Here is a 69,683-nt window from a genome sequence, read left to right on the forward strand (position 1 = left end):
TTTTTGCCCTCAAGGAGGTGGAGCATAATGCCTCAACTCCTGTAGTCTGGGCTGTGCATAGTGACTTCCTTCCTAAGAGTAGGATAGGGAAAGGAGTAATTTTACAGTGGAATCTCACAAGCACTACCTCAGCCAGGTGATTAAAGTTAACATCAACAGTGATAAATCATCTTGGGCCTTCCCTGGTGATCCAGTCATTAGGACTCCATGCTTCCACTGCAGGGGGCACGGGTTCAATTCCTGGTCAGGGAACTAAGATCCCGCATGCTGTGTGGTGCCAATAAATAAATAAATACAAACCGAAAAAAATTGCAAATTAAAAAAAGTGATAAATCATCTTGAAGGCATGTACCCTTGATATGATGAGATGAAAATGGCATTTTACCTCTGCCTACTCCCCAAACGTATAACCTCTAGTCTACTTCTAGGGAAAACAACATACAAATCTCAATTAAGGGACATTTTATAAAATATCTGACCAGTAATCCTCAAAGTTGTCAAGATCATCAAAAACAAGGAAACCTGGGATTTCCCTGGTGGCGCAATGGCTAAGAATCCGCCTGCCAATGCAGGGGACACAGGTTCGAGCCCTGGTCCGGGAAGATCCCACATGCCGCGGAGCAACTAAGCCCGTGCATCACAACTACTGAGCCTGCGCTCTAGAGCCCGTGACCCACAACTACTGAGCCCGCAAGCCACAACTACTGAAGCCCGCGTGCCTAGAGCCGGTGTTCTGCAACAAGAGAAGCCACCGCAATGAGAAAACCGCGCATCGCTGCGGAGTAGCCTCCACTCATCGCAACTAGAGAAAGCCTGCGCGCAGCAACGAAGACCCAACGCAGCCAAAAATAAATTAATTAATTTAAAAAACACACACACAAAAAAAGAAAACAAGGGGCTTTCCTGGTGGCGCAGTGGTTAAGAATCTGCTTGCCAATGCAGGGGACACGGGTTCAAGCCCTGGTCTGGGAAGATCCCACATGCCGCGGAGCAACTAAGTCCGTGTGCCACAGCTACTGAGCCTGCACTCTAGAGCCCGTGTTCCACAACAAGAGAAGCCACTGCAATGAGAAGCCCACACACCACAACAAAGAGTAGCTCCCTCTCGCCACAACTAGAGAAAGCCCGTACACAGCAACGAAGACCCAGCACAGCCAAAAATAAGTAAATAAATAAATAAATAAATAAATAAAATAAAATAAAATAAAATCACTACATTATGCCAAAAAAAAAAAGAAAAAAGAAAAGAAAACAAGGAAACCTGGAAAACTCACAGTCAAGAGAAGCCTAAGGCGACATGATGACACTGGGACAGACAAAGGGCATTAGGTAAAAACTAAGGAAATCTGAAAAAAGGATAGACTTAATAATAATAATGTATCAGTACTGATTCATTAATTGTAACAAACGTGAGATGTTAATAGAGGACTGAGTGGGCGGACATACAGGAACCCTCAGTACAATCTTTTCAATTTTTCTGTAAATCTAAAACTTCTGAATAATAAAGTTTATTTTTTTAACATCTCCACATAAGAATGTCTCCTTTCTTCTCCTGAATCCGTAAGTCATATAACTTCTCTGAACTTCAATTTCCCTATCTTGAAATAGGGAAATTATTTTGAATCCTTCCAACTACAATCAATAACAACACTCTCATTTAGTGAATGAATGTTCACTGTGTACCAAATTCTATGCTAGGCACCCTTTACATGCATTATTCCCGTGTAACCATCACAGTGAAACTGTGGGCTAAGATTGTCATTTTTCTTCTTTGTCCACTATGGAAAGAGGCTGCAACTACACCAAGACACAAAGCTTTGGTTGGTGGAAACCAAATTCAAACTCCGTTATATCTGATGTAAAAGGCTCTAAACCTGTGTTCTCCACTGGCTCAGATCCCTCCTTCCCTCTTCTATGCCCGTTGGTAGATGCTTCCCACCCCAAAGCCCGTTTTGAAAGATGTGCTTCCCCAGCAAACTGCTTGTAACTAAGCATTCTCTTTCATCAATCTCTAAAAATCTCTTTCTTAAGGTTTCTTTCTTTTTTTCTTTAAATTTTTTTGGAGTATAGTTGATTTACAATATTGTGTTAGTTTCAGGTGTACAGCAAAGTGAATCAGTTATACATATACATATACGCACTCTTTTTTAGATTCTTTTCCCATATAGGCCATTACAAAGTATTGAGTAGAGTTCCCTGTGCTATACAGTAGGTCCTTATTAGTTATCTATTTTAGATATAGTAGTGTGTATATGTCCACCCCAATCTCCCAACTTATCCCTCCACACACACCCCACCCCCTTATCCCCTGGTAACCATAAGTTTGTTTTCTACATCTGCAACTCTATTTCTGTTTTGTAGATACATTCATCTGGACCCTTTTTTTAGATTCCACGTATAAGTGATATCATATGATATTTGTCTTCCTCTGTCTGACTTACTTCACTCAGTATGACAGTCTCTAGGTCCATCCATGTTGCTGCAAAATAGCATTATTTCATTCTTTTTTATGGCTGAGTAATATTCCATTGTATATGTGTACCACATCTTCTTTATCTATTCTTCTGTTGATGGACATTTAGGTTGTTTCCATGTCCTAGCTATTGTAAATAGTGCTGTGATGAACACTGAGGTGCATGCATCTTTTCAAATTATGGTTTTCTCTGGATATATGCCCAGGAGTGGGATTGCTGAATCATATGGTAGCCCTAGTTTTAGTTTTTTAAGGAACCTCCATACTGTTCTCCATAGTGGCTGTACCAATTTACATTCCCACCAACAGTGTAGGAGGTTTCCCTTTTCTCCACACCCTCTCCAGCATTTATTGTTTGTAATTTTTTTGGTGATGGCAATTCTGACTGGTGTGAGGTGATACCTCATTGTAGTTTTTATTTGCATTTCTCTTATAATTAGTGATGTTGAGCATCTTTTTAGCCATCTGTATGTCGTCTTTGGAGAAATGTCTATTCAGGTCTTCTGCCCATTTTTTTGAATTGGGTTATTTGTTTTTTTGATATTGAGCTGCATGAGCTGCTTGCATATTTTGGAGATTAATCCTTTGTCAGTTGCTTCATTTTCAAATATTTTCTCCCATTCTGAGGGTTGTCTTTTCATTTTATTTATGGTTTCCTTTGCCATGCAAAAGCTTTTAAGTTCTTTTTTACGGTTTCTGATCAGAAAGGCATCACCAGCAATGACAGCAGTCGTTCTTGGAGTATGTACCCTGTGCCAGACACAGTTCTAAGAACTTTATGCTTACTAACGTAGCAAATTCATGCAGTAATGGTAGAAGAAACCATTAAAACTCCAGGTTCATATATTGTTGGTGGGAATGTAAAATAGTTCAGCCACTTTGGAAACTAGTTTGGCCGTTCCCCAAAATACTAAATGTAGAGCCACCATATGACCCAGCAATTCCACTCCGAAGTATATACCTAAGAAAATTGAAAACATGCATTCATACAAAAACTTGCACACAGATATTCACAGCCGCATTATTCGTAATAGTCAAAAGAAACAACCCAAATGTTCATCAACTGAAGAACGGATAAACACAATGTGGCATATCCATACAATGGAGAACGTTACTTGGCAATAAAACGGAAAGAAGTACTGATGCAAGCTACGACAGGGATGAACCTTGAGACCATAATGCTAAGTGAAAGAAGCCAGTCATAAAAGACAGGTTGAATTGTACAGTATGTGAATTATATATCAGTAAATTTGTTTTTAAAACCCTCCATTTTGCAAATAAGGAAACCATGGCACAGAAATGAGCACACTGCTTAAGATTACACAGCTACTCTGCTGAGCTCATTCAGAACAAAGAAACACATTTCCAAATAGCAGCCTGATGGTGAATGATTTGGGTTTCGTTTTGTATTTCCCCAATGTTGACAGTCGTTTCTGGACTGTCATTTTACCTCTGCCTAAGGAGCTGCATAAGTTAGGGTCAGAACCAGAAATGGGTCAATGGAAGACAATGGTTATTGAGGATAGGCCCTAACAAGGTATAGCCCTTGGGATTCTTTCCCTTCACTCTTTCTTCTCGTATGAGTTTATTGCTCCTCTCTCACAGTAGCATGTAAGCTCCAGGAAAGCTGGACTTTTGTTTTGTTTACCTCTGTATCCCCAGTCACTAGTTCAGCGCCTGGCATGATAGATGAAGCGAACAGCAGTTGAAAAAATAAGAGGCAGTGCAGACAGGGAATCAGACAGAGGGAGGTTTCTGACTTTGGTGCTGGTGAAACTCTCAGAGGTGGAAATGGAGTAGGGGTGGGGTGGTGTGCAGCATCAGAGATCTGAGGTACTTGCGGGAGAGATCTAGGAGAGGTTGGATATATGTATCTAGAAAATATTTCACTGAGAATTCCATACCCAAATGCTTACAGGGACCAGGGAAGTGCCCTGAATCATGCCAATGCCCCATTCCTAGACAATAGAGTGGAAAGGACAGTGACAATCTGGAGAGAATACGCCCCATCTCAAGTGACAGTCATAGGGAGAGCAGGTACAATGTTAACAGATCTTTGGATTTTTCAAGAGAAGCTGAAAACAAGGACTGCCAGGTGAAATATTGTCTGCAAGCCAAGTTTCTCCTGGTCAACCCGTTTCTGACTTGTTGGAGCAAGGTAGACCTGAGTCCTCCCTAGAAGTCTTGGGTGTGTGTGGTGGTAGCAGAGAGTGTTGGATGCATCTTTCCTAAGGTGATGGGTATACTGGGAACAAGTCAATTCTGGGCGGCTTGGGTGGGAGCCAGCTTCTCTAGCTCAGTTTAGTCGTCACTTGGTTTTTAATGATTACATCAAAGAATGATGTTAAGTGTAAAAAGATAGTCGTAAAATAGTACATTTCACAGGATCCCATTTTTTTCATTATATTTTGAGCATACAGTTAGTAAAATAACTGGAAGAATATGCCCAACAGTTAACAGTGGCCATCTCTGAGGAATGGGATTATGAGGCACTTTCTCTTTGTACTATGTATTTCTGTGTATTTGAACTGTTTTATAATGACCATGTATAAAAGAAAAACCAATACTGATTTTTTTAAAATTATAGATCTTTTATCTTTTCTAACATTAACTACTATCCATGTTCATATATATGTGCAGGTAAACACAAATACCAAATGACTGACAGTGGTTACCTTGGGAAGGGTGCAGGGCTGGGGTATGTTGACACGTGAACGGGAGATCTAGTTTTGCTGTCTTTATTGCTTGAATCTTTCTTTTTTATAAATTATTTTTTTAATTAATTATTTATTTTTGGCTGTGTTGGGTCTTCGTTTCTGTGCGAGAGCTTTCTCTAGTTGCGGCAAGCGAGAGCCACTCTTCATCACGGTGCGCGGGCCTCTCACTATTGCGGCCTCTCTTGTTGCGGAGCACAGGCTCCAGATGCACAGGCTCAGTAGCTGTGGCTCACGGGCCTAGTTGCTCCGCGGCATGTGGGATCTTCCCAGACCAGGGTTCGAACCCGTGTCCCCTGCATTGACAGGCAGATTCTCAACCACTGCGCCACCAGGGAAGCCCTATTGCTTGAATCTTACACACAGTTGACCCTGGGGTATTGATTCCAGGACCTGCCATGGATACCAAAATCCTCAGATGCTCAAGTCCCATAGTTGGCTCTACATATCTGTGGTCCCACATCCACAGATTCAACCATTGATCATGTGGTACTGTATGAGGTATTTATTGGGAATAAAACCACGTATAAGTGGACCTGTGCAGTTCAAACCCGTGTTCAAGGGTCAACTGGAATATGTACTCCTGGACTGTAGAAAAATGTGAAAAACTTCAGTGCCCAACACTCCAATCCATCCATCCAGAAGTAGAACAAATTGTTCAGGTGGGAAGGAGGGGAAAACCTTCATCAGGACATGGACAATATTGTCCTCATCCCTCCCCAACCCCAGGACCCAGCCCAATCCCCCCCAGGTGACCCACACACAAAGAGGAGCCAAGGGGCCTCATTGTAACACTCATTTTTATATAAATATCCGCAAGTCATGTTACAGAATAAGTCCCACTGGGGAAAAAAGTCAATGTTATGTTTTTGTTAAACCGACCCCTGCCTTCTAGGTTGGGCCCCAGCCTGGGGGCACCTGCTGCTTTGGGAAGGCTGGGGCTGCTGCCAAGAGGCTGCTGAAGAAGCTGCCTGTGTTGCCCACCCCCGGGCCAACCCCCTTCTTTGGTGTGTGGTACATGGTGACCTTCTCTGGCCCCCCTTAAGGAGCCTGCGGCAGGGTTCTGGGGAACAGGGTTCTGGAGAGCAAGGCCCAGGAATCCTGGGGGCACTTGGAAATAGAGTGGGGGGGACCAAGCCACTAAGGTGGAGTCTGAAGCTTAGAGGTTGCGCCTTTGGGGATGGGGGCACACAGAGGTAACAGGAACAGGTGGGGGGAACCTGGGCTGACAGCCAAGCAGGAAGCACTTGCCCTTCTTTCTAGCCTAGGTACCCAGGTCCCTTTTCCTGTTGGTCCACCTCCTGCTGGGCCCCAGATTTCCAGGGATAAGCCCTGGGTTCCTGCCTGTTCCCTCCCAGCTCTCCCCACTGCAATCCCCCCTCCCCCCACAGAGAGGCCAGAGGCTAGGAACACAGCACCAGTCTTAGGATTTAATTAACCAGGAAGGGGGATTATTGGGAGGGGCACCCCTGTAAAAATGTACAAAAGGTCTGGGGGGCTATGTGGAAGAGGAGATAAATATGTACATGGAACCCCCCTTCCTTTAGCCCCTCCTCCCCCAGCCCTGAGAGGGCATGAGGACTTGGGTGGTAGGTGAAGAGGAGGGGGGGCACTTTGGCCTCTGGCTTAGTGAGCCCTTGGGGAGGCAGGCCAAGGGCCTAGGGGCCCTCAGAAGGGGCGATGGTGCACCTCAGGAGATCACAAGCTATGACCTCTGAAATGACCCCCACTCTCATGTACACACACCTCTCTAAAGGCTTGTGACCTCTGCCCTCCCAGTGACCCCAAGATCCAACTGATGCTTGATCCAGTGGGGGTTGGGGCTTACTGCTCCCAGATTCCACGACCTCAGAGGTGGCTGGTGAGGTCATGACCTCTGCCCTCCAGCCCTGGCTTGAAACCTCAGCTCTAGGACCTTGTCAAAAGAAAAGGGGGATGGAGCTATGCCCCTGCCCCTCCCCTTCCCTCACCTGTCAGCCCGGGCTGGGCCAGGGGCCCGAGGTGGGGAACTAGGCCGAGGGGCGGGCACAAGCGGAGGTGGTGCCCCCAAAAGGGCTCCTGGCGGGGTCTTGCTGAGAAGGTGAGGGGTTCCTGGGGCCGCAGCTGGTGGCGGCGGTGGAGCCAAGCGGCTGTATAGCAGGGGATGGGCAGGCTCTAGACCGTAGAGGCGGGCAGCAGCCACAGCCCCTGGTCCAGTCAGCTCCTCACCTGCCTCATAGAAGCGGGGTGGCCTAGAGAGGCGAGGGGGCCCTGCCAACCAGGCTGGCTCCAGGAAGCCAGCACAGCGCTCTGGAGGACTAGGGCCCAGAAAGGGGGGTGGCCGGGGCCTCTCAAACAGCAGGTGAAGGCCTTGAGGCCCGGTGGTGGTGGCAGCGGCGGCGGCGGCGGCGGCAGCGGCGGCGGCAGCAGCGGCGGCAGCGGCAGCAGCAGCTTCCTCCTTCCGCTCTTCCTTTACCCGCACCAATTCCTTGGCTGGCCTGGCCCCTTCCTCGCCAGCCCGTGCCTTGGGAGTAGCAGGAGAAACTCGGAGCTGGGGCCGTGAGAAGGGGAGGTCCCTGGGGGCAGGGAGGAGAGGATGAAGGTACTCCGGAGGTTTGACTGAGGTAAGGGAGGGAGGAGGGCAGGGCAGGTGGGGGCTGGCGGGGAAGCACACCTGTCTTTCTCCTCCTTAGTGAGAGAGGGCTCCCTCCGCTCCACAGGCCGCTCCTTGTCTGAGCCTGGTGTCCGGGCGGCCTCAGGGGGCCGGACCCAGGCAGGAAAGGCCAGAGGACTGCGGTGCAGGCGGCCCCATGGGTCTGGCGGGGAGGCGAAGGCTGGTGGGGCCCCTGGGCTTTCTTTCTGGGCAAAGACGGCGCCGGAGTCTAGACAGAAGACAAAGTAGAAAGTGATGGGAGCAGGAGTGGGAGGTCCCACTCAGGCGTCCTCCCAGTCCCCTGCCTGAGCACAGGAGCCCACTGCCCCCACCCCACCCCGCCCAGCACTCACTGAATGTGGGGCTGCCCAGGCCTCCAAAGGCCCCGTTGGAGAGGGCAGCCAAGGAGGCGAAGCTTGTGGGACGCCCAAAGGGATCTGTAGGAGAAAAGGGGGATGGTCAGAGCATTGGGCGGCCGGCTCTGAGCAGGCATCAAGGACTGGCAGGGAAGAGACTGATCACCAAGCAGGCCCCAGAAAAGCACTGAGCTTTAAGGTGCAACGTGTTGTTTAACCTCACAAGCTCCATGAGGCAGACGGGAGCATTCCCACTTAAAGATGATTAAACAGGCTCAGAGAGGTGAAGTAACTTGCCAATCAATGGTCATCTAACCAGTGAGTGGAACCCCCAATCCAGGGCCTCTGACTCCAGAGGTCAGGCTCTTACCCCACAGCCCCCGACACCAGCCACCCAGACCAGCTCTACAGCACGCCACTCGCCTGAAGGCCTCAGCTAGCTTCCTCCCACCTGCATGCAGGGCTGCTCCCAACCTGACCCTAACTTCGTATATATGTCACATAGCCAGTCAGAACATGTAACTAGCAAGCTGCGGGAACCTCACAATTTCCTCTTCTAGGAACACCTTTTCCTAGGCCAGCCAGCTCAACTCCTCCTCGTCCATCCAAACCCAGGATAAATCTCCCCAAGAAGCCTGCCAAGATCACTGGGAGCCAGTGACCATGCTCTCCGCTGGGCCTGCACAGCCTTCCTCCACCCGACTCTCCCAGGTGGCACACTCCCCACTACCACTGGCTAGTTTCAGAGACAGTGACTGAGCTGTCAGGGATTGGCGATTACTCTGCCCTTCCCTATCCCATTTTACAGAGGATGAGATCAAGGCTCAGAGGGGGTAGGGTAACCTGCCCAAGGTCACAAAGCAAGTGGAACCAGGTCTACCCTCCATTCCAGCTGCCTCTCAGGTCTAACTTCTATCCCCAACTTAACACCTCCTGGAACTCAGGGACAAGGCTTAGGTTGCCCAACATGCCTTTGGCTCTTACCAATGTGGGTGCTGGGGCTCAGAAAGGGTCCGTGGGCCCCGGGAGCTGCCGTGAAAGGGTTGGCTGCAGCGTGGACGGCACCTGGGGCGGAGAGGCGGGAGATTCTGATGAGGCTGAGTGGACGCAAGGTGGGCCTTGGGCTACAGGTGGGCAACCTCAGGCCCAGAGAGGGCTGGCCAGACTCACCAGTCGCAGTGAAGAGGGAGGCGGCCGGGTGGGAGAGCTCCTGCCCAGGGGGCAGGGCCCCATAGGGCCCCGGAAGGCAGGGCAGGAGGTCGTTCCGAAAGTCAAGCTTGTGGGAGTCGCCCTGCATGGGACAGGGAGAGGGGCAGTGAGTGAGGAGCCAGGTGTGGTCCCGCTCTTGCTCTTCCACCCCGAGGCCCCCTCCGAGGGCTGCCTGGCGCCAAGACAGGGCTTGGGTGGGCCTCTGCCTCTCTCAGAGCCTTCTCTGACCACCCCGCAGTTAGCAAGAGAACCTAGTGCTAACTGTGGAATTGCTCAGGCAGTGACCAGGGACAGGAGGGAACATTTCTGGCCAAGATTCTGCCAAGCTCTGCTGAAGGTAGATGCCCAGAGCTCAGGCAGGCCCACTCTCCCCAGCCCTCCGGCCCCAGTACCTTCATCTTTTCCTGGTGTCTCAGGATCATGTAAGCCACGCGCACGTGCATGGCACACCACTTCCCTGGTTTCTGCCGCCCCAGAAGGATGACCAAAGGGAAAGGGAAGGAAAGAATGTTCACTCATCACCCACTCCAGACCTGGCCCTGGGCCCAGCCTTGCCACACAACGTCCCCACTCATCACCCCTACACCTGAGGGATGACTAGGTTCATTTCACAGCCTAGGAAACTGAGGCTCAGAGAGATAAACTGTCTTGCCCAAGGTCCCACGGCCAGCTGTGTCTGAACCCAGGTCTGCGGTTTGCAAGCCTTTTGCTTCCTGCTGTTCCACATCTGGCTGCCTCCACGTCTTGGGCTTCTTGCTTATTCCCAAGCAAGACCCTCCCCTCACACAAACACCCTGACGCCAGCCCCCAGCCTCATGCAGCCTGAGGTCCTCACCAAACTCACCCTCAAAGGTGGCCGGAAATGGTCAGGGATCTGGGAATAGCAAAGCAGAGATTGGCAGCAGTTCAGACCTGTTTACTGACCTGGGCACCTCATCTCCACAGTCCCCAATGCCCCACCAAACACCTCCCTGAGACCGTGTGCGGCTCCCTCAAACCTTTCCTTTCCCCATCTCTCCCACTCCGGGCACCTCCCCTCCAGCACCAAGTTACTGAACCTGGCTCCAAGGAGGTGCCCTGCTTGGAAAGCTGTGGAGTGGGTTAGTGGGCAGGCAGGACAGGTTTCTCAGAGAAGAAGAGTAGCTATCTGATAAACAGCTTTATATAATGAAGATCTGCTTAAGATTTCTTTAGAAAAAAGCCTTTACTATTGTTAAAAGAAGCTGGAAAACCTCTGGTCTAGTCTCTCCTTTAGGAAACAGATCCTATGCTTTTCAAGATGTTCCCAAAGCCCTGGGCTTTAAGGCTGCTCCCCATGTCACTTCACAAAGAAGCAGCTTATCTTTTCATTGTTTTATGGATAGAACTTCCTGGTATGATGTCATTTGAAAAAATGAGTGCTGTGACTTAGAAAATTTGAAAACCCCTACAAAAACCACCATCTTAGGAATCTTATTTCTGGGGCAACTTCATGAAATTCCTATCCCTCATGCTTGAGAAATCCTTCATTTATAGAAATTCCCTCTTCTCAGGTCCTCAGGGACACCCCTGACCATATATTAAAGGGAGGAATCAGTGGTTCACTCTCAAGTCAACCCTGCTCTCCCTCAACAGATCTTCCAGCTGCCCGAGGACCTGCCTTGGCCCCCCTCACCTGTGTCCCCTTTTGGGGAAGCCCGCTCGGCACTGGCCCCAGTCGTGGTGGCAGCTCGGGGTTCGTGCTCTGGGAAAGGGGAGTGGAGGGATCAGTCAGGAGAGCTGACACCAGGCATAAGAGGGGTCTAAAACCAAGCTGGGGGCTGGGACAAGGAGGGAGCATGGCTTTGGAGAAACCTGGGTCAACAAGGGGAGGGCAGGAGGATGGGCATGGTTTTGGGGAATGGGAAGGTAAATGGATCCAGGGGTATCTGGGTTTGTAAGGGGTGGGAGGTGGTGGTGTCGTCTGGATTGGGAGCTCACCTTGGGCTGGAAGGCCCCCTGCAGGGAGCCAAAGGAGACAGCCGGCGGGAGGCCCGGAGGTAGGCCGGGCACTGCGGGAGGGAAGGCCGTGTACGGCTGTGGAGAGAAGGGGACTAGTCCAAGCCGGGGGTGGAGGTGCAGCCCATCTGTGGTCTGCCCATCAGTCCTCTGGCCTCCACCCTAAATCCCCCCCAGGGAGCTCTCCCAGGCTCAAGGCTCTTGCTTTTGAAGCTGAAGACTGGACCCCAACAATCAGGGCCACACGCATTGATGCATCCATGCCCACACACCACACACCCACACCACACACCCACCCACACACACCCGCGCGCGCGCACACACACACACACACACACACACACACTCTCTCACACACTCACATTATGCCGGAAAAGGCCTTCCATCTTTCCTGGATATTTCTCAAACTAGGGAAGAGAAGGGAAGAGTAAGCTGCCAGCCAGGAACCCAGGGCCTTCCCCTGGAAGCCATACCCTCCCCCCAGGTCTCTGAGCCTCATCACCGACCCAATGAGGAGCTCACCATGTGGGGGCCGTGGGGTGGCAGCAGGCCCGGGGGGTAAGGGGTGAAGTGCTGGTGGGTGTGCTGGTGGGTGTGCTGGTGCTGGTGGTTGTGCTGGTGGAACTGGAAGGCCAGGGGCCGGGCAGAGCCCCCTGCCCCCACCACCTCGGGGCCACCCTGGGCATTCAGGTAGCGAGAGTTCAGGTCCTGGCCGATCAGGTCCTGCTCTGTGGGAGGGGAGGGGGAGAAGGCTTTAACATCTGTAGCCACCATGTCAGCCTCCTTGGGCCCGGGTGACTGGCCTTCCCTTCTGGCTTTGGGCCGCTCCCTCCTCACGCCCTGCTGCTTGCTAAGGTCCAGATGCCCCGAAGCCAACTGGGCCCAAGCCCGGGGCCATGGCCCCCCACCCCCCGGCCAGGACCCCAAACTCACCAGAAAGGGCGTTAGCGGCTGAGGCCCCAGGGTGCCCTGGCACCTGCAGCAGGGGTGGGGGCGGGGGCAGGGCGGGGCCAGGGGAGAATAAGGAGGGGTGGGGGGGTGGGGGTGCGGGCCGCAGCCCGGGTGGGGGGAAGCTGTGGGTGGACAAAGGCAGGGGCAGTGAGGGCGTCGGGGGCCGGTGGGTGAGCTGCGCGGACGAGGAGGAGGCAGATGAGGAGGAAGAGGACGAAGAGGATGATGAGGGGGGAGGCTGAGCCACGGGAGGGGCCGGGGCCTTGGGGGGCGGCCGTGAAGAGCTGGGGAGAGAAGTGGGGAGATGAGTGAGGGGTTGGGAGGTGCCAGCTCTGACGGGAGGGGGTCAGAAGCCTGGGCGATACCTTGACCCTGGTTCTCCAACATGGAAGGTGGTAGAACCTGGCCCCCAGGACCCCCACCCGCCGACCCGGAGAACCCAGCCTCAGACTGAGGTACCTCCCACACCCAATAGCCCCCTCTCTCCTTCTCTAGGTCTCTTTTTCCACACAGCTGCCTCTGACGCCTCTGGCCACGTGACTTTCCCTTTTCTGACTCGACCACCGCACAAAACATATCGTTCACTTTGACGCTTAATTACGACAGGCCACCTGGGTTCCCACCCTAAGACAGTGGAAGCAGCACCGCCCTGGCCTGGCCTAGGAGTCAGGAGACCTGAATTCTAGGCCCATCTTGCCATTAACACCCTGGGTGACCTTGAGCAAGTCACTGCCCCTCTCTGAGCCTTAGTTTTCCCAATAATAAGAGAATGATAATGATGATAACAATAATAACAAAGACAGCATCGATGATAATAACAGTGTCAGTGATTCTTACCCTTTAGTGAGCACTTACTGTAGGCCAAGTGCTGTCACCTGCTTTATATGCTAATCCAAGTCTCCAACATTCCACATCACCTTCCCAATTGCTGCCGCATCCATGGAAACCCCTGTACCGTTTACTTCTTTAACTTAACTTAGTTTGTTTTTACTTAGCCTCACCAAGCAGTAACACGTGAAATAAAAGGATTGAGGAACTACTCATATGTTTTTAAAGCACATCAGAGCTGAAAAAATTTTACTCGCATAACATCTAAAATGCACTTACATACCACTAACAAAGAGCGTACACACTTTGGGAAACACTGCATTAACTCGTAATTAATCCTCACAACAGCTTTACAATGAAGGTACTATTATTTCGCTTTTCAGAAAGAAGAAATCAAGGCTCAGAGAGGTTAAGTGACTTGTCGAAAATCACACAGCCATTAAGTGGCAGAGCAAGAATTTGAATCCAGGTCTGACTGACACCAAAGCCAGCACTCTTAATCATGATGTCAGCATTTCCCAAAGTATGTTCCAAAGAACACTATTCCTAGCAGATGTGCCTTGCGAAAATGTCTCACCAGCAAATAAGATTGGGAAACGGCACAAACTGGATTCCCCTCTATGTGTATATATAAGGGTTCTGATAAGTCCTGTAGTAATCTCTTCAGATTTGTTCCACCCAGCATCTCTCAAACTTTTTAGCCTCCGAATCCTTTTTCAAGTCATATCCCACAGGTACCATCCCATCTCCCAGCCACAGAATTCAGGGGCTGACACCAAAATGACCAGGCCTTTCCAGACCAGGCCAAACCCCTGGACCACTCACCTGCCAGTGCTGAGGTCCAGGCTGCTGCCATAGGGGGAAGTGCGGAGGCCGAAAGGCGAGACCCGAAGCTGCAGCTGGGGCTGGGGTGGGGGTGGCAGACTGGGGGCGGCCGGCAAGGGTGCAGGGGGTGAGATAGGAGGCCGAGGGGCCGGTGGAGGCGGTGGTTCCTTCGGGGGGAAAGGCACTAGCAGCGGGTCGGGCCCTGGGGGCTGTTCCTGGCTCCGCTCCAGGCCCGACACTTTAGGGACTACGGAGAGTTTTGCTTCACAGTTCCCATTGAAGGCGCCATGGGGGCCCGAGGCTGTGAAGGCAGGACAGCAGATGTATTCAGTTGAGGTCCACGCTCACCCAATTTCCCTCCCTCGTCTCCAACCCCAGCCCTTGGGACCAACCTTTGCTGGTTGAGACAGTAAAGGACGGGTCAAGGTCATCATCGGAGACCTGGGGAAGAAGGACAGGGACAGGGTCAGGTTCTGGTCAGGTCGGGCCCTCACTCAGGAAGGCCAACAGCCTCTGGAGTCTGCTAGGAACTGGTAGTGGTGACAAGTCTATTCCATCAACTTAGCTGAAATCCACCAAAGATTGTGGGCTCTAGGGGGCCCTATGCTTGGGGAAAAGGGTAGAGCAACTGAGCCTGAGAATCTGATAGGCTGGGAGGACTGAACTGAGGCAGCATGGAAGTAGCAGAGAAACAAGCAAATCAAAAATGTCAGATATCACTAACTGCTGGCTCAGATGCCTACCTGGCTTATAGATTTGTTTGGTCCATAAACGTTAGCAAAATTCTTAAACTAATTGCTGATATTTAGAAATCCGGAGATTCCTCATAAAAACTCAGACTTGCAGGTTCTCTTGAGAATGGGCCGCTATTCTCCCAATAGTGGCTGCCCCGATTGGATAGACAAGTACTATTTGTTTCACCACAGTTCCTGTCCAGCCAACTTTTTAAACTACAGCAAGACACACATCAGGGAGTACAAATTTAGTTAGTTACAGGAATACAGCACCAACCCTTAGAACACACTGTTTCAAAATTAGCACATCAGCCCTAAGGATAAAATGAAATATACCTTTACAGGATATATTCTTAAACTGACTACAATGGTTTAGTGTTCTCACTGCCATGACCATCGTCTCAGCTCAGACTCTAATCTATAGGAACAGACTAATGGCTAGCAGGAAGGACCAACTGGATTCCACAGCCACTCCAGGTTTCTGTGGAGAACCACTGGTATCTCCAAGGACTTTGGAAAGGATGGCAGAGCAAGGCATGGGCCTTTGATTCTTTGGTCAACTGGCTCTAGTTACCAAATATAATTTGTCACTTACTCTCTCAATCCCCTGCCCCATACTTCCTCCCTAAAAATCTAATTCTGGCTCAACCTAACACACGTTCCCCACTTAAGGGGAGACTCTGTCTGCTGCACAAGGAAACTTTTAAGCTGCAGCTCATTTTACGAGCTGTAATACTGCCCACCCAACAAGTTCTAGCCCCACTCACCCTCTCGTCCAGATCGCTTTCCGTGTCACACTGGGGAGAAGGAAAGACAGAGGTGTCACAAGAGGGAAGAGGAGTGGGGGCAAAGGTCGAGAGGGGAATTTCAGACAGGGAGCGAAAGGGGAGGGGCTGGTACAGGTGGAGAGCACTTACTATGTATCCAGCTTCCAAAGAATGACGGGAGGAGGCCTGAGAAAGACCAGAGTCCAGAGGTAAGGGAGGCTGACTGGCGAGGCCTTTGGATAAAGTCTAAACTGCCCGGCAAGGCACTCAAGGCCCCTCATGACCTATTCTCAATCCCTTTCTACTGCCCACCCCCTGTTCTCAATGCTCTGGCAATTTTTCAAATATACCAGATTCTCACATCTGTGTTTTCGCCCAAAACAACTTAGCCCTGTTTCTCTTCTTAGCAAACTTATGACTATCCTTCAAGGCCTGACTAAGACATCCCAGGGGGCTTTCCCTAACCACAACCCTCCTCCCATCCCCCAGACAGAATGAGTGGCTTCCTCATGTGGGCTTCTGCAGCATCTCTCCCAGATCTCTGCCTTCTGTTGCTTCTCAGGTTTTCGTCTAGGTATTTGCTCAAAGACTGCTTCTTTCCTGCTATACTGACACCGACTTGAAAAGGTGTGCAGAGACCATATCTAACTTATGATTCAACTAAGTCCCTTTGCTATATCTCTGAATTATCAATATGTTCTGACGCAGACATAGTGTCGGCCAAAAGCAGGCAAGTCTGACTGCGGACATGTCTTTGTCAGACCTGGATGGGTCAGTGAAAGCTCAAATTTGCTCTGCCTTTCTCTTTGCCCTTAGAGACTGGGGTCACTGTTTACCATGGGTAGCAGCACTGCTGACGGAAAATGGATCTATGTGAAGAACATACTGCAGAGAGTTTTAAAGGACAGGGATTTGGGACAAGCTCACCTCTTTCCTTCTCCGCTTATTGGGCCATTTTCGGGCCCGATCCCCAGAGGGCCGGCCAGGCTCTCGATCAGAGCTGTCCCCTGGTTCCCCAGTTGCCCCACTGGAGCCCCCCCTCTTCCGCTTCCCAGAATGCTTCAGCCGATGCTCCAGTCGCTCTGGGGGCTGAAGAGACGCATCCTTCTGTGGAGGAGAAGGTGGAACTACAGTAGATGGAGAAAGGAAAGCTCCGACCTCTCTAGGGGTGACCAGGCTACCAAAGTGGCTCTCAGGCCAGGTAACCTGGTTGGTCCCTGGAGACTAGCTCTACCTCCTCCCACCCCAGGGTGGGGCAGCAGCCTGGCCAGAGGAGCCGGTTGCTCTGGTTTGGGGTGCCAGCATTCCCCCCTCAACTCCACCCCCTCCAGGCACCGTACCCTTCTCTCTGGCCCTCTGAAAATGTCCCCGGCCCCATCAGGCCCCACCTGCAAGGCCTCGAGGCTGGCGAAGCTGGCGATGGCGAAGCCATCGATCAAGTCCTCCTCTTCTTCTTCTTCCTCCTCAGGCTCCTCCTCAGCCTCCCCATCGTCTGCGCCCCCCTCCTCCTCCTCCTCCTCTTCCTCCCCGCGGCTGCCCGAGCCAGCAGGCCGTTTCCGAGCTCGGGGTCGTGGGGGCCGAGGCCTAGGACGCGGCCGCCGCCGTCTCGGGCCTCCGGGCCGCTCTCCAGACGAAGCTGACGACCAGGGCCTGGCGGGCGGCGGCGGCGACGACGACGACGAGGAGCCGCGCGGGGCGGCCAACAGGGCCCGGGGCGCGTCGCCGCCGGGACCTCGGCGGCGCCGCTGCTCCCGGTCTCGGTCTCGGCGCGAGCAGCGCCGCCGCCGCCGCTCCCCCTCAGCGGCCCAGCCCGGGCCCGGAGCCGCGGCCGCTGCCGTCTCCATGGCGACCGCCCTCAGCGCCGCATCCGGAGGCGGCGGGCCCCGAAACGGCCTGTCCGCAGGCCCGGGGTCGCAGGCGCGGCGCTGGCGGCTGCACAGGGACGAGAGGGCCACGGCTTCCCCTTTAAAGCAGGATCTGCTGGCCCCGAGCTTGCCCCAAGGCCAAGGCCCGGGGAGCCGGCGCCGCCCCCGGGGCGACAAGCCTGAGAGCCCCCTCTGTGGGGCCGGCGGGGCCGAGACGGCGAAAACAGGGCGGTCGTCCCTTTAAGGCAAGGCCTCAAGCTGTCCAGCCCCTGGCCCCTTTAAGACGACCCAACGGTGTCCGACCGGCCTAGTTCGGTGGCCGCCCCCTGCCAGGGGTCGAGACAACTCTCCCCGAGGAAGAGGAAGGGCCACCCCTTTAACAGGGGCCGAAAGCTCGCCCCGAAACGCAGACCTCCCCTTTAAAAGTGCCTCAAGTCCGCCGGCTAAAAGAGGCCACCCCTTTAAAGAGTCCAGGGTTCTCCAAACACCAGGCCACCCCTTTAAAGGCTCGGGAGTTAGTTTCTAGTCCTCCACAAGCGGCCACTTCCCCTTTAAGTTGAATTTAAAGGACTTCTTGCGTGGGGGAGAAGTGGCGGTGAGAATTCCCACTCGCTCCACTTCTCCCAACAGTACAGTTCTCAATTTGTCAGCATCTGGTTCGCTGGCTTCCCCTTTAAAGGTTGGCGTTGTAGTCCGCCGAGATCTGTGGCCACCCCTTTAAGGAGATTTAAAGGGGCCTCTTCCAGGCCCAGCTCTTCCAGCCTCCGCCTCCGGTCGCCATGAAAGGCGCGAGGGGGGGGGCGGGGCCGCGGGGCCAGCCCTCCAAAGCCCCGGATGTGAGGCAACGGTGACGGGTAAAGCTTGTCTGTCTGCCGACATAAAAGTCTCTTCCTCCTTTCCTCCGTCTGTCTGACTTGCGTCTTAAGAGATCCGAAACGTCTGTTGGGCAGCGAGGGAACTCCAGCTCACCCTCCTGTCGTCTCCTTTGGAGTCTTGGGCCTCTTCTCCGCCAGGACTTCCCTGCCCCTCCTCCCTCTTCCTTCTCAGCCTACGCCTCCTTCCTCTCTCGGCCTCCTCCCACTCTCCGCCCCCTTCCCCCTCACCCCTCTACAGCCTTAGTCGTTGATAGGTTGAGAAGTGTACGTCAAGACGAAGGGCGGAGTCAAACTGGGGGAGTGAGTAATATGTAACCGCCCTCAAATCTTGGATTGGGTATGTCAGATTAGCTCCGCCCTTCATCAAGTCTTGTGACTCGACTGGTTAGAAGTAGGTGCTTGGGGCGGTTCTCCAGATGACCCCGCCTCTTCCTGCTCTTCGTTCATTGGCCCGTCTCCTGACGGCGTCAAGGCGAGGATCTGGATGTAGTGCGCGAGGCCTAGGGGACGGTTGGCCGCTGGGCGGCGCGCGGTCGCGGAAGGTCCCAGTCGACAGCCAGCAACGGCTTCTCTCCCTTTCCGCTGCTTGGCTTAGCCCACAGGCAGCCTGGCTTCTCGCGCACGCGCGTGGTGATACCACGATCCGGCTGGCAGCTCAGCGGGATCCCCCGCCGTGCGTGGTGGCTAGAGCACGGGGCGCGCTTTGAGAGCGCCAGCCGCGCGGGAAGGAAATCGCATCCCGTTTATCGCTCGGTGCAGTGGGAGAGTGCTGGCCTGTGGTCTCCGCGTGCTAACAGGAAAAAAACAGTGCCGGGCACCTCCTCACATATTAACTCATTTGACAATTAGGAGTATCTTAGGAAAGTACTGCTATCGGCCCCATTTTACAGATGGAGAAGGGAATTGATGCACATTTAGTTTCCTAACCAAGATTTGGACTCAAGAAGCTTAGCTCCAGGCTGTGCTCTTTACCACTGCTCTGTTCTGCCTCTAAGTTATGAAAGATGTAGAGTGCCGCTTGTGTCCTCTGGTTGCCTGGGTTACCCTTTTAATGTGGACATTACACTGACAGTCAACTTGCTTTTCTTATGTATAAAATGAGTATAATTCTCACAGGGCTATGTGTAGGTCAATTACCTGTGACAGGTTGTTGTAGGTGCTTAATTACAGCTGATTACTCTTAGCTCTTGAATCCAGCAGCAGGTTCCTGGCCTGCGTGTTAGGAGGAACTCAGGACCATCTTGAACAAGGCCTTAGTCCACTCTGGGACTTTCAGTCTCCTGTTTTTTGCCGCGCTGCGCATCTTGCGGGATATTAGTCCCCCGACCAGGGATCAAACCCGTGCCCCCTGCAGTGGAAGCACGAAGTCCTAACCACTGGACTTCCAGGAAATTCCCTCGGTCTCCTCCTTGATGTAAGTGAACTGAGAGAACCCTGACCAGGGTCACATTAGCTTCTGGAGCATACTCAGAAGTATCCCTCCACATAGGAAAATTCTCAAATCAAGAGGGTATCTCCAATGACCATTCCTCTACCCCCTCCCTATATCCAACCTTCATCATCTTCCCTGGTCCCTCCCGTTTCCTAGTTTCGGGTGCCAAAGTAGAAACATCAGCCAGTACTGCCAGTTAATCTCAAACTCAGCTAGAGACATACAAAAGAATCAGAAACATATCGAAAACTTTACTAGAAACACAGAAAAAAATATAACTGTCTCAGAGACTTCCCCTCCCTCCAGGATGGATGGACAAACAGATGGAGCTTCTAAGTCCGATGGGGCCGCTCTCGATCCCCTTCCTCCTCCTCCAGGAGCAAGGCATCCAGCTCCTGCAGTCGCTGCTGCAGCAGGGGTCCTACATCTGGGCTGGGGGCCAGATTGGGAGTAAGGGTCCTGCCAGCTGCAGCCCGGGCCCCGCGAGATGGCCGCCGGGATCGAGGAAGACTACTGTCCCGAAACTCTACAGTTCGCCGGAGCTTCCTTGAGCTGGTGAAAATCAGAGTCCCGTTGCGCTCCCGGGGTTCCTCAAAGATGGTCTCAAAGGTCCTGGACCAGGCAGGGAGGAGTGCTGGTTACCAGCACGCCCCCTGGTTCCAGATTTCCCTCTGTCACCCCCAAGCCTTCAAAGTTTCTCACCTCCTGGTTGTGGGTGACTGGTAATTCTTGTTGGTGTAAATTTCTTCCAAGCTGAACTCCTTCTTGTTCAACCTGTGAGCAAAGAGGAGCAGAGGCCTCTGAGAAACCTGGGGCCAGTGGGCCTGGAGAAGGGATAATCAAGGCCTGGTCTGTATTTCAGTTTCTAGGACGTGCCAGGAGTGCTGCCTGAGGCAGACAAATGGTTCTAAGCATAAACCATGTCCAGACCAAATTGACTCCTCCAAGCTGGACTGTGCTCCCTGAGAGGAGATGAAGCCACACTCAGGGGATCTGAGCCTACACCTGTTTGGCCAAGGCAGCTCCATGCACAAGAAGCCTCTCACCTGATTGGTCGAGGCAGCCCCATTGGTGTAAGGTTTGGTTGAGAACGGGCCGGTGTCCTGCGTATTCTGAATCGAGAAACCTTTCCCATGGTCTGCAAAAACGGGGCAGAGTGTAAAAGTGCAGCATGGGCTCAGGCTCCCACTTGTCTCCTCCCCCTTCATCTGTACCTCTACCTTGGTCTTGGGGTCTGAAAGCACCTGGTCTTCTGAGGCCCTTGGCTCCTTCCTCTTGGTTGAGCTCAACCTGCAGAGAAGGTCAAAGCTCAGGGCCAAACAGCATTCACAGCAACATCCCCATCTCCTGCCCACTGGATACTAGGGAAGGAGGCTGGGCCCAGACTATGGCCAGAGCTTTAAGGAGGGTTTATCAAGAGCACTACCTGGGTTCTGCAGGTTCAGAGAAGGAAGAAGTGGACGTGGTAGACGAGCAAGATGTGACGAGGGGAGGAGAGCCTCCCACTCCTCCAAGAGGGAAGACCTCTTTCCGGAGACAGGGCCGAGGGGGTGGCGGGGCTCGGGCCATCTCTCCACCACCCACAGTGTGCCGCCGAGGCCGTGGCCGGCTTGGGTGGGGTGGAGCAGGGGGCCAGCTGCAGGTATCTGGGCCAGGGGGCCCCAGATCAGGGCAGGAGTGGCTTCGGCCCAGAGAGGGCTTAGGGAGAGGTGCTGGGGGATTCTGGTCTTGGGCCCGCCATTGGCGGATAGGGGGCCGGGGACTGACAGATGCAGTGCCCTCAGCAGCCCCAGACTGCTCGGCCTCTGAGATGGCAATCTTCAACTCCAACTTCATGGGGGGTGATGGGGGCGGGGGCCGTGGGGCTTTGTTGGGTGTGAGGAAGATGTCAGCAAAGCTCTCCAGCTTGGAGCGGACGGAATGGAAGAGGGGGGCCAAGCCCCAGGGACTGAGGCGGGGGCGTAAAAGGCTGGATGGCGGTGGGGTCGATGGGAGCTCCAGAACAGGATCTGGGGCTGAGGAAAGGAGAGGGTCAGGTGGGTATTCCTCAGCTGCAGGTGTCTAAGCCCCACTTCAGTAGCCTTAGTCCCTCCCCAAACACTAATCTTTGCCCACAGAGGAATAAGCCCATCCCTAAAATACCAAGCCCTAAATTCAGAAGTTAAGCTTCAGGTCTCTGAAGTCTAAACCCCATCTTCATACACCAAGCTCTGCCCCGGGAGGGGGTTAAGCCCCATCCCCAACTCGTCACCTCACACTTCTAAGCTCATCTAGAATGTTCCAGAACCCCAAGTCTCATCCATCTGAGTCCTTACCTGGTGGTGGGCTCTCCAGAGGGTTTGCAGACAGGGCAGATGGCTGGAATGAGGGTTCCACGTCCCTGGGTGGAGGCTTTGGCTGGTGAACCATCATCCTTGGCTCAGTTCTGGGGTGAAGTGGCAAGTAAAAGGCTGAGGAAGCTTCCAGATTCAGATCCCACCTGAGCCAGCACATCCCCTGTCCCTTAAGCCTTCTGAAAGTGCTACAAGGAAGGACTGGACATGTAAATTCTGATGTCCCTAGCTCTGGCTGCCTGGATAATGGCTGTTGCCTGCACATCTTGATAATCCCTTCCCCAGCCCTCTCACCTTCTCGCTGGGACGGTGAAGTTGGGAGTCTCATCGGCAAAGCCCTGGATATAAACAGGGGATGGTTGTGAGGAGGCAGGGAAGCCCCCTGTGGTCTCCGTAGCTTCCCACATCCCGACTCTCTCGGTCTCCAGATTCCTGCCTGGGTTCACACTAAAGACTTTTTCATATAGGTCTTTGCTCAGACAGTGTCTTCCGCCCTAAAACGCTGTCCTCCTTGCTCTGAGCAAAATCCACCCCAGACACAGCCCTCCTACCCCTGTCTTCTATGCCCACTGGCATGCCTGCCCCCAGCTGAACTCCTGACATCTTTCCCTGAAGTTTCCATACCTCTGCTGGGGGTCTGGAGCTGGCAATGTCCTCTAGCATCACCACCAGAGTGGGCTGGGGGGCCTGGTCCACCTTTTGTGAAGGGCCCTCCTCTGGGCCAGGTGTTGTCCTTGATCGCCGCCTCAGTGTGGAAGGGGGCCGATGCACACGGCTCAAGGGCTCTCGGCATAAGTGCAGTGGGTCGGGAGGCCTAGAGAGGGACCAGGAATATCAGTGGGGCTCAGCTGTGTTCCCAGCTTACCCCCCATCCTGCCATGCTCACCTGGCTTGTGGGGACCACGTGGCCTGTCGGGGTGGTGAGGCAGGTGGATGGCTGTGGACAGAATCCCGACGGTTGCTGCAGTGCCGTGGGGTGGAGATCTCCTCTTGGGGCACGAGGGGGACCTAGGGGAGGAGGAAGTGTCAAGAGCAAGGTGATGGAATGAGGCTGGACAGGACCTCCCTGTGCCTAACAGTGCCCTATGCCACAAAAATGACACAAATCGTGGCTAGAATTCATTCAAGATCCCCAAAGAAGAGGTCAGTGATGGCCCTCAATTAAGGACCAGATATGACAGTGTCCTGAGCTGCTGGTGTGGGAGCTGGATAATGTCACCCAGGCTATTTGAAGAAATGAAAAGGAGAGGGTGACCTGGAGTGAGTCACTGCCCTATTTGGGGCCTCAGTTTTTCTAATCTGTGCAATGGAGCCAAAGTCCTCAGCCTGCTTCCCAAGGATTGCCTAGAAGTTGGCCTGGGAAGAAAGCAGAAGGGTTTCTCATACTTAAGAGTTGTAGGGATGTGGTTTCAGCCCAACAGAGTTGGTAGTGGGGAATGGGCACTGGAGACACTGCCCAATTCCAGGCTGGAGTGAGAGCCAAGGAAAAACAAAAGACAAAAAAAAAAATCTAGCATTAGGGAGGCTGCCTGATGGACGAGTGTGAGTGTGAGGTGTTTGGACCTCAGTTATCCTCACTAGTGATCTAGTTTGACTTTGGTACTGAGGGGACCTGAGGGAGAAGGGGGCCTCTCAGTTCAAGGGGCTCACCATGTGGGCAGCCATGACATCTTCCAGGACCACGGCCAGGACCCGCCGAGAGGCTTTTTCCAACGGCGAAGGGGCCCCGAGGGGCTGCAGCTTCGGCCGTTTGGGGCTCCTGGCTCCCCATAGCGCTCGAGCCAGGGGCTGGCGGCACAGACCCTGCCGGCCAGGCGGGCTGGAGGATGAGAGAAGCAGAGGACGGTCGCCTGAGCCTGTTGTTGGCTCTGTGGTTTCCCCGGTACGGCCACCAGGCTCCCCGTTTCCCGGGCTCAAGACAGGCGGGCGGGGTGCGCTCTCACCTGGAGTCCCCGGGCAAGTCCATGGGGGAAGCGGCGGCTCCGGGGAGTCCCTGGGGGATCCCAGGCTCCAGCCTGGGGTGGGGGGGGGAGCGGGGGAGCCGGGAGTGAAGGCCAGCCCCTCCCGTGGGGCTCCGCCCTTCATGGTCCGCCCGCGGCTCCCGGTAGCTCACGGTCCGGAGCCCTGGGGCGCGTAAGGGCGCCCCCGCCTGGCTGCCAGGAACAGGTGTCTTCCCGCTGCCGCCGCAGCGACCAGCGGATCACTCGCGCCCTGTCTGGCCCGCGAAAACCTGGATTGCTGCGGCCCCCGTTCTCCCACGGCCCGAGCCTCCTGGGGCCTTTGTCCCTGCAGATTCCGCCCGTAGATTTCCCCGGGATCAGCAGGGATCCCGGTCCTCAGAGGTTCAGTTTCCGCCGGAACCCTCTTCAATTCTCATCCACCCCCAGCGAGTGGCCGAGGACTCCGAAGCAATACTCCCACACGCCGACGGTTCCCACTCCCACTAGATCCCCTAGACTAGACCCCCGCGGAAAGACTCCTACAGCGCGGTTCCTCCAAACAGACGCCGCGCGAGGATCCTCCTCTCCCTGTGAGCTTCGGCTCCGCAAAGCTCCACTCAGACAGGGGCGGCCCGAGCTTGAGCATCAGGAACTCAGTCCGGATCCCTGGGGATCCACTGTCAAGCAGATACCCCCCCCCCCCTTCACTCCAATCCCGGGAGGTCCCGCCCACAGACCCCCTCCCTCCGCCCCCCCCGATCCCCGCCCAGCTCTCTCCCCAGCCGGGGACCAGATGGTTCAAAAGTTTCTTTCCCTCCCTCCTCCCGCCCTCTCTGCAGCCGTTCGGTGCCCTCCCCCGCGCGCCGCTCACCGCCGCCTCCCGCGGATCCCGGGTCTTCGACGGCTCCCACCTCCGGCTCCTTTAAAACTAGCCTTACCCAGCACTGCCCAACCGCCGAGGGCCTTCTTCTCGAAGCCCTGGGGCACCGCCCAATCGCCGGTCCCCGTCTTCCGGGGTGGTGAGAAACTAAGTGAAGCCGCCTGGCGGCCATCATCCCTAGGGGCAAGGAGCCAAATTTGGCAGCGCCGCCATTATAATTGAGGGCAGATTGCGCTGAACCAGATGAACCGAAGTAGACCGGACGGCGTCATCTTCTCCGGTCAGTGAGTGGCCGAAGACTATGGCAAGTTTCTCGAGCTATTGAGGCAACTGTCCTGAAGCTAGGTTGCCGCCACGTTTTTTAAGGGCGTCTTCCGGTTCTTTCGTTTTTAGGCCAATAAACGTGAACTGAGTGCTAACGATATGTGAAATTCCCAATTTCCTAGAGAGGCCCCATTAAGCCCGTTTCCAGTAACATCGAAGGCTCCTGAACCGGGTTCCCACGTTGCAGGGAAGAGTTTGGCTAGGGCTGGTGCCGCCTCAGGCTCCTTTGCTCGCACGGTGGCGTGGAGAGACTGGGCTCAGTCAAAGTGGGGAAGAGGGTGGGGCATTGAGCTTCACTTTACCCGAGTGTTCTATAGAGGGCTCAGTACAGAGGCGTCATTGCAGGAGACCAGTAACCACCTTGGTGTGCTTGATGGCTCCGCTTTTCTCTGGTGCTCCCACGAGCCCTCTTTCAAGAGGGGCCTGGCTGATGGGGTGTGTAAATAGTCCTTAGTAGTAGGGGATCGGGGATGGAATCCTGCTGCTTAGAGAGGCTGCGTCACGGAAATTTTATACCAGGAGCCTGCTGTTGGTGGGGAGGTAGTGGGCATGTACTGGCTTCTTGTACTGTGAAGGCGCCCTCACTGCCTAACCAAAGCCCATGCCTCCACTAGTTCTCCTTCCCCAGGATTCCCTGGTCCAAACTAGTACTCTTCTTTTTTTTCTTTATTTAAAAAAATTATTTATTTTTGGCCGCGCTCCCAGGGCATGCGGGATCTTAATTCCCCGACCAGGGATCGAGCCCCTGCCCCCTACAGTGGAAGCTGGGAGTCCTAACCACTAGACCGTCAGGGGATTCCCTAGTATTTATTTTCTTGATAGAACAAAAAAGCCTGGAGGCTAGAATCCTGGGTCTGAGATGAAGGTGTGGAGTGACCTACTCAGCCCAGCATAATTCTCTTTTATGGGATTGAGTGATAAGAGTAATGATCCAGAAAGGAAGATATGGAAAGAACAGCATCGGTAAGAGTTGGTGTGGAAAATGAAGACTCCCGACTCTAACCAAGGACTCATCCAGATAGGTCTCTGGGACTACAGTGACTCTCTGTAGCACAAGGCCTGCTGGGGCCTCTGGAAATGCATGGTGAGACTTCTGGTGCGAATAAGCAACAGCTCTTCCAACTAGAAGTGTTCTCTCTCCCCGCTGGAGCAGGGCCGGCTACACAGGTGCTTGAGGATGTTCCCTGCTGGTATGGTGATGCTTCCAGCTGTGAGTAGAGATCCCTCTCAACTTTGATGAGTTGAGAGGGCCCCTGTAGGCTTTCACTTTCCTGCTTAAATACACAGGTGTTTCCCAGACTCCAGGGCAATGAAAACCTTTCAAGGGCCGAGCAAGCCTGATCTGAGTTTTGAGGGCAAAGGAAGTAGCCTAAAGAAAGGGCCTGAGAATCTGGCGGGGAGGGCCCAGCCCTATGATCCTAACTTGGGGTGCTGGAGTTCATCAAATTGAATAAGGTGGACTGCGGTTTCTTGGCCCTCAGCCCAGGCCAGCAGTGACGAGCCTTCACACCCTCACGGCCTTGCCTCTGGAAATAACCCTAGAGGGAGGATTTCCAGTCACCTCTTTGTGACTACCATTTCAAAAACTCTTACCTTATCCACCACCTGTGTACACACCCCAGGCGTGGCCAATGTGTGCTGATCCAGTGGCAAGAGGCCTCACCCAGCCTCCTACGGGACAGGTGATGTGGCTGGAGATTGGCACATCCGTGTATCTATTCTTAAGAAACTCTGGACCCCTTTAGGCTCTGGGCTCACATCTGCTTAACTGTTCCTGGCCTTAGAGGTCTCATTTGTAAAATGGGAACAATAAACCCTGTCATGCCTGCCTCAAAATAGAAGATCAAGTGAGAAGGCACATCTGAAAGTGCCTGATAAGTAAGTTAAGTCTCAGGCTGCAGGTAAAAAGAGGATGATAAAAACTGCCGCTTTCCCTCAGAGTGCTCTATCCCTTCTGGTCCTCAAGCCAGCTGCTCTGCTCAGTATCTTTCTCTGTAGAAGCCTCTAGCCTGAGCTCTAGATCAGCCAGGGAGGATTGGGTTGGGTTGTGGCTGCAGGGTGTTGAGATGGAGGGATGTTCAGTTATAGCCCTTTGCCAAGAACCACCCCAGAGAAATGACAGGAAGTCTTGGGTTTGGGTTGCTACTCTGGTTCGCATCAACCATTCAACAAAATTTCATTACCTGTGTGCCATGCTGTGGGAACAGACAGGTGCCTGTCCCTAGGAGTTTGGAGTTTATATGCCTGTGTACAAGGTTGCCGTTGCCTCTGCTGCTTCCCTCAGCCTCAGTCCCCTCCACCCTGAAGTATTTAGTCCACCAGGTGCCAGCACACTCCTGTCCAATTTAGTTCCCCTGGTGAGGAGCTTTCAAGACCACCTCTGGGGGCTCTTCCACTCTGGTCAGCTACTTGCTAGAATTTTTATTTATCTGGGAAAAGTGGTCCTGCCCATTGTCTAGCTCGTCTTCCCCAGTCTAGAACCATCTGCCACCACTACTATCCTCACCTCCTTTTATTTTTTATTTATTTGTTTTTTAAGTGGGTATGATAGGCAGGTGTCAAGTTTGGAGGAACTGAATGGTAAAGTGATAGGGCCTGGACTTCCCTGGCGGTCCAGTGGTTAAGACTCCTCACTTCCCCTGCAGGGGGCACGGGTTCAATCCCTGGTCAGGGAACTAAGATGCCACTTACCCCACAGTGCGGCCAGAAAAAAAGTGATAGGGCTTATGGTGAGGATGTCAGGGGGAGGAAGAACATTGGGAGGATTAGAGAGAGAGTCAAGAAGTGTAAAGGGAGCTACCTATTAGTATCTGAAACAGATGTATGTCACTGTGCCAGTTATTCATTTATTACCTCTTGGAAAAAAATTCATTCTTTTTGCCTGCTGTGTGAAAATGGATCTGGGCCCTTTAACTACTTTTTCTTTCCCAGCTGGTACAATGAATGTTTTGTCAGTAGAGAGTTGGGGAGACATTGCAGGAAGGAAGGGCGTTGCTTCCTGGTTCCCATGAGCCCTATTGGCAGGCTCCTGAAGTATGTAGTGGCCAGCGGCACCCAGATGCCAGCAGCTTCCCCTGGTGCACCCCTTGGACAGTTCAATGGTGCAGTGCCTCTGGTGAGACACCTTCCCATGAACAGTTTTCCCTGGCACCCTAGAGGGAAGATTTCCAGCATGTTCCACCAGGGTGACACTCCAGTGACTTCTGTGTTCTCCACCCAAAATTCTGGATCTCAGCTCCAGGGAGGCCCAGGTACAGGCTCTTTCTTAGGTGCAGTATCTCCAGCTGAGGGGTAGTGGCTGCTCTTATAGCTGCTATTCCTGCATTCTTTAGAATTCTCTTTCCTTCTTACTATCTATAGCAGGCGGAATTGTGTCCCTCAGAATTGTGTCCCAGTTCCTGTGACTGTGACCTTATTTGGAAATAGAGTCTTTGCAGACATAATCATTGAAATCATACTGTATTTGGTTGGGCCTCAATCCAATTACTGGTGTCCTTGTAAGAAGAAGGAAGTTTGGACACAGACTTGTGGAAAGGAGAAGGCCATGTGAAGACACACAAAGAGACATGCAAGAAGAATGCCATGTGGTAACAGAGGCAGAGATTAGAGTGATGCATGTACAAATCTAAGGAATGCCAGAGATCACCAGCAAACCACCAGAAGCTAGGAAGAGGCACAGAAAGATTCCCCCTAGGGTCTCAAAGGGAGTATGGCCCTGCTGATGCCTTGATTTCAGGATTCTAGTCTCCAGAACTACAAGAGAATAGATTTATGTTGTCTTAAGGCACCCAATTCGTGGTAATTTGTCATGGCAGCCCTAGGAAACTAATACATAATCCAATCCCTCATTTCTCTAATTCCCTTTTTTAGTTGATCATTCTTTTTTTTAAAAGTATTTTAAAATGTTATTTATTTATTTATTTGGCTGAATCAGGTCCTAGTCATGGCACACAGGATCTTCGTTGCCATGCGTGGGCTTTTCTCTAGTTGTGGTGCATGGGCTCCAGAGCGTAGAGGCTTGGTTGCTCCAGAGTGCGGGGGCTTAGTTGCCCCGTGGCATGTGGGATCCCAGTTCCCCATCCAGAGGCTGAACCCATGTCCCCTGCATTGGGAGGGACCACTGGACCACCCAGAAAGTCCCGATGATTCTTTTTTTTGGCTGCGCCGCATGGTTTGCGGGATCTCAGTTCCCTGACCAGGGATTGAACCTGGGCCACAGCAGTGAAAGCCCAGAATCCTAACCACTAAGCCACCCCAATTATTGGGGACTCCCAATAATTCTGTTTAATAAACTTCTGCTTGTTGAAATTGCTATGTGGATTCTCCCAATTGTACCCACACTTATACCATCACCAACAAAAATACTAGTGTTTTAGCACTAAAGAAAATGGAATATATGAATCTTGAAAGTTCCTACTGTAATTACTATGCAGATATTTCAGAGAGTAGGCCATTTTTGAGAGAGGTTTAAAATCTGCATTGCAGACATATTCCTTAAATGCATTTTGAATGCTCCTATCGCACCTGAGAAAAAAATAATAAATGAGAGCAGATGGTGCCTGTGAGGACAGCTGGCTCAACTGAAGTGGAGAAAGTTGGGCTAGACAGCTGCCATGTTATCTAAAGGCCATTCCTGACATCCTGTGGTTTCAGGTGGAGGCCAGCTCTAGACAACACTCAGAAAACAAGTCCAGGTAGAAGTTTCTAGAAATGACTGTACCTGATACTATAGGCTGAGAAGGCAGAGGGGCAGTGGTAACAGTGGCAATGCCGAGGCAGGGAGGTCCACGACACACACAAAATACATTCACCTGGCTATGACCTTTCCTCCAGAGAAAGAGGCCTAGACATGAGAGGCAAGGGCCCTGGCTGGTCAAGAAGGCTCTAGGGCTTCCCTGGTGGTGCAATGGTTAAGAATCCGCCTGCCAAGGCAGGGGACATGGGTTCGAGCCCTGGCCCGGGAGGATCCCACATGCTGCAGAGCAACGTGGCCCATGCGCCACAACTGCTAAGCCTGCGCTCTAGAACCCACGAGCCACAACTACTGAAGCCTGTGCTCCTAGAGCCCGTGTTCCACAACAAGAGAAGCCACCGCAATGAGAAGCCCGCGCACCACAACGAACAGTAGCCCCCACTCACCGCAACTAGAGAAAGCCTGCGCGCAGCAAAGAAGACCCAACGCAGCCAAAAATAAATAAATCAATAAAAAAAGAAGGCTATAAATATGGGATGACATGTCCATTTATTTGCTAAACACATTTTTAAAACTCAAACCACATGCCAGACACAAAAAATACTGTGGTGAGCAAGACAGTGAGAGTTCTTGTCCACAGAGAGACAAGTAAACAGACCAGGGCCTAGTGAGATAAATGCTAAACTCAGCTTATATGCAGGTTCCCAAAAGTGCACATAAGCAGAGCTAGAGAAACCTCAGAGAAGGTGATGAATCATCTAAGAACTGAGGGAAAGGGGGTCGGTGGGGAGACTGTGCATGGGTCATCCCAACTGTGCAAAGGACCAGAGGACAAAACTCAGGAGGCTGCAAATAATTGGGTGTCAGCCTCTCAGAACTAATGCATGCCTTTTAGAATAAATATGTTGGGGCTTCCCTGATGGCGCAGTGATTAAGAATCCGCCTGCCGATGCTAGGGACACGGGTTCGAGCCCTGGTCGAGGAAGATCCCACATGCTGCAGAGCAGCTGGGCCCATTCGCCACAGCTACTGAGCCTGTGCTATAGAGCCTGTGAGCCACAACTACTGAGGCCCGTGCGCCTAGAACCCGTGCTCCGCAGCAAGAGAAGCCACCACCATGAGAAGCCCGTGCGCCACAACGAAGAGTAGCCCCTGCTCACCGCAACTAAAGAAAGCCCATGCACAGCAACGAAGACCCAATGCAGCCAAAATTAAATTTTTTTAAAAATAAAAAAAAAAACAAACATTTTCCCAAGGTTCGGGCATCCAACCTCTTTTCCTTGGTTCCAACTGTCATTATATCCTCTAGGCCAGTGATTCCCCACTTGGGGGGGTGACTCCCCACTACCCCACCCCTCAGGGGGTGTTTGGCAATGTATAGAGACATTTTTTGGTTGTCCAGCATGGGGGTGGGGGTGGGGGTGGGGGGGAACGGAAGGTCCAGGGAGGGGTATGTGTGCGCTACTGACATCTAGTGGGGTAGAGGCTAGGGATGCTTCCACTAAACATCCTACCATGCACAGGACAGCGCCTCACAACAAAGAATTCTCTGACTCAAAATATTAATAGTACTGCGATTGAGAAATCCTCCTCTAGGCCTGCACATCTAACTGGCTGCTAAACATTTTCACATGGTTGATGAGCTGAGAGCTTCTTATTTTTTTCTAGATATTTTAGTTGACTATTCAACTACACTTTACTCCTGTTGCTAGCATATGACCTAAAATCCTGTTACCCGAGTCCTTCCTTCTCATGGTTTTCCCATGCCAGTCCCGAGTCTATTATGTACCTGTAGTTTAGGACAAATCCATGGGGGAAAAAAAACATGCAAAGTCTCTCTCCTCAAGGAGCTTACCTTCCAAAGCGGGAGAATGGACAATTTCTAATCGACATAGATAAGGGATCCTTCCTTATCTATGGATAATGGGTGGGCCCAGGGGTATCAGCTGTCTTGCTCAAAACCAGCCAGCCCTGCTCAGTGAAAAAGTGTCCCTTGTCCTCTACCATGCTCAGAATGCCCCGTGGACATGCGTGTAGGTGAAAACAGGTTTGTAATTATCTGAGTACAGAACCTATATTTATTTTATATAGAAGCACGAACTTACAAGTACAGTTTTAATCCTGACTTTTCCAGAAAGGCCTGTATAAATGGAGGAAAGACTGTATTTTGTTTTGTTTGGAACTTTGCCAAGAATTATTTGCCATTTTGGAAAATCATTGCACAGATGGCCACACTTGAATTTGAATCAGCAACACAACCCATCTGTGACAGCCTGAGTTTGTAGCTGCTGTGTTCACAGAAATCCTATATGTAGTGCAAGCATATTTCCATATGATTGCTTCACTAAATCCTTTGGCAAAGCCCTGCCCAAGCATTTACATATTGAGATATACATTACTTTTTTTTAAAGAATAATATAATACACGAAAGTGCACAAATCTTAATGAACCTCAATGTTCTTATTAAATAGAGACCACAGTCCCTACCCTCACATGGAGCGTTGATCAGGGTTAGATGATTCTAAGAAGGTTGTTGTGCACCTGGGGCAATGTAGAAGTTCCACAAAGGTGCTCAGCTCCCTACTGGCTTCTTTCAGGACAGGAACCCAGTTAATTTTGCGGCCAGGACGCACTCTCCGAGGCCTTGTGGGTCAGCAGAACAGAAGGAGCTGAGGTGGAATAGCCCAGAGGACGCTGACCAATGCGGGCTCGCTACATGGTAACCTCCGGAGACTCCTGATCCTGTTCTTGCGAACCCGGCCTCCTGTCAGGCGTTACCTAGCAACAGCGTCCTAGAGTCTGGCCCAAGAGGCCAATCAGCACGTACTTAGTTATTTCCGTGATGGGAACAGTCCAGTCACCGGGCGCTGTCAAAAGCCACCTCCTCAAGCTAATCTCCGCAAGCACCAATGAGGGGTTAGGAATTTTAAGAGCTGGAGCTGAGTATTCGGAGCTGGCTCTTATTTGGTAAGACCAGCTAGGGGGAAAGAATGACAGCTTCCGACTGCATCTGAATGATGGTTGTGAAGGCAGGTCGCCGCCATATTCTCTTAGGGCGTTTTCCGGTACCATTGTCCACTCTGAGTACCAGAGTGACCCATGACGTTGTGATTCCTCTGTTTGGGCCGCAGCTTGGCCCCACGCAAAGCCAAATCCGGGCTGGCTCAGACACCGGGTCTAGCAGGGCAGTGTCTCCTTGGTCCGGAAAAGAGAGTAGCTCTTGGATTGGGGCATCTAGGACCTGGGGACTGGAAGAATTCAAGCGCCGCCCTAGTCCCGTTCCCCATCTGCAGCCCAGAGCCTGGATCCGAGCCGAGGAGGCTGTGAGCTGTGTAACTTTGTCGCGCGGCGGAGTATTTCTTCTTGGAGAAGTGGTGAAATCCGAGGCGCAGAAGGGCCTTTTACCGAAAGTGATACTAGAGCCCTATGGCCACCTGAGGGCGCTCCGTGAGGCCCTTTAGTGGTCTCCCTTTGCCCATTTTTGCTCACTCTTTATTCATCTATTCACGATGTACGTAAGCCAGTTCTTGGGCTAGAACTGCAGATGCGGACTACTCAGGGCAAAATACCTGGAGCTGAGGGGAACAGAGGGGATAGTGGGCTGAGGCTTGGGGAGGGACTGTCCTAGAGTGTCTCTTGAAAGCCTTTTTTTTTTTTAATAATTTACTATGACCATCTTGCTTTGTCTATGACTACAGCATAGTTTCTTTTTAAAACGGCTGTATTGAAATGTTATTCACATACCAAGTAATTCACCCATTTAAAGTGTAAAATTCAATGTTCTTTAGTATATTTAGAGTTATGAAACCATCACCACAATCAACTAAACACATTGTCATCACTCCAGAAAGAAACTCCCCAGCCATCACTCCCCATTCTCCTCTCCTCCAGCCCCTGGCAACCACTGATCTACTTTATCTCTCTGTAGATTTGCCTTTTCTGGACATTTCATGTAAATGGAATCATAAGACATGTGGTCTTTTTTTATCCGGCTTATTTCACTTGGCATGTTTTTTTTGTTTGTTTTTTTTTTTTTAATTTATTTATTTATTTTTGGCTGTGTTGGGTCTTCGTTTCTGTGCGAGGGCTTTCTCTAGTTGCGGTGAGCGGGGGCTTCTTCATCGAGGTGTGCGGGCCTCTCACTATCGCGGCCTCTCCTGTTGTGGAGCACAGGCTCCAGACACGCAGGCTCAGTAGTTGTGGCTCACGGGCCCAGCCGCTCCGCGGCATGTGGGATCTTCCCAGACCAAGGCTCGAACCCGCGTCCCCTGCATTAGCAGGCAGACTCTCAACCACTGCGCCACCAGGGAAGCCCACTTGGCATGTTTTTGAAGTTCATCCGTATTATAACATGAATCATTATTTAGAATTTTTAAAATAGATTTTAGTTTTAGAGTAGTTTAGAGTTCACAGTAGAATTGAGCTGAATGTACAGAGTTCCCATATTCCTCTGCCCTCCCCCCAGCCTCCCCCACTATCAACAACCCATACCAGAGTGGCACATTTGTTACAATCTATGAACCTACATTGACTCATCATTATCACTCAAAGTCCATAGTTCACATTAAGATTCACTTTTGGTGTTGTACTTCTATGACTTTTGACAAATGCATAATGACATGTATCCACCATTATTATAGTATCATGTGCAATAGTTTCATTACCCTAAAAATCCTCTGTGCTCCAACTATTCATTCCTCCTTTTCCCAACCCCTGGAAACCACTGATCTTTTTATTGTCTCCATGGTTTTGCCTTTTCCAGAATGTCATATAGTTGGAATCATACAATAATCACTTAGTAATATGCATTTGAGGTCTCTGCATATCTTTTCATGGCCTGACAGCTCATTTCTTTTTAGCGCTAATATTTCACTGTATGGATGTACCACAGTTTATTTATCCATTCACTTACTGAAGGTCATCTTGGTTGCTTCCAAGCTTTGGCAATTATTATTATTTTTTTTTTTTTTTTCGGTATGCGGGCCTCTCACTGCTGTGACCTCTCCCTTTGCGGAGCACAGGCTCCGGACGCACAGGCTCAGAGGCCACGGCTCACGGGCCCAACCGCTCCGCAGCATGTGGGGTCTTCCCGGACCGAGGCACGAACCCGTGTCCCGTGCATCGGCAGGCGGACTCTCAACCACTGCGCCACCAGGGAAGCCCACAAGCTTTGGCAATTATGAATACAGTTGCTGTAAACATCCGTGTGCAGGTTTTTGTGTGGACGTAAGTTATCAACTCCTTTGGGTAAATACCAAGAAGCATAATTGCTGGATCATATAATAAGAGTATGTTTATTTTTCTAAGAAATTGACAGTCTTACAAAATGGCTGTACTAATTTTTTTCAATGAATTCCTTAGGAGTTTGTATATCGTGTCACCTACATATAGCAAGAGTTTTACATCTCTCCAATCTGGATGGCTTTTATTTCGTAATCTTGCCTAATTGTTCTGCCTAGAACAGTATAATGTAACAGAATAAAATGGAAGTGATGAGAAAAAAATATATATATATATATTATAGTATGTAATAATGAGAATAATATTGGTGAATAGAATAGAAATGAAAAGAGTGGGCCTCCTTATCTTGTTCCTGACCTTATGGGAAAATCATTCAGTCTTTCATCAAGTTGAGGACTTTCCCTTTTATTTCTAGTTGTTGAGTGTTTTTATTATGAAGGGGTGTTGGATGTTGTCAAGTTCTTTTTGCATATCTGTTAAGATGATCCTATGGTTTTTGTCCTTATTTTATTGACATATGATGTATTACATGAATTGATTTTCAGATGTTAAATCAACCTTGCACGCCTGGGCTAACTCCCATCCAATCATGCTATATAATCCTTTCTGTGTGTTGGATTTGGTCTTCTCTTGTATTTTGTTAGGTATTTGTTTTTATTTTTATTTGTGGTAAAATTCACACAACATAAAATTTATCATCTTGACCATTTTTAAGTGTACAGTTCAGTAGTGTTAAGAATACTCACATTGTTGTGCAACCAATCTCCAGACCTTTCTCATCCTGCAAAACTGGAACTCTGTATGTAATAGGGAAGAACCTTTTGTATTCTATCACAAGTTAATCACTAAAGAGATGTTGCCTCTAAGCTTACATTATACATAATGGCCCATCTCTGGGACCCCTGCTTGCCAGGTAATGAGCATTAAGCTAAATACCTTTGTTTAGCTCACAGAAAACATCCTGACCAGGCCCACCTGTGAATGACTGTGGGAGGAAGAAATTAACACATCCCCTTTGGAGGCAGATGGGAATCAGGAAGTATTTTGCTTTACTCCCTCCCATTTTTGTATAAAAGGAGCCTGAGTTGTAACTCAGGCAAGATGGTTCTTTGGGCACAAACCCACCATCTTCTTGGTCAGCTGGCTTTCTGAATAAAGTCGTTATTCCTTGCCCCAGCAACTCCTCTCTCGATTATTGGCCTGTCCTGTGGTGAGCAGTACGAGCTTAGACTCAGTAACATATACTTATTAAAAAACTCCCCGTATTCCCCTCTCCTCAGCCCATGGTAATCACCCAACCACCATTCTACTTTCTGTTTCTATGAAATTGGCTACTTTAGATACCTCATATAAGTGGAATCATACATATTTATCATTTTGTGACTGGCTTATTTCACTTAATGTCCTCAAGTTTCCTCCAAGTTGTAGCACATGTCATGTTTCCTAACTTTTCATGGCTGGATAATATTCAATTGTATGTAAACACCACATTTTCTTTATCCATTCATTGGTCCATGGACACCGGGGTTTCTTCCACCTCTTGACTATTGTGAATAATGCTGCCATAAACGTGTGTGCATCAATATCTCCTCAAGACACTGCTTTGAATTCTTTAGGGTATATACCCAAAGTGGAATTTTTGGATCATAAAGTAATTCTATTTTTAATTTTTTGATGAACCACTATAATGTTTTCCAGAGCAACTGCACCATTCTACATTCCCACCAACAGTGCACAAGAATTCTAGTTACTCCACATCCTCACCTGCACTTGTTGTTGTTTTTTTTATAATAGTAGCCATCTTAATGTGTGTGAGGACAGTAGAGTTTTTTGACTATTGAAGACAGGCTTATCTAATCATCTGTTTTAAACACTTACTTTTAGTGCAATTTCTCTAGCTCTTTATGTTTCAGCCAGTTTTTTTCCCTTTCTTCTGTTTTTAATTAATTAATTATTTTATTTATTAATTTATTTTTGGCAGTGTTGGGTCTTCGTTGCAGGCTTTCTCTACTTGTGACGAGCTGGGGCTACTCTTCGTTGCAGTGTGCGGGCTTCTCATTGTGGTGGCTTCTCTTGTTGTGGAGCATGGGCTCTAGGTGCACAGGCTTCAGTAGTTGTGGCATGGGGGCTCAGTAGTTGTAGCTCACAGGCTCTAGAGCGCAGGCTCAGTAGTTGTGGCACATGGGCTTAGTTGCTCTACGGCATGTGGAATCTTCCTGGACCAGGGCTGGAACCCGTGTCCCCTGCATTGGCAGGCAGATTCTTAACCACTGCGCCACCAGGGAAGTCCTCGCTTTCTTCTTAATTGTTTCACAATGGTTATCTTTTTCTGTGCTCAACTCGGAGGTGAGAGACTATCTTATTCCCTGGGGTGTGTCACTGTGCCCTTCTCATGGTAGATTCCATATAAATCTTAACAGGTAAATACATTGGAAATACGACCATCATCTGAGGTGAAATATGCAAGAGGCCTACTGTCGTACTCTCAGATGCTTACAGAGGACACTACTAAGCTAGAAGTGAAGTCTGTACTGCATTATGATGCCTTTACTACCTGGGGGCTGCTGGCTCCACTGGGGGCTTTTCCAGTGCCCTAGGCAACTAGACCTGTGTGTATCTGTCTCCCTCAGTAGGTTGTAAGCACCACTTGGAGAAGGCACCCCTAGAGCCACCTCTTTCTGGTCCCAAGCATTATAGTTGGAGATGCCATGTTAAATCACTTCAGACATGGAGAGCCTCAGGTGCTCCAGGACTAAACCTTGAGTCAAGTCCAGTGGAGACCTAAGCATCTGGAAGGCTGTGGAGAGGAATGTAAGTAACCTCCACGGCCGAGGTCACTTTGAGTAGCTCCCTGCTCTCTACCCAGCGCCTACAACTGTGCTCAACCCAGTGGGTGCTTAATAAATGTTTGACCATCGTCCAAGTCTGGGTGTAAAGGCGGCAGGGAATCCTAGAGCAACGCAGACGAGGCTCTGGCGAGAGCGGGGCCGAGCGCCAGGCCAGGGAGGAGGCCGGTGCTGTGAACTCTTGGGCAGCAGAGCTGCGCCGCTGTCCCTTGGCACGTACACCCAACACAACACCTGCGGCCGAGCAGGTGCTGAACAGTGGCTGGCTGGGCCTCCAGGAAGATGGCCTGCCCTCAACTCTATTGCTGGCTTCCTTCCAACCGGAACGATTCTCTCAGACCCAATCAGGACACTGGCTCTTTGCCTTCTGCCGGACACCACCCAATCACAGTGCGCGGGAGGGAGAAGGGCGTGAAGCTCAGCAGCGCCATGACACTTCAGGGCGAAGAGTTTAGGGCCCTGGCGCCGCCTAGCGGTGGGTGAGGTTCAACCGCGCTTCCACTGCGCCCGAAGGCATCTTCCCAGGCTCTAACCCCGGTCCTTGCAGGACCCGTGAGAGTAACATCGGAGGGGTTTTCACTGGCCCCAGGAGAGGCTGGTCGCGGAGACTTTCGGGCCTCCTCGGCGACGCTTTGCGTCCGAGCAGAGGCCGGCTTAGCCCCGCTGCGTCCAGAACCCGGCGCCCAGCGGCGAACCCGGGGAGAAGCTCTGGACCCACGGCGCTGCCCCCGGACCCGCTCCTTGCCGGCGGGCAGGGGGAGGCCCGGTCCGGGCGAGGGAGGCCGGGCGCCGTGAGCTTCGCGGACGTGGCCGTGTACTTCTTCCCGGAGGAGTGGGGGTGTCTGCGGCCCGCGCAGAGGGCCCTGTATCGGGACGTGATGCGGGAGACCTACGGCCACCTGGGTGCGCTCGCTGAGGCCCAGCCCTCCCCTTTAACCTTTTTCTTGTGACCGGGCGACCTTTAGGCTTCGGTCCGGGCGCGCCTGAGAGTGTGTCTATTGTTGGGACGGGTCTTCTCTCCGAGTGATCGGGAGGCTGCACCCCACCCCAGCAGAGGAAGCACCTTCTCTAGGCTCCATCCTCTCACCCTGTCCGCTGTTGGCCCTTCTCCCCTAGGATTTGCAGGTCCCAAACCGGCCCTCATCTCCTGGATGGAGGGAAGGAAGGAGGCATGGAGCTCGGAGGCCAAGGATCCCGAGGAGGGGCCGAGGGGCCCAGGATCTGGGATAGGTGAGGAAAACTGAGCTGAGCTGGAAGTCAGCCTCTCTTGGGAGTGAGCCAGGCGGCCCTTTCTCCCAGGAGCCCCTCCCGCTACCTTCCGCAGCCCTTCTCTTTAAAGACCCCAGTTAGTACGAATCCAGTGAACCCTCTCTTCCCAAATTCTCTTTACCACACCTGGCGTCCTCCTTGCCTTCAAGGGAAGCTGGTCCCACTGTCCACACTGTGGGTTTGGGGTGAGGCAGCTCTGTTGGGGATTGAGATCTTTTGCCTTCTTTCTGCTTAGAGCATTGCTGTCCAACAGAGCTTTCTTCAGTTATGAGAATGTGCTGTATCTCTGCTGTCCAACATAGAAGCCACTATCCACATGTGGCTATTTAGAACTTAAAATGTGGCTAGTGTGACTGAGGAAGGGAATTTTAACTTTTAGCTAATTTAAGCCTAGACACTGCCATGTTTCTGATTGGCCTTGCAGAGGGGCCAGTTCACTTTGTCAGGTTTCTTGGCCCACCCTTGCCTCTAAGGAAGTACCCTGCCATTTGAAGCTGCCTAGACCCCTCAATATAAGTAATTTAATGACTTGCCACCTTCCAATTAAGATGGCAACAGGTGTTTTTGTGTGCTTAAAAGGCACTGAGGTCTCAGTTTGAGAAATGGTTTCACTGAAATGCCCACATCTAAGGTCTTTAACCAGGGAGAGGTGTTAGCTTCCCTATGAAAAGAATTCAGCACTTTCTTATGAGAACACTATACAGTTTTGGAGGCCCTGAGTGAGGAAGAAGGGATGGTACTTTTCCTGAAAAGGGGAAACTTGTACCTGAGGCAGGTGGGGTATCTCTGGACGAGGGGGTCACACTCAGACCCCTGCGCCTCGGATGAATGGGTACTCAGTCTCATGTGCTGCTCCATCTCCATGGACAACTGCCTGCTTCCCAGAGAGAGAGAGCTATGTGGTTCACAGCACCCTGCACTCTTCCCCTGGATCCAGTGTGGCTGTTGATTTGAATAATTAGAGCACTGGCCACCCACAGAAGGGAGAAGTCCTATTCATGTCTGGACTGTGGGCAGCTCTTTGCGTTCCCCGCACTGTTAGGTAGACGCAGGTAGGTCCACTCTGGTTACCGTCCCCATGTTTATGGTCATGTGGCATCCACTTTTCCCAGAGGCCTCACTTGGGCTAGCACCAGCTGCTCCACGCAGGACACACCTGTGCCCTATGACCGCCACTTCCACTCAAACAGGTCCTCTACATCCACAAGTGCAGACCTACGTGCACAGACTGTGGGTGCCACTCTACATATGCCCATCCCCCCCACCCCCCAGCCAACATGGGCTCATGCATTGGGTAAGCACCGCCACTACTGCCTACAAAGTGCTTGCCAGGAAAACGTGCTCTGGCACCAGCTCACCCACACGGGAAGGAAGCCCTGCTGGTGTTGTGACTGGGGGCGGTGCTTCCGCCAGAGGCTTCCTTGGCCATTTACAGCCCTTACACAGGCAAGAAACGTTCTCCCTGCAGTTGGCATCTGCTTCTACTCCTCCCTCCTGCTCAGCCAAGAGCGCATCCACTCTGCTGAGAGGCCTTTTCCCTGCACTGAGAGTGGGGAAATATTCAAGAGAAAGTATGCCCTGAAAGCCAACCAGTGGACCCATCAGACAAACAGGGAGAGGAAAAGGTGTGGGAGAGCTGGGTAGTCCCTGTGCCAGGCTCCATCCCTGGGGATGAGGCCCCCCCAGTTCAAATCCACTATTTCTCAGACAGATTCCAGGAGTATGGGGCACCTGGGTCACATGCTGTGAAGGCTTATGATGGAAGATATCTCTTTTCCTCCGAGTGTTGGCCATGCAGGGTGAGCAGAGGCAGGAGACAGAGGAAAAAAAAGGGGGAGATGTACTAATGATAAGGTGTGTGCGGGCCTTGAATTCCCCCTTCAGAGAGCAGGATATAGAAGTAATCAGGAAGGTGCCTGTGAATTACTTTACTTAGAAAGGGACAGGTTGGGGACTTCCCTGGTGGCGCACTGGTTAAGAATCCGCCTGCCAATGCAGGGGACACTGGTTCTAGCCCTGGTCCGGGAAGATCCCACATGCTGCGGAGCAACTAAGCCTGTGTGCCACAACTACTGAGCCTGCGCTCTAGAGCCCACGAGCCACAAGTACTGAGCCTGCGTGCTGCAACTACTGAAGCCTGCAAGCCTAGAGCCCGTGCTCCACAACAAGAGAAGCCACCACAGTGAGAAGCCTGCGCGCAACGAAGAGTAGCCCCCGCTCTCTGCAACCAGAGAAAGCCCGCGCAGCAATGAAGACCCAACGCAGCCAAAAATAAAATAAATAAATTAATTATTTTTTTTTTTAAAGGGAGGGCTTCCCTGGTGGCGCAGTGGTTGAGAGTCCGCCAGCCGATGCAGGGGACGCGGGTTCGTGTCCCGGTCCGGGAGGATCCCGCATGCCGCGGAGCGGCTGGGCTCGTGGGCCGTGGCCGCTGGGCCTGTGCGTCCGGAGCCTGTGCTCCACAACCGGAGAGGCCGCAGCAGTGAGAGGCCCGCATACCGCAAAAAAAAAAAAAAAAAAGAAAGAAAAGAAAGGGACAGGTTGGAACTAGCCTACATGAATCTGTTAAGGTAAATCCTTCAGGACTCATTACCCTCTCCCAGGATTAAGTACACTGCTTGCTCAAGTCTGGGTTTATGGCGCAATGACATCTTAGGCAAAGGTGAGGTTTGTCAGTCTATAAGGTGAAGTCCATGTGTACTAACTATAATCGGAAGTTGTACTTTCAGGCATTGCCCCTCACTGAGCATGAAACAAGGAGAAATTAATCTCGAAGACTTTCAAAACCCAATTTAGAGCTGCCAGTGCAACACAGGGGACATTCCAGGTTCAAATCTCATCCCTGCCTTTACTAACAGGTTCTGGGCAAGCTGCTCAACCTTCTGAAACGTCCTCATAATGACTCTGGAAGGATAATCATCCTCATAGGGACTCTGAAGATGAGTTTCAACTGAGATCATTTATATCAATTTCAACCATGCCATTTTTAAAAATAAATTTATTTATTTATATTTTTATTTTTGGCTGCATTGGGTCTTCGTTGCTGTGTGCGGGCTTTCTCTAGTTGTGGTGAGCAGGGGCTACTCTTCGTTGCGGTGCGTGGGCTTCTCATTGCAGTGGCTTCTGTTGTTGCGGAGCACGGGCTCTAGGTGCACAGGCTTCAGTAGTTGTGGCATGCGGGCCCAGTAGTTGTGGCTTGCGGGCTCTAGAGCACAGGCTCAGTAGTTGTGGTGCACGGGCTTAGTTGCTCTGCAGCATGTGGGATCTTCCCAGACCAGGGCTCGAACCCGTGTCCCTTGCATTGGCAGCTGGATTCTTAACCACTGCACCACCAGGGAAGTCCCTCAACCATGCCATTTTAAGTCTTCTGTCACTTATAGACATTGTTTTACTCTGATGCTTTTATAAAATGAAGATCTTCAAGGAAATTCATAAAAAGGACTTTTTGACAAATAAGACTTTTGATGACTTTTAGATCTTACCACTAAACTGGATAAAAAAATCACAAAACTCTAACAGGAAACCTGATGGCTTCTTCCAGATTAAAAGGAATTACATGGGACTGAATGAACTGATAAATATGATTTATAATTTTATGACTTTTTGTCTAAAATATTACTGGCTGGCTTTTAATCTCTGTTTTCCAGAAAACCTTTCGTCTTATTCTATGACCTACAAAAAGTTGATAAAGTATACCTCTGTATTGTAAATGAAGATGAAACATTGCTCTTTTTCTCTCTGCCTGATCCCTCCAGAATTTGGCTTCTCTAGCTAGCTCCCCTCTGGACTTGATGGCTTCTTGCGACCAGGTTACAACTAGTTATACTAATCATTGAAATTTGTTCTCTTTATGTTGTTCTCAAATTGCTTATGCCTTGTGTCTCTCTCTGCTGTACTATGACCTTATTAATGTTACTAGCTATATTACTTATATCCTGTCTATTTTAGATTTTATTTTAAGATTGTTACCTCTTGCATTACCTAATGTATCATCAGGCCTCCAACAAAATTAATGATGGCTAAATGTCTTGAGGCAATTGATCATATACATAACTCTATGTCAAATAATTTTAACAGGGCTTCCCTGGTGGCGCAGTGGTTGAGAGTCCGCCTGCCGATGCAGGGGACACGGGCTCGTGCCCCGGTCTGGGAAGATCCCACATGCCGCGGAGCGGCTGGTTCCGTGAGCCATGGCCGCTGAGCCTGCGCGTCCGGAGCCTGTGCTCCACAACGGGAGAGGCCACAACAGTGAGAGGCCCAAGTACCGCAAAAAAAAAAAATAATAATAATAATTTTAACAGTGAGACTCTAGATATGGAGAAGCAACAAGGGAAAACATTTCCTGGATTATAGGAATAGACTAGTAAAACACACGATCCAGAGAATTTTAGGTTATTAATAGGGCCCAATCCAAAAATAATACATTGGTGGACTTCCCTGGTGGCACAGTGGTTAAGACTGTGTGTTCCCAATGCAGGGAGCCTGGGTTCAACCCCTGGTCAGGGAACTAAGGTCCCACATGCATGCCGCAACTAAGAGTTCGCATGCCACAACTAAGGAGCCGGTGAGCCGCAACTAAGGAGCACATCTGCCCCAACTGGCACAACCAAATAAAAATTTTAAAAATTAAAAAAAAAATAAACAGAAACAGCACATTGGGTGGCTGATCAATGAAATCTTCCTCTGACCTAGGAATGAGAATTCCATGACAAATTGACCATGAAAAGCCTCCCAAACCTTGGTCGAATTTATGACCAAGAGGGGGCCCTGTGCGGGAGCTCCCTGGTGGCCTAGTGGTTAGGATTCCGGGCTTTCACTGCCATGGCTTGGGTTCGATCCTTGGTCAGGGAACTGAGATCACACAAGCCGCTGGGTGTGGCCAAAAAAAAAAAAAAAGACGGGGCCCTGTGGAAAGGGAACCTTGCCTGCCATTTGGTAAACAACAAATGCTGCCGGCCATCAAGCTTTCAGCCACTGCAGCCACCAGGCCCTCCTACTCCCTACCAAGGTGTGCCTTGAGGGAAATTCAAGATGGAAAAATACAGGAAACATTCTGTTCTCTGGATACTGGCTCGATAGTTAAGTTGCATATCTAAAGAACAATTTAAACAAGCCCAGACTCTTGCATCTTCCCATATATAGAAAAGCCCTAAAATCATTAACTTGAAATGTCTGTTTTTTTGTGATTAGCAATAATGTTTTGATGTTCAAATATATATATTTTTTTTTCCAGCAAAAACTGCTATATATCCTGGCTCCTCCCTTACCTCTTTGGAGCAGTTCCTCAGAGCTGAGAGGATAGTCCTCAGTAAGGTCCTGGAATAAAACTCAACTCGGAACTTTTAGGTTTCCGTTTTCTTCAGTTGGACAAAATCTTTGTTCTTCTCCTTACTAGCAAGTACCCTCTGAGATTTTCCTCATCAGTAGAACCAGGATGATAATCATCATTTCACACATGGTAGCAAAAAATAAATACGTTGAACGTTTAATATGTTGGGCATGGTACCTGCGCACAGGAAACGCTAACGTTAATTCCCTTCCCCAAAGGGCAAGGAGGGAGTTACCCACTATCACAAGAGAAGGCTCCTCTGAGAAAGCCAGGAAAGGAGACCCAGGGATATTCCAGCCACGGGTTGGCCAGAGTGGCTCCGTCGCTCAAATCCTTCCCTCCCTCGGCTAGGCTGCGCCTCCAAGAAACGGAGGACCATTACTGATCCCAGGCGGGGTCGCCCCTTCCCGCCTCCAGACTCCCGGACAGTCACCCGACATCGAGGGTCCAGCTTTCTGCCCTTACGCTTCCGTTGGCTTCGTTCAAACAGGCCGCTTTTGGCAATACCCAATCAGAATACTCGATCTTAGGCCACCGCCCAATGACCGCGTGGAATAGGGGGGAAAAGGGCGTGAAGCCCAATCGCAGCGCCATCACACTTGAGGGCAAAGAGGTTAGGGAGCCGGCATGGCGCTCCGGTCAATAAAATCGATAGCTGGAAGCTGCCTGTGTTTCAGGCAAAGGCGGTGCAGCAGCGGGGCCGCCATTTTCCCCGAAGGCATCTTCCGGTGCCTTTCACCCAAGTTCGGGCAGGAGTTTCCTGAATAACAGCGAAAGGTTTCCGTTAGCCCCGCCGGCGGCCGATTCCTGTTCCCTCCTGGTCTCCCCAGGCACGCTCCGCCCGGATCCGGCTTGGGCTCCCAAATCCCGGGGCCCGCCAGCGCCCAGCGGCCAAGGCCGGGACAGCCGTGGCGCCGGCTTGTCGGGTCCAATGGCGCGGCCTTCGGCTCCGCTCCCCGCGCGGGGACCAGGAGAGGCCGGACCCGGCCGGAGAAGGGGAAGGAGGCCGAGGGCGGTGAAGTTCGGGGACGTGGCCGTGTACTTCTCCCCGGAGGAGTGGGAGTGTCTGCGGCCCGCGCAGAGGGCCCTGTACCGGGACGTGATGCAGGAGACCTACGGCCACCTGGGCGCGCTCGGTGAGGCCCGCCCCAATCCGCTTCCGCGGGACCCGAAGGGATGGAGGAACTGGGGGTGGGAGTCCAGAGTGTCCATGGTCCTGGCCTGCGAAGAGGTTGTGTCGGGCGGGAGGACAGGGGCTTGGCAGGAGATGCCACCGGGTAAGTAAGTCTACCCAGCGTTGTGTACGAGCTGGGCCTCTGACTGATTCTTCTTCCCCAGGGTGCGCAGGTCCCAAACCAGCCCTCATCTCCTGGTTGGAACGAAATACCGATGATTGGGAACCGGCTGCTCTGGATCCACAGGAGTGCCCAAGGAGGGTAACAGTCCAAAGAAGTAAGTGAAAAATGCCTCGGAGGGTTTGCAGCCTCTAATGACTCAGTCCAGAGTTTCCGTGGCTAGGGGTACCTATGACCCACGCTCCATTTACCGTGTTCGTTTCTACAACTTCAGGGTTCCTGTATCTTTCATGGTGTCGAGTCCTTCTACCAAAGATTCACTTGTCAGTTTGTAAACTGACCACCTGCAGTTGTCTGTTGTGTAAATGGATCAGTGAGCTTTTCAAAAGAGCTACAACCCTCCTTCCTCCTTCCCAGGACTCTGTCTCCAGCATGCTTTGAATTGGGCTCTGACTGAGAGAGCCTATACCTCTGACTTTTCCAGGTTTTGGTTGAAGGGATTTTATGGGGAACAGTGGCCTGGGGTGCAGGGGCCTCTTTTTGCCCTTCTGGCAGAATGACCCCGATCAGTGCAGGAATCTGCAAGTCTCCTCAGGATCAAGCAAGGCTCTGATTAAGGCCATTCAGGCAGAAGGGCCCCCCAGATCCACCTACAGGGGCAGATGCAACTGTCTGGGCTGGAGTTTCTGTGCCAGATTCTCTAAGAGCAGGGCTATCTTTCTAAGATTCAGATCGGACATGATATTTCCTTGCTTAAAACCTTTCAGCTTGGCTTCCCTGGTGGCACAGTGGTTGAGAGTCCGCCTGCCAATGCAGGGGACACGGGTTCGTGCCCCGGTCTGGGAAGATCCCACATGCCGCGGAGCGGCTAGGCCCGTGAGCCATGGCCGCTGAGCTTGCACGTCCGGAGCCTGTGCTCCGCAACGGGAGAGGCCAGAACAGTGAGAGTGCCGCGTACCAGAAAAAAAAAAAAAAAAAAGCCTTTCAGTTTTTGCCAAGGCAGGTTGTCAAATGGCTGTCAGTTATATCTAAGATACTTGGGGAACTTGGTGAAAATACAGATTCCTGGACCCCATCGCAGAACGACTCATTTACTCTTATGGATATCTATGAACATACACATATTTTAATAGCCTCAGTTGATTTGGATGTACGTTTAGGTTTGGTTCTCACAGTGTGGTCCTCAGACCAGCAGCAGCGGCAGCAGCAGCAGTCGGGAATGTATTAGAAAATGCAAATTCCTGGACCCCATCCTAGACATGTTGAATCTAAAACTGGGGGTAGGGCCCAGCCATCTGTTTCATTAAACCCTCCAAATGATTCGGATCACAATAAAATTTGAGAAGCATTGGCTTAAAGGGCCTTATGACCTAGTCAATGCCAAATCATACCTCATTTGTTTCCACTTCCTGCCTTACACTTACCTCTTCAAAAACTGAAAAAAAATTTTATTTTTTTATTTTATTCATTTATTTTTGGCCACGTTATGCGGCATGCAGGATCTTAGTTCCTGGACCAGGGATCGAACCCATACCCCCTGCAGTGGAAGCGCTGACCTCCAGGGAAGTCCCCCAAACTTTTTTTTTAATTAATTAATTTATTTATTTATTTTTGGCTGAGTTGGGTCTTTTGCTGCACGCAGGCTTTCTCTGGTTGTGGCGAGCGGGGCTACTCTTCCTTGCAGTGCATGGGCTTCTCATTGCAGTGGCTTCTCTTGTTGCAGAGCTGGGGCTCTAGACGTGCGGGCTTCAGTAGTTGAGGCTCATGGGCTCTAGAATGCAGGCTCAGTAGTTGTGGTGCATGGGCTTAGTTGCTCCACAGCATGTGGGATCTTCCCGGTGCAGGACTCGAATCTGTGTCCCCTGCATTGGCAGGAGGATTCTTAACCACTGCGCCACCAGGGAAGCCCCCAAAACCTTTTAAAAGTCAGCTTAATCTCCTCCAAGAAACCTTCCCTGATTTCTCCAAGCTGGATTAGGGGCTCCTGTAATACCCTCCATATTTCCATAGCCATATGTCACACTTGGTTGGTTGTCTTTGTCACTAACATTCCTAGAAGACGGGCCGAGTCTGTTTTATAACCTGTAACACTATAATAGGAAAGAGTAGGAGCCAGTGTTTGTTAAATTAATTTCTCCTTTGTGTTCCTGTAGAAACCAGAACCAGAAAGAAGAATGAAGAGAAGGAAGTATTCCCGCCTAAGGAGGCACCCCGAAAGGGGAAGCGAGGCCGCCGGCCCAGCAAACCCCGCCTGATCCCCAGGCAGACATCCGGAGGTCCCATCTGCCCTGACTGTGGTTGTACCTTTCCCGATCACCCGGCCCTGCAGAGCCACAAGTGTGCCCAGAATCTGAAAAAGCCTTATCCTTGCCCAGACTGTGGGCGCCGCTTTTCCTACCCGTCCCTGCTGGTCAGTCACCGGCGGGCACACTCTGGGGAGTGTCCCTATGTTTGTGACCAGTGTGGCAAGCGGTTCTCCCAGCGCAAGAACCTCTCCCAGCACCAGGTTATCCACACAGGCGAGAAGCCCTACCACTGTCCTGACTGTGGCCGCTGCTTCCGGAGGAGCAGGTCCTTGGCCAATCACCGGACCACACACACGGGTGAAAAACCCCACCAGTGCCCCAGCTGCGGGCGTCGCTTCGCCTACCCCTCCCTGCTCGCCATCCACCAGCGCACACACACCGGAGAGAAGCCCTACACCTGCCTGGAATGCAGCCGGCGCTTCCGCCAGCGCACCGCCCTGGTCATCCACCAGCGCATCCACACAGGCGAGAAGCCCTACCCGTGCCCGGACTGCGAGCGGCGCTTCTCCTCCTCCTCTCGTCTGGTCAGTCACCGGCGGGTGCACTCCGGAGAGCGTCCCTATGCCTGCGAGCACTGCGAGGCCCGCTTCTCTCAGCGCAGCACGCTGCTCCAGCACCAGCTCTTGCACACGGGAGAGAAGCCCTATCCCTGCCCGGACTGCGGACGTGCCTTCCGGCGGAGCGGTTCCCTCGCCATACACCGCAGCACGCACACCGAGGAGAAACTGCACGCGTGTGACGACTGTGGCCGCCGCTTTGCCTACCCCTCACTGCTGGCCAGTCACCGGCGCGTCCACTCGGGCGAGCGGCCCTATGCCTGCGACCTGTGCTCCAAGCGGTTCGCCCAGTGGAGCCACCTGGCTCAGCACCAGCTCCTGCACACTGGGGAGAAGCCCTTCCCCTGCCTCGAGTGTGGCCGTTGCTTCCGCCAGAGGTGGTCTCTGGCCGTCCACAAGTGTAGCCCTGGGGTCCAGAACTGTAGCCCCAGATCTGCTATAGGAGTGCCTAGCCAGAAAGGCAATGCCCTTTAGAATGGGAAGGACTGTGTAAGTTCATTTCTTTTCGCGGAGGGGCCCAGAAAAGGGAAGGAGCCCCCGGTTATACAGGGCAGAGTCAGAACTAAAACCCAGGTCTCTTGCTACACAGAGCTGAACTTTATTCTACCACGCTGGCTGCCTTAATACATGTGTCTAGAACAGACAGTCCCAGTAGGACAAGTGACATTATTTGGTTAAAGTTTTCCAACCTACCCTATCCTAAAAGAGTTTCTGTGTGTGGATATTGGGCTAAAAGTTCTCCCCATCTAATTTACGGGCTTTGTGTTTTCTAGTTTGTGCACGCAGGGATTACCTGTCCCCTTGCATGCAGTCAGGAGGATCCCATTTATGGGGAGCAAGATCTCCTCCTCCTCTGCCTCTTCCTCCATGCCAGGTTTAATCAAACCTGGTTTAGCCCCCTTTTGACGATATTCCTGCCAAGTGGTCTTCTACCCTTTAAAACCTCCCTTGACAGGGAGCTCACTACCTCACAAGGCAGGTCATTTCACTGTGGGACAGCTCTGACAATTAGAAGGCCCATAAGAACAACATTCTCCTTCCCTGGAAGCCTTGCCCAGAATATGTTTAAAACTTGATCTACATGGCAGCCCTTCAGAAAACTTAACCACAAATACTCTGCCCCCATGTTTTCAGGTTAATTAGCATTAATTTGGTCAGTCATTCCTTAAAGATAGGTATTCAAGTCCCACACATGATCTCTCCCCAAACAGGTGCTGGTTTTTCAATGTCCTTTTTAAAGGATCATACAAAGTAAGCCAGCATCACAGTATACACTGTACCTCCTTGGTCTGTACTTGTTTTAACAGCTCTAGATTGCATTGGATTTGGGGGTGGTAGCAGTGTACCAGGAATTTATTGGGTTTCAGACACCTAAATACCTAAGCTTTTTCTTTTGTTCTAAAACCACATGCTGTGAAGTAAGTCGTCTGCATCCTGTGTTTGGAAAGTTGGTTCAAGATGGGTCTGGGACATAAGCGCAGTGAGCTTTGGGAGATTGAGGAAAAACAGGGGAGCTGTGGTCTAGGCAGCAAGAAGTAGAACCAGGACCAGCTTGTTGTACTTTATCTGGTGGATTTGGATTCGTTCCAGGCAGCCAGTAGCTGGAAAATTCTTGAGAACTGGGTCTCACTCCTCCCCGAGTCTCATCAGAATCAGGAACCTTCCATGAGTCCTCTGTGAACATTTTTCATGAAATGAAGTGAGGCCATTCAAGGAGGTTAAAGAATTAGGTAACTGAATACAAAGCAGGAAGAGTCTGTAGTCATCAAGTTGTGTTCATGCCCTGCCTCCCTAATAAAAGCTCCAGACAGCAGCAGCAGCAATGTGTTTTAATTTTGACATGCCTCCATGGCACCCGTTCCTAAGTAGGTGTGCAGTAGAGCTTTACTGAATTAAGTAAACAAGGCCTACCACTTTGCCTTGGGTAGCTGTACCAAACTGAATTTCTAAACATGACATATCGCATATTCCAATAGCTGGTGTGGGTCATCCTCCTACCCCTGTTGCTTCTTCCCTCAGTCCGCCTGATATCAGCCCCAGGGGGGTGTAGCTGGGGCACAGGGTATTTGTAATTACCTGTTCTGGTATTTAGCAAGTTGCATTGTAACTGTTTGTTTCTCCTTGGATTGATGGGTTTCATCAATCCAACAGATTGGGTTTCATTAGAATGTCTGATGAACGATCATGTTCTGTGTGGAATTACTGTTCATAAAATGTAAATCTAGTTCCTTGACTAAGTAGACATTTTTACAGTTCTGATGGAAACCTGCCCTTTCCTAGCAGAAACCTATTAGAATTCTGCCCAGCCTCCTGTTTCAGAACTGCCTCTTTTCCCTACCTCTATCACCAGGCTGACCCAACTACTTCCTTACCTAGGAATTTTAGAAATTTCTTTGGGCCTGGATTGTAACTCATAAACTTGGGAGCCATTGGTAGGCAAGTCCCAGTATGTGGTCTGTGGAGGGCCGAGATGACAGACCAGTTCTTAGGTTTCCTAATGCACTTCAGTCCCAGGAGCCCTTTGACAATTAACTGTAGTCAGTGGGAGATCCCAGTATTCTTCCAAGTAATTCTCCCTTCTGCTTCATGTAGTTTAAGTTTAGTTTCTGTTACTTGCAACCAAAAGAATTAACTAATCCACAGCCCCAATATGGGTATATCTCCCATCTGTCCTCATGCCTATATGTGAGCTATGAAGAAAAAAAAATTCACAGTGCTGCTGAGAGGGGCCAGCCTTTCCACTCCATCCTCAGCTGAACCTTCAACATTGTTTATGTCTTTTATAGCCCCAAACCAGTGACTGCCTTCCCCTTCACCAAGAAAACACAGGATGTCAAACAGGAACTCCCTTAACATTCCACTCCCTGCTGTGACTCCATATTTACCAGTGTGACCACTCGTACTTGCTTCCCCACCTCATGGGAAGTCCCTCATACGCAGAGCTTGTCTGTATAGGTGTGCCTGGATTTCGTCTCCTTATGCCCTCTCAAGGACTTTGCTCCGTCTATTATTCTCTCTTAGTTTTATGGTTTCAGAGTCCCTCTCTTGCCTGGAATATATACATGCCAACCTATGAACATGGTAAAATCTGTCTTTGAAAACGAAGAAATTTCCCTTTGGCTTCTGTCCCCATCTCCTATTTTCAGCTAAGTTTTTTAAAACAACAGTAGCCTACATTCACTACATCCACTCTGTTTATTCTTTGGCCTACTGCAATAGTATTCTAGCTATTTTGTTGAGCCTTTATGATGTGCCGTGTACCGTGGCATTAAGCATTTTATATACATGCCAATCTATAGTTGGTACGAGAACCCCATCAAGTCAGTGTTAGGAGATGCTCCTCCATGGGTCTCTCATGTTGCTACACATCTTGCTGAGTATGCCAAAAAACACAAGGCTCTACCCTCAGCAAATTCTCAGACTTGAGCCAATTCCAGACCTAGAGCCCCTTGAATAAGGGAAGGCTGGGTCCCCTTGATGAAGGACCATGTTACATTGGCAAAACACTGTAAAACTTCTTCCTACCCTTTTCCAAATGTACCTACAGCCATCTACCAGCGTGGCTGGGCATGGGAGAAGGGAAGTAACTAGAGTTTTCAGGGATTCTAATTCTTCGAGATCCAAATGAGAGAAATGTATTAAATAAGACAAAATGTTCTTCCAGAAATAAACCCTTGTATTTATGATCAACTGATTTGCAGCAAAGGTGCCAGACACTGCAAGGAAAGAAAGTCTTTTCAACAGTTGGTGCTGGGACGTGAAAAAGAATGAAGTTGGGGGACTTCCCTGGTGGTCCAGTCTGAACCTGCCTTAAGAATCTGCCTTCCAATGCAGGGGGCATGGGTTCGATCCCTGCTTGGGGAACTAAGATCTCACATGCCACGCGGCCAAAAAAACAAATAAAGTAAAATAACTCAGAAAGGACATAAGAAACTGGTAACAGAAATTGCCTCTAGGGAGGGGAAAGGGACTAGAAGAGAGACTTTTTGTAAAAAATTGAAGCATAATACACAAATAAGTTCACATATCACAAGTGCATGGCTCAATTTTCACAAACTGAACACATCTGAGTAACCAGCACCTAGAACAGGAATCAGAATCTCATCAGCACCCTAGAAACAAAAAAGGTAACCCTCTATCCCGATTCTTAATAGCTTGCATTAGTTTTGCCTGTTTTTATACTTTATATGAATAGAATCATGTATACTATTTTGTCTGGCATCTTTTGCTCAATATTTGTCTATAAGATTCATCCATATTATGCATGTGGTTGGAGATGATTCATTCTCATTCTTGAATGGTATTCCATGTAGTGAATATCCCACTTTGTTTATTCATTCTACTGTTGTGGATAGTTTCCAGTTTTGAGCTATTGCAACTTATGTTGCTGTGAGCACGTCTTTCAGAGAAAGGCCGCGTGCAGCAGCGAAGACCCAACGCAGCCAAAAAATAAATTAAATAAATAAATTTTTAAAAATTCATGTGAATTTGCATTTTCTTTTTTTAAAAAAAATTTATTTATTTTTTGGCTGCTCGTGGCCTTTCTCTAGTTGCAGCGAGCAGGGGCTACTATTCCTTGTGGTGCACGGGCTTCTCATTGCAGTGGCTTCTCTTGTCGCGGAGCACAGGCTCTAGGAGCGCAGGCTTCAGTAGTTGTGGTCCACGGGCTCTAGAGCGCAGGCTCACTAGTTGTGGTGCACGGGCTTAGTTGCTCCGCGGCATGTGGGAACACTGTGCCACCAGGGAAGCCCCACGTGAATTTTAAAGGTAGATTTTCAAAGTGGTTTCACTGTGGGGATGGAGAGCTTTTTGTTACATCTCTAGAAGTTTCCTTCTTTGACTTTTATGAATATTTTGTTGGAAAAGTTTGAAAACGGTCTTTAACTTTTGACATTTTAATTGTGTCTTTGATGGGGGTCTCTTTGGGTACATCTTTTTTGGGACTCAGTGCTTCCTGGACTTGGTTTTCTGGTTCCTTTGCCAGGTTAAGGAACTTTTCAGCCATTATTTCTTCAAATAGGTTTTCTCTCCCTTTCTCTCACTCCTGCTTCTGGGACCCTACAATGCAAATGTTAGTCTGCGTGATGTCCTCTCAGTGGTCCCTTAAACTATCTTCATTTTTGTTTTCTTTTCTTTTCTTTCATAATTGAGATTTTATTAGTTGTTTCGAGGATCAATACACAGGCATTTCAATTTGTACACAATTCATTTTTTTAAATAAATTTATTTATTTTTGGCTGTGTCGGGTCTTCGTTGCTGTGCGCGGGCTTTCTCTAGTTGCGGCAAACGGGGGCTACTCTTTGTTGCAGTGCATGGGCTTCTCACTGCGGAGGCTTCTTTCATTGTGGAGCACGGGCTCCAGGCGCGCAGGCTTCAGTAGTTGTGGCACGTGGGCTCAGTAGTTGTGGCTCATGGGCTCTAGAGCACAGGCTCAGTAGTTGTGGTGCACGGGCTTAGTTGCTCCACGGCATGTGGGATCTTCCCGGACCACGGATCAAACCCGTATCCCCTGCACTGGCAGGCGGATTCTCAACCACTGTGCCACCAGGGAAGCTCTGTACACAATTCTTAACATACATACCAAAAATCTAAAAAATTATGTAGTTGTGATTCTTTTTTTTTTTTTTGGCTGCACTGCGCAGCTTGTGGGATCTTAGTTCCCCAGCCAGGGATCGAACCTGTGCCCCCTACAGTGGAAAGACAGAGTCCTAACCGACTGGACAGCCAGGAAATTCCCATGATTCTTTTCTTTTCTTTTTTTAAATTTGTTAATTAATTTACTTAGGCTGCGCCAGGGCTTAGTTGAGGCATGTGGACTCTTAGTTGTGGCATGAGGACTTCTTAGTTGCAGCATGTATGCAGGATCTAGTTCCCCCACCAGGAATCGAACCCAGGCCCCCTGCATTGGGAGCGCAGTCTTACCCACTGGACCACCAGGGAAGTCCCCCATGATTCTTTTCTGAACAGTTATTCCAGCTTAAAATTTGGAGGCAAATTCCCTTAACAGGATATCAAGTACCCATATCTTCAAATGTTGATATTCTGTTACATCCTAAGTCCCACTAAATTCACAATTTAATATCGTATACACTACATACTCAAGTTTTCAATAATTCACAGCACATTAACAAAGTTATTAGGAAAACTGGACTACCAGGACCAACGATGTTATAGAGTGCACAAAATTCTGACCAGGAGAGCCAAGATCAAGGAGTGGTTTGCTTTAGGAAACAATTCTACCAAAAACAACAAGGGAAGAGAAGTAATTTAAAGTGTTCAAGGGACCTCTCTGGTGGTCCAGTGGTAAATAATCCGCCTTCTAACGCAGGGGATGCGGGTTCGATCCCTGGTCGGGGAACTAAGATCCCACATGCCATGGGGCAAATAAGCCCGCATGCCACAACTACTGAGCTCTTGCTTGCATGCCGCAAACTACAGGGCCCACGTGCCCTGGAGCCCATCCTCCACAACTAGAGAGCGAAAACCCACATGCCACAACTAGAGAGAAGCCCAAGTAGACCACACGCTGTAATGAGAAAGATCCTGCATGCCTCAACAAAGATCCTGTGTGCCACAACTAAGACCCAACGCAGCCAATAAAAAAAAAAAGGGAAAATAAAATAAATATATAAAAAGTGTTCAAGACATTAAATGTACAACTGACTCCAATTGCCATTTAGTATGCTTTGTATTATAGGATAGAAAAGCTACCCCATCTATGGAATGTTAAGCTGACACCCAAGACAATCAGAACCTCCCATATTCAATATCCCACTACTTTCTGGTTGTACCAAAAAATAAACAACCAGCAAATGACTTCACCTCTTAAAAAAAAAGCATTTACAGCAGCAATATGGATGGACCTACAGACTATCATACTGAGTGAAGTAATCAGACAGAGAAACACAAATATCATATGATAGCGCTTATATATGGAATCTAAAAAAATGGTACAAATGAACTTATCTACAAAACAGAAATAGAGTCACAGATGTAGAAAACAAACTTATGGTTACCGGGGGGATGGGGGGAGGGATAAACTGGGAGATTGGGATGGACATATACACACTATTATATATAAAATAGGTAACTAATAAGGACCTACTGTATAGCACAGGGAACTCTACTCAATACTCTGTAATGGCCTATATGGGAAAAGGATCTAAAAGAGAGTAAATAGGGACTTCCCTGGTGTGCCAGCCAGACTGCCAAGAGCCTTCTCGAAGCTGGGCTGCCTGGCTGCTGCCACTCTCTCTGGAGCTGCTGGGACCCGTGGTGGGGACCCTATTCTTGTTTTTTTTGGGATTCCTTTTTTTTTTTTTTTTAAATATTTATTTATTTATTTGGCTGCTCCGGGTCTTAGTTGCAGCATGCAGGATCTAGCTCCCTGACCAGGGATTGAACCTGGGCCCCTACATTGGGAGCACAGAGTCTTAACCAGCGAAGTCCCCCTTTTTGCTGTTCTGATCGGGCAACTTCCATTTGTCTTCCAGATCACTAGTCTGTTTTGGTTTTTTTGCATTCTCTGATTTCCTGCTGCTTTCCACGAGTGTATTTTTCATTTCAGTTAATAAATTCTAAAGTTCTAAATCTTTGTTTTTCAGATCTTCTAGCCCTTTGATGATTTCCTCACAGATTACCTCTCCGGATTCATCCACTTTTCTCCTGAGTTCTATGCGCAATTTTATGACTGTTACTTTGAATTCTTTATCTGATAAACTGCTTGTCTCCACTTTGTTTAGTTCTTTTTCTGAGGTTTTGTCTTGTTCTTCGCTTCTGAAGATATTCTGTAGTTTCTTCGTTTTGCCTAACCCTCTGTGTTCATTTCTATGTAAATCAGCTTCATCTCCCAGTCTTGAAAGAGCGGCCTTACGTAGGAGGTGTCCTGTGGGCTCAGTGGTGCAATCTCCCCTGATCAACAGAGCCAGGTGCTCCAGGGGTATCCCCTGTGTGGGCTGCATGTGCCCTCCTGTTGCGGTTGGGCAGCAAATGTTGCAGGTGTGCTGGTGGGTGAGGTTGGTCCCCTGGGTCCTCAGGGGAAAGCAGGGGCAGGGCGCGTGGTGTTAGCTAGGCTGATGGAGAGTGATAGAAATAGTGCTCACCAGCACCAGGCCAGCTACGTGGAAAGAAAGTAAAAACAAATGACGTCTGCCAGTGCTTCCATCCCCAGAGAAAATTCCACCAGATCCCTGCCCCTCCGGTGCATGCCCTGAAATTAGTCAATGAATCTCCTTCTTGTATGACCCAGGCGCTTTTCAAGCTGCTGCCTCTGTGCTAGGACTTGGAGCAAGTGAGTTTCTGCGACAGTCCCTTAATAATTGAGTGTCTTCCCTTTCCCACGGCCCTCGGGCTCTCCCAGATGTAAGCCCTGCTGGTTTTCAAAGCCAGATGCTATGGGGGCTTGGCTTCCCGGTGCAGGTCTCCCAGGCTGGGGAGCCTGATGTGGGACATGGACCCCTTGCTCCTCAGGGGGGACCTTTGCGGTTGTGATATCCCTCCTGCTTGTGGGTTGTCTCACGGGAGTGGGGGAGGTTCTCACTAGACCAGGACTCTGCCCTTCCTACCTTTCTCGATGTGGCCTTTTCCTTATATCCTTAGTTGTAGAAAATCTGTTGTGCTAGTCTTCAGGTCAGTTCTCAGAGATAGTTGTTCTATATGTAGTTGTAGTTTTGGTGTGTCCTGGAAGGAGGTGAACTCAGGATCTTCCCACTCCACCACCTTGATCCAGGATTGAAAAAAATCTTAAGAGATGATCTGACTCATTCCTCAGTGTTATTATTCATTTATGAGCTGTAATTTGAACACAGGTTTTCTGATTGAGGCAGGGTCTAGATAGTGTTATAATTACAATAACAACTATAAGCTCCTATTTATTGAGTACTTTGTGCAAGGCGCTACCCTAAGCACTTAGTTGAACCTAAGTTCAACCGAAACGGGAGCCAGATGACTCTGAATCCGGCTCTGCTGCCCCGTGAGCTGTCACCTGCCCCGTCACTCAGTTTCATTGTCTGTAAAAGGCGAGACACCTGTGACCTTGGAGCATGGGCCAGATCAAATACTGGGTAGGAACGCATTTCCACAGCCCACGGGCTAGCCCTGCCCGAGTACCAGAGCTCACTCCCTTACCTCCAGAACCCGCCTCAGTCTTGCCCTTGGGCTTTTACTCACCTCCAAGCCCCGGACCTGCCCATAAGAGGTCTCATGAGAGTAGCAGAAATGAGTACCTTTACTCCGTTAGACCCTCTCTCTTAGATGCCGACCCAGAAAAGCCAGATCAAGAGAAATCCTGCACCGCCGGCCACCTTCGGATCTGCCGCTACTTCACTCTCGGCCTTTCAAACAGACCGCTCCGGAAAGACCAATCAGAGCCTTCCTTCTTCCCCTAGCGACCGGCGCTGTCCAATCAACGCACGCTATCTCTCTACGGTTACGCCGTGGAGTCCAACCTCCCTTCCGATTTGCCCCTTGGCATGGAAGGGCAGATAAGAAAGGCTAGGGATGTTGAGGCCGGGGGCGGGGGCGGGGGCGGGGGCGGGCACCATCTTAGCTAAGGGCAGGACTGTGGGCCTTCAGGACGTTTTCCAAGGAAGGGCGGAAACAGGTAATTGCGTTTCCACATTTTCCGGAAGCCTCTCTGCGAAGCACAGAAGGGTTTCCCATGGCGCCGCCCCCGGTCCGGTTCCCGGTGGCGGATGTGCCCGGGGAGGCCGGGACCGGGCGGACGAGGGAAAGTAGCCCAGGGGCCGTGAGGTTTGTCGGATGTGGCCGTGTATTTCGCCCCGGAGGAGTGGGGGTGTCTGCGGCCCGCGCAGAAGGCCCTGAACCGGGACGTGACGCGGGAGACCTATGGCTTCCTGGGCGCGCTCGGTGAGGTCCGGCGGCCCAGCCAGGACCCAGTAATCTGTGGGAAGCGGGGACTGATGCGCCCAGGGGCGATGGGCTGGAAGTGTGGAGCACCGAGCAAGCGCCCTCAGTTCTCTTCTCGGGTTCTCAGCCGAGCCCAGTGTTTTCCTTTGTGAGGATTTTCAGGCCCCAAACCCGCTTTTATCATTTAGGTGGAAAGAGAGGTGGAGGCGTGAAGCCCAGAGGCCCAGGATCCAGATCTCGGCAGCTGTGAGCAGAAACGAGGGAAAGGTCCTTCACTTCAAACCCCAGGTTGTGACCTTGGAGAACCTCCTCCCCCACTCGGAGCCTCAGCACACACTGCCCACTCCGGAGCCCCTCCGTGTTTCCCTGCACCTGATCTGCAGAAAGGGCTCAACAGAACAGCTAAATTGAGACTGGTAGCACTCTTGGGGCCACGTTGCTACCATCTCTTAGGAAGGCACGTTCCAGTTCTGGTTCTGGTGCACCTTCAGCCACCCGCGACTAGTGTTCAGTTCTTGGGCTGAGGCTCCTGGTCCCTCTTCCAAGTCCCACTTGAGGTTACTTCACTGAAAAGCATTCACCTAACTGGCTTTTCTTTCTGGATTATTTTCTCCCTTAGTGCATTCTGCTTTCTGGACTGTATCTCTCCCGCTCCTCAGAGACGGAGTACCCTAGATGCAAGAGCCTATTAAAGGAGCTGGTGCTCCCTGGAATAGAGGGCACGCTTCGGGCCTGTCCGCACTGGGGAAGCTCATCCAAGGATTCTGTCTTTTACCCAGAGCAGGTCAAGTAGCTAGCAAGGACACACATGTGGTGTCAAGCCTCTGTTGGCACTGTTTGGTCTTGAAGACTTAGAGGTGGCCGTAAAGAGGACAGTGGCTTCAGGTGAGGAACTCTCCTGCCCCACACTTGCTCTGCACATAGTGCACAAAGGTATCAAACTTAGTGAGCTTAAAGGGTTTTTTCTCCAAATTTTTATGAATAGTAATTGCAATGTGCTTTTTTTTCCCCAGATATTTGCATGTTTCCTGGATTTTGCATCTTTTAAGTAAAGATGTATTCTTGGGCCACAGCAGCTGGAAATATGATGATGGGGAATTTTTTTTTTAAAGAAGGAGTATATTACTTGTGATTAGAGTTGAAATCAAGGCATAGTTATCTTCCGACTTAATTTTTACTGTAATGTCTGTATGTGTCAACAGTTGAGAGGTCTTTCTGACCTATTTAGATTTGCTAGCCCTACTTTAGAACAGGAAACTCTTGAAGGGATAAAAGCAAGGAGGTGGGGGGGACTAAGCATGTCTGCATGTCAGGAGTGGTGCTAGGTGGCTCAAATATCTCTTGACCAAAAGACTGCTTCTCCAAATACCTGGGTTCCAAAGATGATTATTAATGGGAACTGAGGGTTATTTTTACTTCACCACATAGCCTCTCCTGAACTGGTAGACCTGGATTCCAGGTTCAGCTCAGTCCCCACTAGCTGTGTGGCCTTAAGCATATTATATTATTACATTATTCAGATGTAAACTGACAAGTAAAATTTATGAACTATAATGACCTCCTGCGTGTCTCCTAACTTCTCATAATTATCTGATCAAGATTCTTCAACAAACATTTACAGTTTGGTGGGCAATAAAACAATTTGAAAGCATCATTTTTGTATTTTTATAATGATTGGCAGGAAAAACATGACACCAACCACTTATGAGCAAACAGTTTTAGTCTTGAACGTTGCAATCTGATGGTTAACAGCCAAGTGTACTTAGCTCCATCTTCTTAAGTTTTCTCCATCCCTAGTGCAAAGAGAAATGATTTACAACATAGTACCTGAATAAACAGAAGTATTTTTTGGTCCAAGTGAAATGCTTTATAGCTTCTCTTAACATAAAGTTGATTCCGTGTTTTGTTTTGTTTTGTTAATAAATTTATTTTTGGCTGCATCGGGTCTTTGTTGCTGTGCACGGGCTTTCTCTTGCTGCAGCAAGCAGGGGCTACTCTTCATTGCAGTGCGCAGGCTTATCATTGCGGTGGCTTCTCGTTGCAGAGCACGGGCTCTAGGCACGCGGCTCCGTAGTTGTGGTGCACGGGCTTAGTTGCTCCGTGGCATGTGGTATCTTCCCGGACCAGGGCTCAAACCCGTGTGCCCTGCATTGGCAGGCGGATTCTTAACTACTGCGCCACCAGGGAAGCCCCTGATTCCCTGTTTAAAAGGATACTTGTTTCTGAGGATCTGTTTTTTTCCTTACTCCCATTTCTACACTATTCACACAGTGAAACCTCCAGAACTCAAAATGTTTTAAAATAAGCACGTAATTGTTGAGGCAAAATCAGCAGAAGTCACACTTAAAGCCAGAAAGTATTTCCGGTGAAAAACAGCAAGGACAAGGCCAGAAAATATAAAGACTGAAAAGGCACTAGCATGATCAGCAAAGAACATTTCTGAACACAAAGGGGAGATTCGGCATGTAGGGCAGGCAGGAGGGCAAGCAAGGAATTGTTCCAAGACCAGACTGTGGGCTGCTGCCAACAGACACCTGGTAGTTCTCATCCGTCTGTTATCTCCAGTGACCGGCCCCATGCTTAGTAACTAGAGTCTGCATCCTGCCTGACTGCAGAAATATTCCAAAGGTGGGAGTGAAAACATCTAGCACCTGTAGTCAGTCCAATGCAAGCCATTAAGATGACCCATCTCAACTCAAAAACAGGAAGACACTGAGTCTAGGAAGCAGAGGATACAACCCAAGGGCAGGGAGGGAAGACCCTGGATGACAGCTGAGGCCAGTCTGTTTTGGAGAGAGGGCTGAGGGTCCAAGGAGGGAGATTTCCCAGGAAAAAAAATGGGGATTTGAGATTTGATGCTCCCCTTGGTAATTTGCAACAACTTAAGCGGAGCAGATAACACAATGAGAAAAAACAATTATAAAATTGAAGAAAAGCAAACATTTGACAAGAAAGGAAGTATAATAATAGCATATATAGGAAATGCTATTTACAATAATGTATTGCAATGGGCTTTCCTGGTGGCGCAGTGGTTAAGAATCTGCCTGCCAATGCAGGGAACATGGGTTCGAGCCCTGGTCTGGGAAGATTCCCACATGCCGTGGAGCAACTAAGCCCGTGCACCACAACTACTGAACCTGTGCTCTAGAGCCCGTGAGCCACAACTACTGAGCCCACATGCCACAATTACTGAAGCCCGCGCGCCTAGAGCCCGTTCTCCACAACAAAAGAAGCCACCGCAATGAGAAACCCACGCACCGCAATGAAGAGTAGCACCTGCTCGCCACAACTAGAGAAAGCCCGCATGCAGCAACAAAGACTCAATACAGCCATAAATAAATAAATAATTTATTGCATTAAGTATGTTGTAAAGAGGTCAAGGGAATGGGGCTAGAAATTAAGTATCAAGTATCATAGCAGGGTGCCCATAGTGTCTAAAATGAGTATACCAAGAAAAAGCAATTTTTTAAAAAAGTGTATTTTAAAATGAAAGCTCCAGAAGAAATGGCTAAGAGTGAAGTGTATTGAATCAGTTTAGGAAGATGAAAAATTCCTGAAGTGGATGGTGGTGATGGTTGCATAACACTGTGAATGTACTTAATACCACTGAACTTAAAAATTGTTAAAATGATTTTTTAAAAGAGGTTAAAATTATAACTTTTATGTTATGTATATTTTATCACAATTTTTAAGAAAAGGGGGCTTCCCTGGTGGCGCAGTGGTTGAGACAACGCCTGCCGATGCAGGGGACACGGGTTTGTGCCCCGGTCCGGGAGGATCTCACATGCCGCGGAGCGGCTGGGCCCACGAGCCATGGCCGCTGGGCCTGCGCGTCTGGAGCCTGTGCTCCACAACGGGAGAGGCCACAACAGTGAGAGACCCGCGTACCGCAAAAAAAAAAAAAAAAAAAAAAAAAAAAAAATCCAAGAGAAAAAGTAGATTGGAAGTTACCAGGGGTGGGGAGGGGGCTGGTGGGGGGGAGGAAAGGAATGGGGAAGGACTGTTTAACGGGTTCCAGGTTTTCTTTTGTGAGGATGAAAATCATGTTTTGGAAAATGACACGTGATGGTCGCACAACATTGTGAATGTAATTAATGCTACTGAATTAAAAACTTAAAAATGGTTAAAATTTTATGCCATATATCACAATAGAAAAGTATGTATTGATTGGAAAGGAAACATGGGTGATACCAATGTCCTACATCTTGTTTTGGGTGATGGCATACATTTATCAAAGCTCGACGAATTTCACACTGAAGATCCGTGCATTTTACTGTATGTACAATATAATTCAAGTTAATAAAAAGTTTAAAGTAGTTGCCTCTAGGGAACAGGGGGAATGGGTAGGGAGGCTGCCTTTTTCATTACAAACCTTTTGTATTACTTTTTAAAATACCACGTACGTTAATTATTTTGGAAAAACTTAAAAAGTAATTTAAAACTTCTCCATTCCAATTCCAGCCTCACCAAGCACCTTCCTTCGCCGGCGGCTCCAGTCCAGAAAATGAGCGAGCGGAACTGCCGGTGCAAGGAGTCGGGTCGGCTCCGCAGCTGTGCACCCAAGTGTAAACGTGTACCTGATCTCTACCTCGGCTGCCCCCAGGGTTTGGCCAGGTGCGTGCATCTTCCCGCAGGGGCCAGAGACCGGCTTGCGGATCCCGCTGCCAGGAGGCGTAGAAGGAGCCCATCGAGTTCAAAGTCCCGGGCTCCACAAACGCCGAGATCGTTGGTGGGTTCCAGATCCCGCCTACAGAGACTTCCGCGTGAAAACGCCCCGCCAGTCCCGCGTCGCGGCACAGCCGCTTCCTGCTGTCGCGGCCAATCACCGGCGTGCAACGCGGCCAGCGGGAGTGCTGGAAGCCGCGGGCACGTCCATCTTTCTTGATGGCAGGAAAGCTCCTCTCAGCTCCCACCCGTTGAAACTCACCTGCACGGCCATTGTATTTAGGGTCAAGCGGACAATGAAAAGCCAGACCAGCGCCATGTTTGATACGGTCAAGGGACGGCGCCCTTAAGAGCAGCCAGTGACAACTGAAGCCTGGATGTCGCCATATTTTCTGAAGGCACCTTACGGGTCCCTTAACCCGGGTGTCTGTATCCAAGCTGCCAGGAAGTGACTAAACACCGAGGGTGTTTATTTGTCCCCATCAGAATCCCGAATCCCAAACAGCCAACCCTGCTACTTCGGTTCCCTTCGGCTGAGTTCGGAGGCCAAGACTGGGCGGGGCCCCGGGCTCGGGAGCCCTTCCTGTGGACGACGAGAGCTGAGGCCAGGCGCGGGGAGCAGGCGGCCGCTCTGGGCTGGAGGCCACATGGCGCCGCCCCCGGCCCCGCTCCTGGTGCTGAGACCGGGGGAGACCGGGCCTGGTTGCAAGAAGCCTGCGGCCATGAGCTTCGCGGATGTGGCCGTGTACTTCTCCCCGGAGGAGTGGGGGTGTCTGCGGCCCGCGCAGAGGGCCCTGTACCGGGACGTGATGCGGGAGACCTACGGCCACCTGGACGCGCTCGGTGAGGCTCCGGGTCAGAGTTCGCCTGCTCCTTCACTGGGGTTCACAGGGGAGATGACATAAGGACCCGGAGGATTGTGAGGCCTAATCCCGCACTATTCCACCAACGACACCAGCCACCTCCCATCCCCAGCGCTTAAGGTACCCTCTCGAGAGTCCTTCCATCTCGCATCCGCTTGCTTCAGGCAGGAGCACTGCAGACCCTGTCCAGGTTGATCCTAAATTCTGAGGAGGTGACCTCACCCTGACAGGGGGATGCCATCTTCCCAGGGCAGCCTCTCAGGCCAGCACTGTGATCCCTGTTCTCTCCCAGGATTCCCAGGCCCCAAACCAGCCCTCATCTCTTGGATGGAACAGGAGAGTGAGGCTTGGAGCCCCGCCGCCCAGGATCCTGAGGAGGGGGAAAGCCTGGGAGGAGCTCTGAGAGGTGAGGGATGGTCCCAAGTTTCCCCCAACCCCAGTCAGTATTCCAGGGTTTCCTGTCTAGCAGTGTTTTCTTTCAGATCGCCACCTCCAGCATCCCTAAAGGAATGAAAGAGTCAACAGATGTTGGATACGGGAGAAGGAAAAGAGGCAGACCTGATACAAATTTTTCAGAATTTGGTACAGTAGTCAAGTTGAGACCAGAGTAAGATAATCAGGAGCCCAAGTCTGAGACTCCCTCTGGGAGAAGCGCTGTTCATTCTCCCCTTTTCAGGAACAACTAAAATCCCCTAAGAATGAAAGCAGCTTCAGGTCTGCCTTTCACATTCTCAAACAAGGCAAAGCAGTAATTGGCCAGTAATTGACAACTTGGCTCTTCTCCTTTCACCATCCCTCAGCAGAGTGATCTTGAGCAAATATCTTTACTCCTCTGTAAATGTCTTAACCCTGCAAAAAAATGAGAAACCACGATAATAGCAGCTACTGGTTATTTATTTATTTTGGCTGCATTGGGTTTTAATTGCTGCGCGCGGGCTTCCTCTATTTGCAGCAAGCGGGGGCTACTTTTCCTTGCGGTGCGTGGGCTTCTCATCGCTGTGGCTTCTCTTGTTGTGGAGCAGGGGCTCTAGGTGTGCGGGCTTCAGTAGCTGGGGCACGTGGGCTCAGTAGTTGCAGCACATGGGCTCAGTAGTTGCGGCACGCAGGCCCTAGAGCGCAGGCTTGGTAGTTGTAGCGCACAGGCTTAGTTGCTCCGGCATGTGGGATCTTCCCCGACCAAGGATGGAACCCGTGTCCCCTGCATTGGCAGGCGGATTCTTAACCACTGTGCCACCAGGGAAGTCCTGCTATTGCTTACTGAGCATTTACTAAGTACTTAAGATGCTTTTACTCATTTAATCCTCCCAACAAACTTGTGAACTAAAGAAACCATTATGATTCCCGTTTGACACATGAGGAAGCAAGGGCCAGATAAGTCACTCTTAAGAGATTTGACCCCTGTTTACCATCCTTTAGAGCCTGTGTGTTAATCACTGGGCAGTACTTTTCTGGCACTTCCTTAAGTAAAAGCATCCTATAACCTGAGACGATATAAGCGAATGTGTTTTAAAATGTAACTTGATTCCTGTTTCCTAGGAGATGCCCCAAACAAAAAGGAAGAGGAACCCAAGACAGGGCCAGGAGCCAAAGGATCCGAAAAGACTCCTAGGAAGGAGAGGCCTGAAGAGCTGGTTAAAAACAACCTTGACTCAACCATCAGCAAAACCTCGGCAAGAGCAGAGCCACCCAGCAAAGCTGCCTGTGACCAGAGCGCAGGTGCGCAGCCCCCGGCCCCGGTGCCCAGTGTAGATGCTCAGGCCAGCCAGCGGCGCCACGTGTGTGCAGACTGCGGCCGCCGCTTCACCTATCCCTCGCTGCTGGTCAGCCACCGGCGCATGCATTCGGGTGAGCGGCCCTTCCCCTGCCCCGAGTGTGGCATGCGCTTCAAGAGGAAGTTTGCCGTGGAAGCGCACCAGTGGATCCACCGCTCCTGCTCTGGGGGCCGGCGGGGCCGGAGGCCCGGAATCCGGGCTGTGCCTCGGGCCCCAGTCCGAGGTGACCGGGACCCGCCGGTGCTGTTCCGGCACTACCCGGACATCTTTAAAGAGTGCGGGTGAGCGGCTCCCACTGGCTGGGCTTGAGCCTGACCTCAGCGCTAAGGACTAACTGGGCCCTGAGGGAGGCTCCTGAGTCAGGGATTTGGGACCCAAAATTCATCCCTTGGCTTTCCCTCAAGGATCCCTCTAGTTTCCAAACCTGTAAAAATAAAAGTGCCTGTAAAGATTCAGAGATTAAACTTGACACCTCCTCTCCCTAGTCTTTCTTAAAAAATGAAGAGAGTGACATGCTGGATTTTTCTCCAAGTGTTATCTCAGTAGCAGGTGCAGCCAAGATCATGTGCAAACACTGTCTCCAAAAAGAATCCCCGCTGCTTATCTGCAGCAGAAGTAAATGCTATGGGGGACTAAGGCCGAGGAGGAGGCCTCAGATGTAGGGCATGGTCTAGCCGCGGGTAACTGACACCAACAGGAGGCTCAGGCAGTGAAGTGGGTGGAAAGAATACAGAAACACGGTGCAGACCTAGTCTCTGCAACTTGCCCCCAAGGCGTAGCTGTTAAGTCACATGCTTTCCCTGAGCCTTAGCTCCTTTATCTGTAAAATGAGGATCAATAATATCTACCTCGGGCTTCCCTGGTGGCGCAGTGATTGAGAGTCCACCTGCCGATGCAGGGGACATGGGTTCGTGCCCCGGTCCGGGAAGATCCCACATGCCGCGGAGCAGCTGGGCCCGTGAGCCATGGCCGCTGAGCCTGCGCGTCCGGAGCCTGTGCTCCACAACGGGAGAGGCCACAGGAGTGAGAGGCCCGCATACCGAAAAAAAAAAAAAAAAAAAATAATAATAATAATATCTACCTCAAAGGGTTAGTGTGAAGACTGAAATTGTAACAATATGTATGACACAGTAAATGTGCAATAAACATTTGTTGAAACACGATTGAAAATGATTGTCGATATTTTATACTTAAGACCATGAAAAGAAGTCTGCTAAGGAGGCAGGGATGGATAGCAACAGCTGTGTTTCACAGATGAGTAAACTGAGGATCAAAGTTTCACCGCTACAAAGCAGGAAAGCTGGAAACTGGCACTGTGCCCACACGTATCTACAACTTCCTATGAGCAGTCAGATCTGGGCAGAACAGGGGTCAGGGGCTCAGGTGAGGGTGAAGTGAAGGAGCCAGTCTCACCTGTCTGGGGGAGTCTCAGCAGGAAAATGAGAGCCCCGCCAAGGCCAGAGACCTTTGGCAGTCAACATTCAGTGACCATATATTGAGTGGCTTCTGTTGGAGAGACTGCCAGGTGATAAGGGAATCCCAAGATGAGGAAGGCTAATTTCCTTTATTCAGCAAACACCGTCTGAAGACTGGGGTTTTGTGCAGGGCGCCAGGGACACTGACTCAAGTCCAATGTTCAAAACAGTGATTTGGGCTGTGATGGAGGAAGTCCAGAGGCACCACTTAACCCATCCTGGTTGCTGATATGCCAGGAAGTGTAGCTTGGAGAGGGAGGTGGTTGTGCTTCCCATAGCATTAAGAGGAATTGGTATGTAGTGAGATTTTTAGGCAGAGGAAGCAGCGAAGGAGCCTTATTTCCTAAAAAGGATAAAAGAGGGACACAGCATGGAGTAAAGGTTAAGGGCATGGGTTCTGGAGTCAGACTGTCTGGGTTCAGATCCTGACTCAATTGCTTTATAGCTCTGCAGTCGTGGGCAAATCACTTCTTGCTCCAAGTTACCTCTCTCTGCCTTAGTTTCTTCATCTATAAAACCTGGATAATATAGCACCTACCTCCTAAGACTGACATAACGATTAAATGAGATAACACAGAATGGTGCCTTGAATAGTAGTGTTGAATAAACATTGGTTATTGTTATTATTCAAATACAACACAAAATAATACGTGAGGAGGACCAAGAGGAGACCGAGGAAGGTTTTCTGGAGGTGGTTCAAACTGGCCTTGAAGGATGAGAAAGATTTCAACCAGGATGGGCATGTATAGGGAATGGTTGGCAGTTCCACTTGATTGAAACATAAAGATTGAAAGTAAAGAATAATGGATGACAGATGCAGCCGGAGAAGTGGGACCAATCTGGGAGGACCAAGGATCCCAGTGGGGACCTCGGAGTTCACCCTGTAGGCACTGAGGAGCCATAGAAAATCCCCGAGCAGTAGCAAGGCTGTTTGACAGGTCCCATCAGATGTCTTTGCCGGGACTTCCCTGGTGGTCCAGTGGTTAAGAATCCATCTTGCAATGCAGGGGACGCCGGTTTGATCCCTGGCCAGGGAACTAAGATCCTGCATGCTGCGGGGCAGCTAAGCACCACAAGGAAGAGCCCACGTGCCGCAACTAAGACCCAATGAAGCCAATAAATAAATATTAAAAAAAAGAAATATTCTTAAAAAAAAAAATGATGTCTTTGTCAAACAGTGTGGAGTGTGTTCCGTGGGAAGAGCCTGCACGTGAGAGATCTGTTTGGCGTTTGTCCCCAGGTAGAAGCAATCAGGAGTGGGACAAAGCTAGAAAGCAAGACTCTTTCTTGCAGTTGCTCTTGTTTGCTGACCTTGGAATTGGGAAGAAAGATACTCCTGAGAGGCTTCTGCCATAGAATTTGCATGGCTCAGTGAATGAACAACATGAGCTGTGAACAGGTAAGCAAGGGAGCCTGGGCGCTGGGCAAGGGGCAATCAGGAGTGGGAGGGTGTGAAGGTCCAGGGGTGGCCAGTACTGGAGGGGGCAAGTCAAAGAGGAGGGGGAGCTGGAGAGTGGAGGAGCCACCAAGGAGTGGGGAGCAGAACCAGGCACAGTGTGTCAAGCAGAGCTGTCTCAGCACAGGGCAAGTGCTGTCTGCTCTTTCTCGTTTATCCAGTTAACAAATATCTACAGGGACTTCCCTGGTGGCACAGTGGTTAAGAATCCGCCTGCCAATGCAGGGGACATGGGTTCCATCCCGGTTCAGGAAGATCCCACATGCCGTGGAGCAGCTAAGCCTGTGCGCCACAACTACTGAAGCCCGTGTGCCTAGAGCCCGTGCACCACAGCTACTGAACCCACATGCTACAACTACTGAAGCCCGCGTGCCTAGAGCCCGTGCTCTGCGACGAAGAGTAGCCCCCGCTCACTGCAACTAGAGAAAGCCTGCACCCAGCAACGAAGACCCAACGCAGCCAAAAAAAAAAAAAGAAAAACCAACCAACCAAACAAAAAAAGATCTACTAAGCATTTACCATGTACTAGGTACTGTTCTAAGTGCCAAGGTATAGCAAGGAAAACAGACATAGGCATCCTCTTGGACTTTACATTCGGGTAGGGTGGGGAGAGACAAGTGATAAGCCGGTACATAAATAAGACAAGGTACTGTAATTGCAAATAACAAGCACTACAAAGGAACTAAAACAGAGGACATACTGGAAGTGCCTGTTGCGGGGGCATACCTAGGCCGGGCCTTGGTGAGGAGACGCTTGAGATGAGATCCAAAGGATGAGAAGGAACCAAAGGGCCGCTCAGCGTGGCCAGAAAAAAAAAAAAAAAAGGAGCCAAGGGGAACCGGGTAGGGTCACAGGATGTGGGAGTGGGGGAGGGCAGGGTTTCAGAGGCGGGGGTGGGTGGGTGCTGGGGTAGGGGGGGTGCTGGGGACAGGGT

General features: G+C 50.5%; 3 protein-coding genes across 3 annotated transcripts; 1 reads left to right on the top strand and 2 right to left on the bottom strand.

The window, feature by feature from the left end:
• Positions 1–7,153: 7,153 nt before the first annotated feature.
• FBRS (fibrosin) lies at positions 7,154–17,310 on the bottom strand. Its single transcript, XM_065892961.1, has 18 exons — positions 16,855–17,310; positions 16,394–16,573; positions 15,617–15,652; positions 15,467–15,496; positions 14,358–14,406; positions 13,966–14,266; positions 12,295–12,596; positions 11,884–12,089; positions 11,724–11,768; positions 11,344–11,439; positions 11,039–11,107; positions 10,229–10,258; positions 9,777–9,848; positions 9,346–9,466; positions 9,160–9,240; positions 8,173–8,256; positions 7,841–8,048; positions 7,154–7,742 (listed from the first exon to the last, which is right to left on the bottom strand). Exons 1-18 carry the CDS (start codon positions 17,308–17,310, stop codon positions 7,154–7,156), a joined length of 2,955 nt encoding a protein of 984 aa, XP_065749033.1.
• A 2,559-nt stretch (positions 17,311–19,869) lies between these two features.
• Positions 19,870–23,981, bottom strand: PRR14 (proline rich 14). Its single transcript, XM_065892740.1, has 11 exons — positions 23,915–23,981; positions 23,622–23,790; positions 22,858–22,979; positions 22,596–22,785; positions 22,266–22,309; positions 21,954–22,063; positions 21,065–21,653; positions 20,859–20,928; positions 20,685–20,776; positions 20,341–20,412; positions 19,870–20,250 (listed from the first exon to the last, which is right to left on the bottom strand). The coding sequence occupies exons 1-11, from the start codon at positions 23,935–23,937 to the stop codon at positions 19,971–19,973; spliced, it is 1,761 nt and encodes a 586-aa protein (XP_065748812.1). The 5' UTR covers positions 23,938–23,981; the 3' UTR covers positions 19,870–19,970.
• A 21,443-nt stretch (positions 23,982–45,424) lies between these two features.
• On the top strand, positions 45,425–66,103 carry LOC136135278 (zinc finger protein 689). The gene is made up of 8 exons (XM_065893181.1): positions 45,425–45,629; positions 45,832–45,945; positions 47,942–49,116; positions 58,464–58,597; positions 62,980–63,132; positions 63,689–64,026; positions 64,339–64,452; positions 65,583–66,103. The coding sequence occupies exons 1-8, from the start codon at positions 45,425–45,427 to the stop codon at positions 66,101–66,103; spliced, it is 2,754 nt and encodes a 917-aa protein (XP_065749253.1).
• Positions 66,104–69,683: the final 3,580 nt, after the last annotated feature.

The sequence above is a fragment of the Phocoena phocoena genome, chromosome 15 (genome assembly GCF_963924675.1).
Source record: "Phocoena phocoena chromosome 15, mPhoPho1.1, whole genome shotgun sequence".
NCBI classification, from domain to species: domain Eukaryota; kingdom Metazoa; phylum Chordata; class Mammalia; order Artiodactyla; family Phocoenidae; genus Phocoena; species Phocoena phocoena.

Coding starts and splice junctions, on each gene's coding strand:
- FBRS (XM_065892961.1), bottom strand. CDS start 17,310: ATGGAGACGGCAGCGGCCGCGGCTCCGGGCCCGGGCTGGGCCGCTGAG. Junction 15,653..16,393: donor ATAAGCGGAGAAGGAAAGAG/GTGAGCTTGTCC, acceptor GGTCTTTCTCAG/GCCTCCTCCCGTCATTCTTT. Junction 14,267..14,357: donor TACTGTCTCAACCAGCAAAG/GTTGGTCCCAAG, acceptor CTGCCTTCACAG/CCTCGGGCCCCCATGGCGCC.
- PRR14 (XM_065892740.1), bottom strand. CDS start 23,937: ATGGACTTGCCCGGGGACTCCAG. Junction 22,310..22,595: donor GCTCCAGACCCCCAGCAGAG/GTATGGAAACTT, acceptor GTTTATATCCAG/GGCTTTGCCGATGAGACTCC. Junction 20,929..21,064: donor TCTGAACCTGCAGAACCCAG/GTAGTGCTCTTG, acceptor CCTTCTCTGCAG/GTTGAGCTCAACCAAGAGGA.
- LOC136135278 (XM_065893181.1), top strand. CDS start 45,425: ATGGCGCGGCCTTCGGCTCCGCTCCCCGCGCGGGGACCAGGAGAGGCC. Junction 49,117..58,463: donor TGCCTAGCCAGAAAGGCAAT/GCCCTTTAGAAT, acceptor CGGCCCGCGCAG/AAGGCCCTGAACCGGGACGT. Junction 63,133..63,688: donor TGCCCCCAGGGTTTGGCCAG/GTGCGTGCATCT, acceptor AATCCCAAACAG/CCAACCCTGCTACTTCGGTT.